Source organism: Opisthocomus hoazin, chromosome 11 (assembly GCF_030867145.1).
Source record: "Opisthocomus hoazin isolate bOpiHoa1 chromosome 11, bOpiHoa1.hap1, whole genome shotgun sequence".
Classification (NCBI taxonomy): domain Eukaryota; kingdom Metazoa; phylum Chordata; class Aves; order Opisthocomiformes; family Opisthocomidae; genus Opisthocomus; species Opisthocomus hoazin.
Window position 1 is genome coordinate 11,855,252 of NC_134424.1, and position 60,948 is coordinate 11,916,199.

Below are 60,948 nucleotides of genomic sequence, written 5' to 3' on the forward strand. Positions count from 1 at the left end.
TGCATGTCATACTGACAGAGGGAACTTGCAGCATATAATCCAACATATTTGAGGGTGTGTTTAGGATGGAGTTACTTCTTTCTGGTTCTGCTGTTGGCTTGGTAACCTGTTGTGCTAGATCCAGTACAAATATGGAATATATGTAAGGGCCTTACATCAGAAACTGTGAAAAACACTGTGTAATGTGTTTGAGGTGTTTTGAGAAGGGAAGTCATAGCTCTAATCTGAAAGTGGTCTTTGTGGAAATTACCACTTTTTTTTCCTCCTATCCTTGTCAAATTAGAAACTAGTGTAACTGTCATCACTTCACTGCATTTGTGTTCTGGATAGTTCCTTAAAAATGATGTAGCCTGGACCAAAAAAAAAAAAAAAGTCTCTCTAATTCTCCTCGCCTACAGTTTTTTTTTTTCTTCCCCTTTGCTTCTGCTCCTGCTGAGTGCCAGCATGTTCTATTGTTTACTTTTTTTTTCCATCATTAGTAACTAAGTAGTAATAGAGATTTGCCTGACAAGGAATTAGGGCTGTATGTTCAGACACAGAGTCCAGTCCCTCCTGTTTTCTGGTTTAGTTCTTAGAGTACATTTTTCTGCCATGGAATTTGTATTTTGCTACGTTGAGAAGTAAAATGCAGTCAGACTTCGTTCTAGATTTTAGGTTCGTGACAACCATGTGGTACGGTTTGCACTTCAGTGAACAATTAGGAATTAGGAGGTAGATCAACAGTCAGTACATATTGTCACTTCCTTGGACCCATGAAAGTAAAGAAGGAGAAGCTATTCAGTGTGGACTCTGCAGCTGATTTTGATGATGCAATTTTATGGTCAAGTTATCTTTCTTGACCATTGCTGACCATTGTATATCCCTTGAAACTATTACAAAATTTACACGGAGATTTCTATTCCATCTCTAGTAGTAGACTTGTTTATAACTCTAGATGAATGGGGAAAAATAAGTTGTCTGGAATTTCTTTTCTTGCTATGTAAACTAATGTAGTTGTCTGTGTATAGATAATATAACTCCTTTTTGCTGTTATGTTTCCCAGTATTGCTTTGTTAACATGATTTTCCTCTTTACAGTTGCATGCTCCCATTTTAAATCTAAAATGAAGCAGTGGTTATTTTAGCATGTAAGAAAGATGATAAAATGATCCCTGGCAATATGTGGCCAGCCTGTGAAATAAGCAGATAATAAGAAGTTACGTTTTTATTGTCTGAATATAAAGCTTAGAGTTGCATATTTCTGTCTGTTGCTGTTGTAATGTGTTTCTCATTTTCTGCATAAGTAATGCCTTGATTGTCTATCTGCCATCAGTGAGCTACTGATTCTTGCAGGTTGGGAGGGTGGATTGTAGATTTAAATATTTTTGAGAAGTTATTTTCATGGAGTCATTTTGTAATGATTTTATGCATGGTGTATCAGGTGCTTTTGTATGCCAAGTCAAAAGTAGTCATTGGTGGTAAAAAGGAAAGCTTTCATTGTGAAATAATTGGTCTTTAATTCTACGCCTTTTAGTTGATCTCTGTCCTATAAAAACTGATGTGCTGAGTGTGGTTAAAGGTTTATTAGAGTTCAGCTAAAAGGAACTGTTAACAAGGCATGAAACACTTCTAGATATAGTAGAATAATCTTTTAGTAAAAATTACTTAGCCCGAACAGTTAAGTGCAGGTATAATTCCAGTTGGATTTTATCCATTTAGTTTTTAGAATAAAAAGAGGTAGTTTTAACTGTATTCATCCTACAGACTTTTGTCATTGCTCCTAAAATACTGCCTTGTACAGTATTGCTATGTAATACTTCATTTTTCCAGTTTTAATTATTCTTCTTCAGTTGCACACCCTTGTAGTTCTGGAGTTAATGCAGTAGTGAAACAACTCATAGATTTGGAGACTGGATAGGACAGTTATCAACAGGCTGGAATTCCAGCATGATGCAGGCCACAAATTCATATATAACTTCCTTGTTCGGATGGGGTTGTTCCTGCTATCAACTTAAACTTGAATCAGTGGAGCATGTGTCACATCTCCTCATGCGGATAAAGATTGCCTATTAAAATTGTCTCTCACAGGTGATTGTTTTAACATAAAATATATTCTAAAGTATAGTTAACTACTGAAAAATGGTTAAAATTAGATAAAATTGCATTATTGCATAAGTTACTAATTTTTTCTGCTTTTCTCTGCAGTACAGTGTACCTGCATTTCAAAGACCTAACTTTAACTTGTGTTTAGTCACTTTCCTGGAGCTATGACCTTGCTTCAGGTGTGAAAATGACCTTTCTTTTTTTCCTTCTTCCCTGCAACAGGAATGATGTACTTGCGTACACAGATGAGTGTCTAGAGGGAGATGTTTATCTTGCAGTTTATTCTAAGGATTGTTAGATCTGGGGATCTGGCAGGGCTGTGTTGGAAACAAGATCTACATCCTATGCAGTTCTCATTGAGAATGTCCTTGTTAAACCTTACAGCAATGTCTCCTGTTCATCAAAGGCACTTATCTGATCACATGTCAATGAATCTCTTTGAGGAAAGTTGTTACTTAAATAGGTAGAACCTGCTTTCTTATTCCTAGGGAAGAAAAAAAAGATATGCTTCTTAGACTTATTTACTTCTCATTAAAATTCTAGTAGTGTTAGCGTGGAACAGTGTAGAGAATCTACCAGCAGTTGTCATTTATTCTTAATCAGCTCTACTCATTGGACATGACTTCATTTTGTTGAACAGCACCAAACTGTCTGCCATTGTTTTTCAACTGTTTTTAACGCCTCTGGAGCTGATGTTTTGTTAGTGATACTAAGAACTTGACAGAAGACCCACCCAACAGAGGAAGAGTGGAGATGGTGCAGCAACAATTGTAACACCAGTGTTGTAATTCTTTCCCACTAATGCAAGATAGTACCTAACATGGTTCACGAATCAGTATGAAGTTATGTAAAATGTCAAACTAGGTAATTTGGTGGTGAATTCATAGCTAGAGCATGGGGTTCTCAAGGCATGAAACAGCAAAATGTTTGGTGCTTTTTCAGTGTTCTTCACTGTAGGCTAGTTCTGACTGCATAGGGTAGAATGACTAGAATTCTAGCTCAAGACTTACGAATCTGTAGCTGAGCATGGATGAAGCAGCAGCTTATCTTCCTCTCAAGTGTTCATGTATCTTGCTACTATGAAGGCCAAGAAAGTCAAAGACTGCTAAAATACCAAAATATTGATAAATGTGATGCATAACTGTTTCTACTAAAGACAGCCTGCGTAGTTCAGACTGCTGCTATTAAAATGTTAATAGCATTAATGAAAGCTTGTAATGGGTTTTTCACCCATCACTGCCCCAAGCACAAGGGTTTGTGCGTTCATAGAGTGGTTCAAGCTGGAACAGCCTTTTCATGCATTCAGAGCCACTGAAAGTAGCCCTGTGCAACACACTGAAATGCTTGGAATATTGCTTAATTTTGTGCTGTTTGCTAATTTAATCAAAATCATTCCAAATGCTTGGAATGTTGCTTAATTTTCTGCTATTTGCTAGTTTAATTGAAATTATAAAATATTTTGTCTTGCTTGTGGAGAGTGCAGTGTTTGCTGCTTGATATACAAAAAAAGGTTTTTGTAATTCAGGGAAAATAAACTGGAGTGGCACATTTAACCCTGTGGTGTCGAGAGTGGAATGTACGGCCATGACTACCTAATGTCGGGATGTGGTTTTTCTCCTGTCTGTTACTGACTTTACTTTCCTCAAGAATCGATGGACTTTTCCTTTAATTTTTGTGTGTGTACATTTCCTCCAGTGAATTCCATGTTCTTAGCATAAACTATAGTCAGCAGCCAGAGCCTGAATGGAGAGGCAATCTCTAAAACAAGAAGAAAGGTTTTCGGTATTGTGCTTTGGGGTTTTGTTTTTTTTTTTTTTTACAAATAGCTTATTGTGGATTGGTATTGATATATCTGTGAGCAGACAGCTCACGAAGGCCCTGTTACAGCCACAACAAAGAGAACAGGAAGATTTGTAGTGATTGCACATTGCGGATTAACCCAGATGCCGCAACAATGATGTGAAGGGTACGTGGACATAGGATTTGCTGTACCAGATCTGATGACACATCCCGTTGGTCTGTTTGTTTCTGAACCTGAGAAGTTCCTTATGCCTCCTGAGAAGGTGAACGCATCCCCTCGCTTGCGCTCATTCCTTTCATAGGGTGCTGTGTGTGGGAGACGGATGTTTGATTGCTACATCCGTAGTTTCTGACCTGTTTCTTACTGTCATGAGTGTTGCTGTCTCCACCCGGTTCCTTTTGCTTTCCGTTTTGTCCCCTTCTCATACACCCCCAAATACGAGTATTGCTTCCTTTTCCCCTACAGCCAGTCACGTTTCTCCTGACAGGTATTGGCTCTGTGCCCTTACCTGGCCCAAGGGACCATCTCCTTTCTCCTTGCAACATAAAGCACCTAAACTAATGAACTAGGTTGGATCCAGCTATTTTGTTCCTATTTGGCCCTGCACGGAACAAGCGAAGATTGGCAGAGTTGGATAGTTGGATGCCATGCTTGTAGTTAGCATTTCTCATGCTGTGTGTGAAGCTGCTGATTTAGAATTAGTCTAGTTGATAACCAGTATGTTTTTGTGTTGGGAGCGTGTAACAAATGTTACTAATGTGTGTTACCTGGACAGTTAATGATGGAAATATCCTCAGTGCTTGTGATATTTCTCATAAAGGCCATGTTACAAATGATCTTGAGTTAGTATTTTCAGAGCTAGACTCATGATTTTTCAAATGCGGAGGAGTGGAGGGCCTGAGAATCTGGGCTAGCAGAACTTGTACTGTACATTGTCCCATGTTGGCCTGTGTTACTTGTCGTGAAAGCACAACACCTGATGTAAAGATGCTGTCTAGTACCAATATACAGGGACAGTCTCCTGGATCAAAATTCTCTTTTAAGACTCAGACCTGAGCATTTGCAAGTGGTACATCATAATGTCTCTCATCACTAAGCTACGAGACAAAAGCATGATGGAAATATTGTGTCATTAGTGTGTGAAGAATGAAGACGGGGTCTTAGAGGTACAGTTTCCTCAGTAGAAGGATACAGGTGAGGTAAGAACTTGTACAGTACCCTGAAGAGTAAATGCAACTATAATGTAGAGTTGCAAGGGTAAGTCTCTGTCATATACTGGCTTGATTTTAAGTATGGAGACCAGCATGAGCAGACTTCTGTCTACCTAAGTGCTGAGCATTTGTAGGTAGGGCATCTTCCAGCTACCTATCATGAATTTCTATTTTTATGCCTTGCATCCCACAAATCACCTCTGTTTAAAGGAGCAGTTTTAGGACCTGTTAAGTATTTTTTAGACCACAGTAAGACCTCGAACCAACAAAACTCAATGTGTGTATTTCTGATGGGAATTAAGCAACTGCAAGTACCTACATGTAAGATTTTGCAGTACTGGGTTTTGATCAGTTATTGGATTAACATGCCATTGACATAAATTAACTGTATGTGTTTTGTGTTTCTAATCTCTAAATGTTCTCATACCAAATATACATCTTTTTGGTAAGTTGCACAGCAGAAAAATAACATGCATCATCGTTGCCTTACTAGCTAAATACTTTTCTCCATTTGCCTGACTCTATGCTAACACTATTGAAGCAAGAGCCTGAAGTTTTCAATGTTTGTGGTTTATTAACTTAAAAAGAATTAATGTGCATGCGGTTTGAGGATTGCATGGTTTAAAATTTTAAAGATAATCGCAAACCTCACATAAATTTCTGAGAATTTTTAATTGAAGTTTTAAAGTACAAAAAAAGAAAAACATGCCACAACACAGAACAAATAACACACTAACTTTTCCAGGTCTGGGGGACTTGAGGGAGCACATCATGTGAATTACATCAATTCAAAGAAAGCTTACATCAAGCAGCATGGTAAATGCTACAGAGAAAACTTACTCTTTATAGCAGTGAGCCACTCTCAGAAGAGCCCTGCACACAGGTTGTGCATAGGTGCATTTTCCTTCTTAGCTGCTTGCCAAGAGCAGAGGCTGGAGGAGCATTAGTAGCAATGTGTCGGTACATTGGAGTTAGGGCTCAGTACTCACAGTGGCCGTTTAATGAAGTACTTTGATGCTGTACGAGTCCACCTTGACAGAATGATCAGGTATTCATGGATGCGTGTGCTGCACAGCTGTTAGAGAGCTGCTTTGACCTCCAGCAGTCCTGAGTTTGCTGCTCTACGTGCTTCTGCTTCAAGCTATCACCTGCTCTGTTACAAATTTTCCACAGCTTTCCAGACTTTTTGTGGGTAAAAGCTTATATTTCATCCTTAGCCAGGATTTCCAGCTGCTATTGTTTGGTGTGTGGTTGCTACTGCTTGTGAAACACCTTGTCGAATTGGGCCGTTTTAAAGACAGGTCCCATTCTAGACATACGAAAAGAAGCTGTCCAGCCACTTCTGTGGCATCCTTTGTTCTATGTTAGTATTTGTATTCCTGTGGCACCTAGGACACACAGTCACAGAGAGGATCACAAGGTATGTGATACTGTACACAGGCCTACAAAACAATTCTTTTTTGGTACAGGAATACCATACCTTCTGTGGTAGTTCTTTTAATTTACTATGTGTGACCTTGTTTGCTTGTTCTGACAGCTTCTATGAGAAAACAGTTTTCATCTTGCACTGTCTCATGTTGATCTTTACTTCAGGTACCATTACACAAGAAAATAACTTTTTTCCTTTCCAAAGTCTCATGGTGATCAGTTTAAACTTTCTCATTGCTTCTTTAATCAATAGCTGTTCGAACTTGACCTATGCAGTTCATTTCTGTTTAGATACTTATTTTCAGATAGGCTACCTGGATTGTAGCACTGCAGAACAAAGAGATTGCATGTGGTAGCTCTGTGTGGGTTGGATCTCATTCTTTTATTTTTCTTCTCTGTGAACTCGGAGATACCCAATTAGCAGAAGCAGCGATACCAATAAAAAGTCAATTTGCAGAGTTGACTCACCCTAATGTGCTTTCATTTTTCACTTTAAAATTAAATCCTGTGCTTATGGAATACCTGGTACTCCATAGAGCAAAACCATTAAACAAGAGCTAGCAGTTGCAACAAAAAGTGCAATGTTTGTAACTAATGGAGGGAATGAAGCAGTCTTAGCTGTACAGGTACCTGCAAGTAAATTAGAGATTCAAAAAGAAAGGGAAATGAGGAGGAGGAGGAGGAATTAGGTGAATGTTTTTGGATTCCCCCACTCACTTGACACTTTTCTCTAAAGTGTGTGTATGTATTGCCTACTTTTGGGCTATGTGAAATCTGTGATAGATTGATGACTATCTTGTTTGCATACAATGGTGTTTGCATTTGGTAGTCATTAATCACTGTATTATAGTAGGCCCCAAGAGAACACACCAGGGTATCAATATTCTTGTTCCAAATAGTACTTCTACTAGCAGTACATGGAAATCCTTGTAAATGACCATATTAAAAAATAACTTTCATCCACAGAAGAGAACTATGCAGATGTTTACCCTTCCCACAAAATCACCAGTCTGGCACAAAAAGTGGAAGATGGGAGTTTGCTTTAATACGGTACTGACTATAAACCAAAATGGAATATGTTCTTCATTAAATAAGATCCCCTGCAGGTAGAATGGCCTGTGTTGAAAAGCATGTTCCTTAGCTTCATTCTAAATCTACGCTTGATTTGCATTTATTCTGAGAGGTCCTTTGAGAACAGACTGTAAATTCATGTACACATCTTTATTGATAGTTGAAAGAGAACAAGTCAATCTTTTTGTTGTGAGGCAATTTCTGGAGACAGTAAAGAAAGCAGTTGCTATGCTCTTAATTTCTGTAAACTGACATTTCAAATTAAGCCAGAGTCCTTGGTTAAAAAGTGTTTTATTGCATTAATTAAATGGCTTGCTGGAGATGCCATATTGTTGGATACCACTTCAGGTAACAACAAATAAATAATGAAGTGAAAGACAGAAAGAAATGGTAATGGAGGAGGGGAGACTTTCTGAAAAGGGAGGAGGAAGAAACACTGTTTATGCACTTGGGAGAAAAGTGGGGCTTTTACTTTGTAATTGTCTGCCTGTTGTCTGTTTCCACATGAGCTGAGGGTTTTTCTGCTCTTCAGCCAATATGAAGTTAAAATAGGAAAACAGCAACAAATGGAATGAAAGAAGCTGTGTTTTTAGGTTCCCAGTGATAAAGAGAACAAACTGATGAGCTAAGTTGTAGACTGGGACTTCCATCCTTCTGCATTAGTATTAGGTTTTTCTGGATACTCCATGTGCCAGTCAGGCAGTGCTAAATGAAGATATCTCCTCTTTCCTGAGAGCATTAAAAAATTATAGACATGAAATAGAAATATGCAAGAATAGCATGTGTGCATGCTTTTTCTCTGTAACCCCCTGAAACAACAGACGAACTCTTGCGATTTCTGCTTTACTTGATGAGGGAGTGTGCTCCAACCAGTTTCATTTGATCGTGAGTCCTTAAACAGGGGACACAGGTCTTAAACTAAAATTTCCTCAAAACACTGTGTTAAGGAATGTTTTAAGTAGCTACCTCTTAAGATGTTACCAGTCCTATACTTCTGTGGAGGGAAAAATAATGGTCAGGGACAATGGGAAGGTACTTAGCTTCAGTATGTTAACCTGAAGTGTGACCGAGAGAAATAAAGCAGAATGAAAGCGTTAAGTGCAATCAAATGCCAGTGGTCTTGAGCGCAGCTTGAATAGGCAGGTTGCTCTCACAGTAACTATAGCTACCTCATTTAATACACAGTCCAGCCAATCCATTTACCTCCTCCTGCTTCTGCCTTGTAGCTTTTGTAGTGTTACAGTCTCAACATTAGAGCAGCTACTAGTTCCTCACAAGTTTTGGCTCTTTCCTAGCATAAGGCTTTTTAGTGGTAATTGCTGTGAAACCTTTGAGGTGTTAGAGACTAAAGTACTACAGCAAAGAGCAAAACGACCTTAGAGAGCAAGGTTTGGGTTTGGAATTCAGTTTGAGCCAAGGTGTTTTCTGCAGCAGACCTCAGTGCTAAGCGTTGATGATAGCAGTGTACGTCTATAAAGGACCTTGTTCCAAGATAAGTGACATGTTAGTTTGTTCTGTTCAGCAATGGGATAATATTGCCTTCTAGAAAGCAACCCGTTATATTGGCATAATTGCAGCTTCATGTTAAATCTATCTGAGCTCTTTTAAAGAAGTATTATTTGACATGGTTTAGTATTACGACACTTGTAAAGCTGAAAGAAATTGCTGCTTATTAGTGGTCACTTACAAAGAAAACTACACCCAAGTGATGAATGTACTATGTAAGCAGCTTATACATATTAATATCAGGCTCTGACCTGAAATATGGAAACACTAATCCATATCTTTAGTTTTACCTTGTAAAATGATTCTCTGGCTGTGTGGAACCAGGCTCAAATTAAGAACTGACTTGTAACCTATGTATGATGCGCTAGTTAATTTAGTACGATAAGGCTGTGCATTTTTTGAAAAAAGTAGTCATGTCCCAAGTTTCATGTCTAAGCACACAAAAGGAGAAAGGATGACAAGTCTGCTTTCATCATTTCAGCTAGGAGCATGTTGAGTGGGAACGCATGAACTAGCTACACCTTTCACTGCAGTTTTACTAAAAGGCAAAGTTCAGCACTGTGACTTCTGGAGCAGAAATTATTTGCACCCAATTCGAAGAATATCTGATACTTGTTTTCCCAAATATGCTTTCCAGGGTTTCACCAGGCTGTTCATGTTCACCAGGAGTTTGCTGGTCCTAGAGTCCTCCTGGCCTGCTATAAGATAGTCAGTACCTAGTTTAAAAAAAAAAAAAAAAGGGAAAAACATTAGTCAATAAATAGAAGAAAACGTAACTAAATGCAGAATTTCTCTATTTCATAAGCATCTTAGCCAGCTTCATCCAGTTTATGTATGTGCCATCTTACGTGTAAACATACTTTCATGTGCATATTGTCAGTGCTGGCTGCTGGGCACACAGGGTTCAACGTTGTCATTATGCATCAGTACAGGCTTGGGGTGGACCTGCTGGAGAGCAGCTCTGCGGAGAGGGACCTGGGTGTCCTGGTGGACGACAGGTTAACCATGAGCCAGCAGTGTGCCCTGGCTGCCAAGAAGGCCAATGGCATTCTGGGGTGCATTATGAGGAGTGTGGCCAGCAGGTTGAGGGAGGTTCTTCTTCCCCTCTACTCTGCCCTAGTGAGGCCTCATCTGGAGTACTCTGTCCAGTTCTGGGCTCCCCACTTCAAGAAAGATGAAGAGCTACTGGAGAGAGTCCAGCGGAGGGCTACAAGGATGGTGAGGGGACTGGAGCATCTCTCCTATGAGGAGAGGCTGAGGGAACTGGGCTTGTTCAGCCTGAAGAAGAGAAGGCTGAGAGGGGACCTAATAAGTGCCTATAAATATCTGAAGGGTGGGTGTCAGGAGGATGGGGCCAAGCTCTTTTCAGTGGTGCCCAGCAACAGGACAAGGGGCAATGGGCACAAACTGAAGCACAGGAAGTTCCATCTGAACATGAGGAAGAACTTCTTCCCTCTGAGGGTGACGGAGCACTGGAACAGGCTGCCCAGGGAGGTTGTGGAGTCTCCTTCTCTGGAGATATTCAAGACCCGCCTGGACAAGGTCCTCTACAGCCTGCTGTAGGTGACCCTGCTTCGGCAGGGGGGTTGGACTAGATGACCCACAGAGGTCCCTTCCAACCCCTACTATTCTGTGATTCTGTGATATGATTATGCTCAGGAATTACAGCTACAAATTGAATTAGTTCCAGTGGCTTTACTGCTTGCAAATTCAACACCTCCATGTGCAAAGGGCCAGGTTTCAGTCTGGTCTGTCTGGCCCTTGTTTTAAGCCATTGTAACTTCGTGTGCTTCAGTAGCATTACTCCTGGCTTGTGTAGGTGTGACAAGTAGCAGAATTTGATCTGAACAGATGTGGAAGCTGGTATTATACGTGAAAATAGTATGCCAGACTTCCTAGATTATAACCTTAAGATACAGGTAGCAGAGCCTCAAAAAAGAGGTCTGTGAACAAAAAAGTGGGTAACTACACATAGAGACAAGAAACAAGTACTATGAATAGTCATGTCACTGCCTTAGTAGATGTGTAAGCACTCTTTGTGTTGTACTATCTGTAGAAAGTAAAATTACCTCATTGATGAGAATTTAGAGAAACAGGTGCACCCAGGGCAAGTTATGTGTGAGGTTCTGCACGCAGATCTGCAGGGATCTGGTGGCTGCTATTTACACCTTTGTCCCCTCCTGCCACTGCTGCCCTCCTCCTTGCAAGTTGTGTACTGGGAAGCAACTGCTGATGTTTGTATAGAAATGAGGGTGTCAAAGCCCCAAGAAGAGGGAAAAAGTAAGGTTTCTATCATGAGTCAGGGCATACAGTGATCTTGGGGCAGGGGTTCAGTCAAACAATATGTTGAAATCTGCAGAACTGCAGTGATGGGGACCTGTCCATAGCTTTTATCAAGAGGCAATGGCATAAGACCTGTATCTCTAGCATCAGAATTTCTGAGCTGTAGCTCTTCAGCCCTATGTTTCCAAAGAGGTGCAAAGTAAAGCTGGAGACGTACAAAGGAGATAAATGTCCTGTGATATTTTCCCTCTTTGAATGTCTGTGTGGGGTCAGATGTACTCTCATCATATTTAAGCAATATGTTTTATTCATGCCTGATTCAGGGCTCCCACAGTTTCATAGGGAGCACTGGTAAATTCTTACTTATGCAGAACTGTGCCACTGGAGTTTAAGTAAAGGAAAACACCTTATCCGTTTGGACTACATTAAGCCAAAAGTTTTATGTGCAAATTCAAGAACTACACCCAAAAAGAGAGCTTGGGGTCCATATTACACTTGAATGCAAATTCAGATGGAATCTTTCACTTGATACAAATAATGGGTGACAGAATTTGGTTTTGAGACAGTACAGTTCATTTTGTCCTAACAGGAAAAATTCATACAGAGTTCGATTTGACACAGCCTTTCCTAAAACAGCTTTCTCTTGTATGTGGTTAATTTCAGCTGAGAACTTGTCTTAAAGGTTAGAGTAAACCTTACATTTTAAGTGAAGCAGAGGGAATTCCTTTCACTTAGTGGATATGTTTTTAATCTAGTCAGAAGAAAATACATGGGGTAATTTTTCTGTCAGGTGCTGCTTTTAGAGTGATGGCAAGTCACCGTTTTCTGTGGTGTAAGGTTGAATAATGAAACGTGATCCCCAGCGTACACTACTCATCACCCTGATGATGCCCATAAGTCTTCGTCTTAGTGGGATTTGATCCCAGGACATGGTCCCAAGGACCACCAACTTCCAGTGATATGAAAGCAAGCTAAAGTTCATAAAGAATTGTCACCCCTGCTTACAGGGGAAGGAAAATACTTGGTATGCATTTTGTCCTTACCAGGATTGAGAATGGGACATGTACATCCCCTGTTGGTCCAAGATTCTGGGTAAATGCTTCTGTTGCTCCGAGCAATTTTCACTTTGCCTGATTTCAGGACCTTCTTCACTTTCACAACAACTTCTGCATGGGTCCCTTTGTCATGAGCTGATAGGATTCTTGCTTTTATCACTGCCAGAAAACATATCAAGATAGAAGAGACCACAATGAGTTTCTAAATGAATTTTGTTTTATGCTGCTAAAAGGTAGATTTTAAACACCTTGAAAGAAGACATGAAAAAAAGACTGCAGTTGTACAGAAAGTGTATTCCAATGCTGGTCAACTTCAGTCGTGGTTCTTCTAACTAAATTTAGAGAAGAAAAATTACAATTTTTCTATTGAAGTAGTTAACTAATCCTTTCATCATGTTATTTAGCAACTACTTTTTAATGGGCTGTTGTCAAACACTTGGAGATCATAGGAATGATACGTATACATAGGAAAGGTGGAATCAGCAGCTAACAGTCAGATTTTAAGTGCATTGATTATAGGCTTCAGATTTTTGCAATTTGAAAAGTTGTGTTGAGGTTTACACTGGCGCCTCAAAATTTTTGTCCTGTGGGAAGGACAGTCTACTCTGCAAGAAGGAAGTGGGGAAGTTTCCCAGCAGACTGCAGGCATGTCACATGGCTGAAATTCCATGATTGCACAACAAACCAGAAAAAGCATTTTTGTTTTGTGGCCCAGCACCTGGTTGCCATGATAAATTTCAGTTCCTTTAATTTAATAGGATCCCATAACTTTTTGGCAGGGTCGTCTCATCTAAATCAGCCTCACAAGCAAGCTTTGTTTTGTCATGACACAAGCACATCAAACCTTTGGATCCCAGAGACTTCCTTTCTGGCTTCATGTGATGGCATGAACCAGGTGTTCATAAATGGCAGCATTAAATACATTCTTGGTAAACAAGCATGGTTATTTGAACCTGCATAGTGAGTGCAAAACCAATGGCAATTTAGATGCAAGGTTTTTATCATTTATTCTTTGTGTAGAGGCCAGCCATTCCACTGAGTTACAATTCTATCACTCCTTCTGCTGTAAAGAGGGAAACTGGGCAGAAAGGAGACACCACGGAGCCTTGCATGAAAAATGCTATTCAGTTCTGATCAGAAGACACTAGACAAAAAAGGCAGAAGAAATCCTACCTCTTGTTTCATTACTTAGCCAGCCCTGTCATTTTTCATAGCTATCAGCTAATAACATGCATAGAGGGAACACTGTGAAATTATCCTACCTTGAGGGCATGTTACCCACTTACCATAAGCATATTTCATTTGACAGAAGTCAGTGACGCTTCCAAGCACCTTTTCTTTGCACACACACTTCTCTAGCAGGGGAAACGCAGAACACAAAGGGTTGGAGCAGAGCCAGGACATGAGAAGAACAAATGATACTCAGTTATAAAGTTATATGTATATAAATCCTATAATCTGTATGGACCTTAAGAGTAGGTTTGAGAGTGAGCTCAGTTATTTGCATATCTGTTTCTTGTTAGATGATACAGTAATTGTTCTGAAATCTGATCGGTACTGTCAAGTAAAATGCAGCCCTCGTGGTGTCTATTCTAAGTCAATAAGCTGGTACTAATAAAGAGATTTGTAAGAATCAGATCCAGGTGTAAATCACGTAAGTAATAATATCCTTATTCGATCCCATAAACTAAGAAATGCTGGTATTAAGGTACTATCACTCTCAGAAAAGTGAAGATATGCAATAGGTGGCACTATTACCTCCGGGTCTTACAAAGCCATTGGTGCTGGTAAGTGCTGACCTTCATCTATGCAAGCAAAACTGAGAACTACTGAAATATTGAAGGCTCCACCTCATTCTATGAGCCTAGCTACTTTGTAACTGTAGCTGGATACAGTATATTTTACTTCCTCTCCTGAGCTGTTGTGCCACCAGGAATATCTTACTCTTAAAATCACTTGCATCGCACGCCAGCGGTGGTGCATTTCAGTGGTGGCTGACAAGATCTTTTTACAAATCGCGTTTCAGGTTCTGAAGAGCAACTGAACGTTTGAGAAGGAGCTGTGTAAAATCATAAGCATTGTGACTATAATTACAACCACAAAAGGAGAGTATTTTTTCCACACAATCTTATTCATGACTTATCAATTTCCAAAACCAAAGTCAGACAGTACAGTTGGTTTGGAAAATAGTAATGTCAGTGTGATGATAAACCTATATAGTTCAGATTAGCAGAAGTTGCCAGCAGATGAGGGACCGACAAGGTAGAGCTGAGTAGGGGAATTTAAGTCAGGGTGGAGAGGAGTGAGAACTGGCACTGAGTGAAGTTACTAAATGTTCCCAGACTCTGGGCTGTACCTGGGTGCCTCAGCGCAGAAAATCCCTGCTCATGGTCATTCCATTTCCACTCCTCTTCGCTCTCGTTGGTAGGCATTTGCACAAGGTCAGGGATTCGTCCCCCAATGGGGATGTTAAAGAATGGCTCATTGTCATAGCTGATGGGACACAGAAAACAGAAGATGTGGTTAGGACGTGAGAGAGTGGGAAGAAGATGTTTGTAACGTGGCTGTATCCAGACAGATGAGCTTGCTTTCTTCAGGCTGGGAGTGCAAAGAAGAGCAAGACTTCATGCCATATAGAGAGATCACAAAATCTAGGCTTTTATTTGGGCCTTACTACTGCTGACTTAGCATTTTTAAAGTAACTATATTGGGCCTTTTTTGCTTTTGTTTGTTTGTTTTTATGGAGTTAAGTAACTCAAAGTTAATGACCACTTGTTGATGTCACTAGGAACTGAGGACACCTGCAGGACCTATAAAACTGCAGTCGCTCAGCAAATCATAGGATTTCTGTACTGATTAATGCATGTTTGGGGTATAGATGCCTGCCCTCTCAAAAAAAGAGGGAGACCTTGTAATTCATTTTACCCTGGGCACAGATGAGTGGCAAGCTCTCCAGACGCTTCCATCTATTTCCAAGGCAAACAGGTGCATTTAAAGATGCTGTACATATTTCCATGGGGTTGTGGAGTTGCCTATTATTACTGCAAAAAGTCATAATTTCATGGTTGCCTTGGATAATCCAATAGACTTAAAAGTATGCCAGTCACCAAATGGAATCTAAGAAACCTTTTATGATTTACAGACACCTTTTCAAATGATTGTACACCCTCCAATTACTGTCGTTGCTGCAGTATTTCAGTTAATCTTTGTTTCATTTCACAGAATCCCATCTCAAAGTGAACCCGAAGGAGGGCTTCTTTACCCGTTGAAACAGTTTCCAGTGTGCTGGTCGCAGTCTCTGGCACAGTCACAAGGGCGACAGCCATTTTCTCCAAAGCCCCAGTAGCCCATGAGACATCTGTCGCAGTTGGGGCCCGCCACACCTGGCTTGCAGTAGCAGAATCCCGTCTTGGGGTGGCATCGCCAGCTTCTGCTGAAAGTTGCGTTGGCTGAACCCATTGGCTGGCAGTCGCAAGCTACGGAGATACGGTAAGAGGTGACTGAGATGATGTGCCCAGGGGTCATATGGTTAAGTGACATTTTTGCAAGATTGATAAGCTCATGCCCTCTTCCTTATATGCTCAGCAGTTTTAAGACAGAACAGGTAAACATTACATCATCAGCTTACATTTGCAATGTTATTGTTGTTTCTTTTTAACTCATTAAGCACAGAAAACCAAGTACATCTGGGACCCATTTATGTCTGAAAGTCAGTTCTTCCCTGCTACACAAATCTTGACCATATATGATTTTGAAGCGGTGGCAGGAAGCCTCCACTATGTATTTTTTGAAGGGGCTTGCATGTGATTCACTTTTAAAGTGTTCTGCGAAAATATTCACTAGCATGGACAAGGTAAAAAATGATAGCTATTGTCTCTGTTGTCTTTCCTATGAAGGCAGAGATCACAAAACTACTGTTTCCTCTGGGTCTAGATGCAGCTTATGCAGGTGGTTCAGATGACCTGAGACATTTTTTGATTTCTGTCTCCAAAGAGTCCACAAATTTCCTTCAGTGCGAGTTCTAGGGAGCACATCTCACCATGCAGTACTTTATGTCTGTGTGGAAGCTGATGAAATTTTTTTGTACAAATACATGAGCAGATTTGTTATAATGAAGGAGGACAGAATCAAAGAAGATTTCTAAACGCACTAGACGTATTTTACGTGTAGCTGGAGATGAGCAAATGGGAGGAAAATAACACAGATCTTTCTAATGCTGTTGCCAGTTTGACATCAGCCTGGCAAATCAAGTCGACTGGGCAATAAAACAGATAGGTACAGCTCCTGTAGGCAGCTCTGCCTTCACAGACAGTAAATTGTCACGATCCCCTGCAACCAGTACATTCCCAATGAGACAGCATCAGGGGATGAGGTGGGAAGTCATATATAGTGGTGCAAAGCCAACACAGCTGACTCCACTCCATCAGGGCAGAGGGTAGCTGAGATGGTCCAGGCTTGTGCCAACAGCTCTGCAGAGGTAAAATACAAGCAATAAATATACCCACTCATTTCTGATATTCAAACAAGTTTGATTAAAATGAGAACTGAGCTGAACTGCAGGCCTTCATATTTCAGCTCTTTTTTTGTATTAACAAAGCAACGTGCCCTGGCTTTTGCTTGTAGCAGAGGCTGAGAAGCAAATGCATCACTACTTCATCCATCTGGAAGGGGGCAGAAATAAAAACCTTGTGGCTAAGACCCTCTTTAACAGAGATTTTCAATTAAATGTTGGACACCCAAGGTGTTTAGATAGCTTGGATCAGGGGACAGATTTTGGATGCTTATCTGAACCAAACATGATCTCCAAAGCTTTTGAAGTCTGCCCATCATTGCTGCTAATCCAACTACTTTTCTTCATGAGCTCACAGAGAAGAGACCAAAGGAACACATTGATTCCACACATCCTTTTCCAAGGGGAAGGGGCAAGTATTTGACCATAAAGAGTGTTAAGTGTAGCAGGGACAGATTCATTTTCATCTGCAACCTCATATTTGATGCTCAAGAAAAGAAGATATGTTTTGAAAATAGTAGAAGAAAAAGGGTGAGCAATTTTGTTTAAAGGGCATTTCTCTTATGATCTGCTTACTACATAGTCATTTTTTTCACCATGGCCTGTGTTCTTTATGCCAATATTTTTAATAATATTATTACACTCTGCTGTAGACGGATCTCAGTCCGTTGTTTTCAAGGGACACTAGCACAATAGCCTAAGGACAGAAAATAAGCGTGCTGTCATGGGCAATGTACTCAACACAATGAGCTGGTTGGCGGATGGCAGCAGGCTTGCCTGTTTGTCACAAAGCAGTCTTGACTTTGGGAGCAAACCCAGGGATTTTGCTGTCAGTTCTGGAGAGCAGGTGTGACAATGAAGGGCTCATTAGCACTGACAGTTTCAAAGGCAAGTTCTGATTTGTTGCTGCTCAACTTGAATTATTTTTGCCCAGATTTTTGCAGGGCTGACTACATCACCCTAAAAGAGGAGACACATAGCTCTGTCTGTCACTGAAAAAAGTGGATATCATAGATTTGGGGATAAGGAGGGGAAACACACTTCCATTACTGCAGGCAGGTCTGAGCTATAAGAAGTAAGAGGTTGCCAACATCTGGGTTGGCTTGAATCCAGGTTTCTGCTTTCATTGTAATATCTCTGTATGTCAGACCTACCTTTGGAGTTTTCACCTGAATTTTCTTGTATTTCTGCAACTTCTGAGTCCATCTTTATTCCCATCTTAGTACCAGTTTTCAGGTTTCATCATTTATGGTCACATAACAGATGGGTAGATCACTAGCATCATTAGACTGCCTGTCGAGACTACGTATCTCCAAGTGAGACTAGATCCTGATTCAGGAAGATGAGGCCTTCTCCCATGCTATCCCTAAGGGAAAGTATTACAGGACTGACAGCATTGGCAGGAGCTGAGGAGGACGTGGGGGAAAAAGTGCTTTTTTTTTTCCCCTCATTTTGGGGCTACATTTCAGGAAAACTCATGTTCCCAAATGAACTGTGGGGCATATTCCCCAATCAGAAACTGGGACATCTTCTGGTGGATCAGAAAACAAGCTGAATAAATAAATGTACAACACTTTCAGATGAGTTATACAAGTGGCTTGCGAATGCTTGACTCAGTCTGTGTTTATTTAGCATTTCAGCTTGGGTGTGTACATTGTCTGGCTTCCAGAGTATTACGGCCAAAATCCCAGTCGTGCATCTAAGGTAACTCCCAAAATAAGAGCCCACATATCACATGCTGAAGGGGCAGCTGTTGATGACTAGGTTTAATCTGTTAAATAGGACCACAGATTTGCAGATAAACCTCACGATTAAAGGAACATAAAAGTAAGTTTCCAAAACCTCACCCTTTTACATTTCCCAATATTTCGCAACACAGCACCTTTCCCTGCTGATTTTTGCTTCTTTTCTCTTGGCAAACTCTATTTTTCTCTCCATCCACCTCCCTGTCTAACAAAACACCAGCCGACATGACAATGGCCTTGTTTGTCAAAGGCGTCATCAATTGTGTTAGGGACGGTGTGCAGACAGTTCTGGCTCAGAGATGGCTGGTTTGTTTTCGTTCTCCCCTTGACAGCAGTGTAATGAAAAATTTCATCATTGTACTTTAGAATGGGCTATCAGTCACAAAGTACCAGAAAGTATCCTCTTGCCTTTTAGTCTCACTCCTACAGTAAGTTTTTTTTTGTCAGAAACTACTGTAAAAAGGAGGAGACAAGGCATAATGAAAAATGAATAATTCATACAGCAGTCTCCACTTAAGTCCTCAATAAATCTGTCTGCCCTCAGCACAGCTGTCTTTCCCGTGTAATTATACACAGATGTAAAATATAATACTGGTTGCAACAGTATGGTCCCAACTTACAGGAAAATAGCAAATGCGCCAAGTAATTCAGTGGGCTTTGAGGTATCTTGCCTTAAACTTCTGTCCAAGAATACCACATAAGATACAGCTATGAGCAGACTCTGGCTATTTGATGAAAAACATGCAAAACTAAAAATCAAAGTCTTTTGAATCTGAAATATATACATGTTCATCTTTGGAGCACATGACCAAAACAGGGCAGTTTTTAAAGTATGTCAGTTGTGGGGATTGACTCAGTCAACGATGTTTCTTAAATGAAGAAAATAAGATAGACAGCTATGTGTGTGGTCAGAGCTGGTTAAGACAGACTTTGAACCAAGACGTGATCAGGCTTTTGTGATATTACAATTAAAAGTTCACTCCCTCTGCTCAGAAGTAAAAGGATGAGAAGCAGAGCTTTTCAGAGTGTGTGTGTGTGTGCGCACGTGCATCTGGGCACATATTAATTTTCAACCCTTGGGCTTAGAGTAAAAAAGCTTATTTTCCTGGAGACCTGTTTTAATGGGTCTACATGCCTGCATTATTTTTTAAACTAAGCAAAGGTTGAGTACAAAAGATGGTGCAATTTCAGAAGGATCCTTTAAGCCTCCAAATAAGCCACAGGAAAGAACCAAGTATACAGCAGCTTTTCTAACCATTGGTTAGGAAACGATTAGGCTTCCGAGTCAAAGCTCACATACAAGTCTATATCCAAACTACTTAATCCTGTGTCATCACCCCCAATAAAAGGCAGGTGTGTGCTTTGCTCTGGGACTCTTTTCATGCCTTCCTTTTTTTTTTTATTTTTAATATAGATCTAAGCGGTGTCAAAACAAGGCTCTGTGCACAAACTAGCTCTCATTCATCCCCAGCTGCTAGGAACAGAAGAAGCAAAGGGATCAGAGGCAGGCTACCTCTGCAGACAAAAAGGAATAACAGATTCACACTTACATGTCAAATTTCAACAGATTTTTTTTCAAGGGAATGTCTTTGCAGTCTCACACTGGAGGGTCAGCAAAGGGTGGTTTGGATAGTGCCGGGACATCCAATTGTTATACAACTTTTTTTTCCTAGCAGTGATTAAGAGAGAATGCTGTTCATTATTATGACTAATGCTTAAAAACTCTTCCTGGGCCTGGGCAGTGTCCTGTTAACTTTCTGGGAGCCTGAGGGGGATGTCACAGCTGAACCTAGACTTTGCTCTGGATGGCAGAGCACTCTTCAAGCGTGCTTTCTCAAAGGGATTAGCACAGCATTTCATTCAGCTTTTTCATCAGATTTCCTTTCCCAGCTCAGTATCTACTGTACACAAGGGTCAAGTTTTGATCTCCCATTGAGGTGTTTTTTTTTTTCTTCTGAGTTCAAAACGGGAAGCTGAGGACCAGGTTGCTCTCACTAAAGTCATCCATTCAGTCTACTGTTTGCAGTTTATTACTGCTTTTCAGCACTTGCCCAGTGGGTGGGTTTTTCATTTGGTTTTTCTCAAAGTGAGACGATGCCTTGGAATTGGTACATTTAAATCCTCACAAACATGCTAATCCAGAAGTGGTAGCTCTTCAGTTTATGATCAGCAGGCTGAGGTATGCCAGCAGTGTACTCGGTGGTCTAATTGTCTGATTCATTACATATGAGCAATACTCAGAACAGTAACTGTTTTTTACTGAATAACCAGAGTTGGTTTTAGGGTCACAGAACCTGAACAATTTACTCAGACCACACCAGCTTAAGTTTAATAGCAATGCAAATTTTGCAACCTAAAGGATGGAGAAGAGGGCCTCTATCTTACATCCTGCATGAGACCTGTCAGTTTAATATCAGCTCTAGGCATAAGGAGCTGATGGTGGTCCTGGAGGTGAAATATTCCCTCTATCAAACGGAGTCTGTTCTAGCCAAAACAACTCTCCCTGTCTGCACTGGTGTTTCTGGATTTTCTGTCACTACCAAAGTAGTGAAACGTTCTCTGAAAATTCTCTGCAGAGGTACAGCATAACATGAAGTGCACACTTGTACACTGTCCACGAACCACATGGGGAAGTGTTTGGGGGTCAGTTCTTTCATCATTCAAGACACTACCCTATTAAAGTAATTTATCACATGTCACTGTGGGAATTCTCTTCCTCACCTTAAATAAAGGGAAAAAGGCACAGACTAACCAACCTCATCGCAGGTTTCTCTTAACTCTGTAGTTATATCTGCAGTGCCTCTTCTGTTTCCACACAGGTACAAGCATCGTGCACACACATCAGTCTGCTATAAAAGCTGAGGCTTTCTAGAGTGAACTGCAATACCCTTTCCTTATATCTTGACGTGGCAAGCATTCATGCATGCCTTAACATGCCTGTGAAAGTTCCTGTTGACTTGAATATTGCATAGATAGGGTTATGCTTACATCTTTGCAATAATGCTGAATCAAACCCGCTAGATTCTCCTCAGCCAACAGAAACTCTAGTGCAGGCCAGTGATCCAGAATACCTCTTAAGTCGAGGAAGAGAAATAGATATCCTCTAGAGGGAAATTCAGTTCATCTGTCTTGGGCATCTACATTAGACTGCAGTAAGTCATTCCCTAGAGGTCTCACTGTTTCTTCACTGACTGTACAGGGAGCTCAGAGAAGACATATAACTTTCAGGTGGCTAAAGTGGGACGGCAGCGACCGAGGCCTGAGCGTGCAAGTCAGAGTGGAAACAATTGCATTTGGGGGCCCTTCTGCTGGCAGCAGCATGTTCCCAGGTGAAAAGAACATTATTGTTCTCGACTGGCACGATAGGAGTAAAGCTCTTTCAACAAGGTAAATTTCTGAACAGTTTTTCTTTTGCTATGCAGAGTATTGGCAGGAGGTACCGAGAGGCCTGTAACCAGACCAGACAAAAGAGGCAGAGGTAGAGTCAAGGTCTGATTTCACCCAGGCAGACTGTTCTAGGGTTTCCACACAGATAGACTGTATTTTCAAACAATGTTTTTTCCTCTTTTCTGCTCTCCAGTGCTCCTTGACTTTAGCGGTTATCTAGTATTACACATGATGTTGGTTACTACACCATCACCCTGCTGTTAAATGCAAGAGTTCATACACAGATCCTTTCAGGTACTATGAGACTGGAAACTAATCTTCTGGCATAACATTTTATTTTCATTACAATATTTCTCTGTAACAAATCTGCTCTGAGTAGAAACAGGACTAGAAAGGGGCTACCATGGAACACTACGGGATGCAGGGTGAGTTTAGACAAGCTCACCCCTGGCCCTGTCTGCTGATTAGGGTTCTGTGAGGAAGGCTGCAAAATCAAAAAGAAGGAGTCGTGTGGAAGCAGCCTGTGCTGGCACTAAGATCCAGTGGAAAGAACACAGAAGAGCAGAAATATAGGAAGTGTTGTGCATAGAAAGTTTAAGCAATATCACAGGCTGTAGAATCCCAGGGAGTGGAGTGTTTGTAAGAGGAATCTTGATGAAGACCATCAAAGGGTCAGGAAAAATTCAAAAGCACATGATGCCGATGAGCATGAGTATAGATGACAGTGGATGAAGTTCTCTGTGCTGGCAACTGATGTCTGAGTTATGGGGAAGGAAAACTATCCAAAGGAACAAATGAAATTATGTATATTGTTGGAAATAGCAACCTCCCAAATAGATGCCAGATGGAATCAGATGTGTGAAGCCTGGCAGGATACTCAGGAAAGGTTTACACTAAGTAAGGGAGATCTGGGCTATTTTCCACACTGGCTAGGTGCAAACTACCTTGATCCAGAGGTTGTGTACCCACATTAGTGCCTCTATGCCCGAGTTACTTCCTAACACATCCTGCTGAAGTGTTAATGAGGCAATTAATTTGGGCAGAGCACCCCGTAATACAGCTGTAGAATCCAGAGACAAGACTGAGTGAGCTCCGATCTATTTGTTCCCAAGTGGATATGCATGGTCACATGCTTCCTATACCTCCTATAGACATTATTATATACATTTATGTGCACAGGTGTTGCACTGTCAAATGGAATTTAACAATAGCTCACACATAGGCACACACAGTCTTGAGAGATACAGAAAAAAACAGCTAGATAACATGTGCCTCAAGAAGAAAGGGAACATATTATTTTAAATGCAAGCACAAGAAGAATGTACTCTTCCCCAGAATGCAATGCATTTGGGGAACTGTAGCAGTTATCACAAAAATAATGTGTGATACCAGGGGGAGAAATAGACACAGATAACCATGAAGATGACCTTTGATCAGAAAACTGTATTTTAGGAACAAAATACAACGAAAGGATAGTAATACTTATGAGTTACTTCTGTAGGAGTTATTGATTCTGTAGGAGTTATTGATTTCTTTCTTTTAATCATTCTTTTAATAATTCTTCCACCATTCAATTGCCTTCACCGTGTGTAACAACAGTCACTTACGTTTGCAGACCTCTGGAGAAGACATGGGTTTCCCTCTATCTCGGTAATACCCCGGTTTGCACCTTTGACACCGATGTCCCTCTGTGTTATGCTTACAGTTGTCGCAGACTCCACCACTACGCTTTCCTGATGCCAGCCAAACACTCAGATCAAAATGGCAGCTATCGGCGTGGTTGTGACAGCGACACTCTGTTGAGAAACAGGAGAATATATTTCAGGCTTATATAATAGACACAGCAATACTATGCAAATGGTATCATTTTCCTACTGTGAATCATGGAGGAAATCTCTGAATTTAATATATTTCATCTGCCTGAAATCCTGATTTTCATAAAAACTAGGGTCTGAGAAGCTTGGGTGGTTGTGATCTAGTACTCTGTCCAGTTCTGGGCTCCCCAGCTCAAGAAAGATGAGGAGCTGCTGGAGAGTGTCCAGCGGAGGGCTACGAGGATGGTGAGGGGACTGGAGCATCTCTCCGACGAGGACAGGCTGAGGGAGCTGGGCTTGTTCAGCCTGAAGAAGAGAAGGCTGCGAGGGGACCTAATATATGCTTACAAATATCTGAAGGGTGGGTGTCAGGAGGATGGGGCCAAACTCTTTTCAGTGGTGCCCAGCGACAGGACAAGGGGCAATGGGCACAAACTGAAGCACAGGAAGTTCCAGCCTGAACATGAGGAAGAATTTCTTCCCTCTGAGGGTGATGGAGCACTGGAACAGGCTGCCCAGGGAGGTTGTGGAGTCTCCTTCTCTGGAGATATTCAAGACCCGCCTGGACAAGGTCCTCTGCAGCCTGCTGTAGGTGACCCTGCTTCGGCAGGGGGGTTGGACTAGATGACCCACAGAGGTCCCTTCCAATCCCTACCATTCTGTAATTCTGTGATTCTGTATCGTAAGCCTTGCACAAAATCCTGGAGTGCTAAAACACGTGAGGGGACGTAGCTGCATGAAGAACAGATTTCTGCCTTGTAAATTCCACTTCCCAGTAGCCCACATGGGTCAGCTGCAGTAAAACAACATGCATACTAAAGTTTTCCATCAACGACTAGCAACTTATCCCCAGTTCCTGTAATGACACCGTTAGTGTAAATCGACAGAATTCTTTGCTAAGGAACTTTGCCTGCTGGTGCGGTGAGTGCTCATCCTGAAAGCCTGTATCAGTAAACTCCCACTTACTTCTGCATTCATTTGGTGCCCCTGTTTTTCCATCTCCCGGCTTCCAAGGCTGATCATTGTATAGCGGTGCACATTTCTCACAGTGGTCCCCTGCTGTGTTGTGTCTGCACACACACTTCCCATGGACCTGTCAGGGGAAGGAGAATACATTCAAATAGCTACAAGCAACAACATGATGGAGTGCCCAACAGCCTCACAAGGAGGTGGGACTTCTCCTACACAACTCCCACTCAGCTGCCTGGCTCTCTTAGGAAACCCACAGAGCCTGGAGCTTTAGTGTGTAGCTTTATCTCTTCACACAGTCACTAATGATGTAGATTTTTCCTCTATCTTTCAGTTTAAATGCATGTGGCAACAATTTCATTTTAACTCGCTGGCTGGCTAGTTTATTACTACATTGATGAACAGCCCCTAGACTGTTTAAATCAGGTGAGATAAACCAGCTTATTTTGATTTACAAGTGCAGGGCAAGAGCATGCAAAGAGCCTGAGCAGGTAGTCACCTCCAGGCAGTGTCAAATATACTCTTGGCTAGCAGAGTTGAGTCACAGGAGAGCACAGCCTAAGAGAGGACACTGGACCCTGCCTTATTTGACATTAACAGTGGTCTGGAAGAGAGAATAAATATAGGGCAATGAAATCACCATGAATTGCTAAATTATAAAATGTTAGAATAATGAGCAAGTAATCCTGGATCTCCTAGCACAGTTAAAAATGTAGCAAAAATATAAAACCTGGAAAAATACCAATCAGTGTACCCACAGAAAAACAATCCAAACCACATATTCTGTAAGAGGAAAGCACTGATGTTTGAAGAGACTTAGGTTCAGTAGGCACCATCCTGCCCACTTACAGATAAATATGCAAGGAATAGGTTAGCAGAAAAGGCACAGTAATATTTTGGACTATGTAGGTAAGAGCATTGTCACTCCAAGTAGACAGGACATTGTACCTGAAATACTGCGTTTAGTTTTGAACATTTTATTACTAGATAAATGAGAAATTGGAAGATACTCAACAAAAATTAATAAAAGCTGGCATGGCTGAAGAATGGGGCTGATCTATCCGCACTAAGCATTTAAATCCACCTAAGCTAGGAAACAACAGTTTACAAAGTATTTGAGGGGGAAACAAAGAAATAAGTGCAAAAAGTCTTGACTATAGCTGTCTTAATAGAAGAGTTGTCTCTGTGACCATTTGCTCGAAAAATTACTTGAAAAAATAACTTGCTTCCTCTGTACTTATCTGCCTTCATTGGAACACAGTGATGAATTTTAACCATGGAAATATTCTAATATATGTCAGTTTTGGAATCAGGTATTCACACCAGAAACCTGACCTTGGAAACTGAGCTAGTCCAGCCTTCAGACAGAAAGTGACTATTGCAACTGATTCTGTTCACAAGTCACTTCTCACACCGGGAATACAATAGCCAGTTCCACTATAGAGTGTAATTTGGTGCACGTGATTCTGTAATAGCAAGCTACATTCAAGAAGTGCTTTACAGGATGTTTTTTTTGTTGTGTTTCATGTTTTGTTTTGTTTTTTAATTAAGAAAAAGGATTCCAATATCTGTTTGCAATGCCTCAGAGAAAGGATGCCCCTGAGAAATTCTTTGAGGACATATCCAGCATAGGAAGTAGGAGAAAGCACCAAGTGGGACCACAGGTCATGTTCTACAGCCATCACAAGAGAAGCTGTTAATTAGTGGTATTTCACTTGCAAGACGACACTTGCACAAGAGCAGGAAATGCACAGAAATCAGGGACTAGACCCCTCTCCCTCCATGTGCTGTTGAGGATGCTAAGCTCTGTAACACCGCTGTCACTGCTCTGGCCCGCTGCACATTACACAAAAAGCAGAGGCTGAGATTTCATTTTGACGGGGGTGTGAATTGAATCTAATCCTTTAATCTCACCACTAATGTGAGTTAGGTTTCTCCATAGTCTTCCTGAAAGTCAGGCTCTCCTTTTGCAGTCCCCCTCCCCCATTTCCCGTAGCAGGTAGCTTGGGATCAAGAGAGAAATGTTCAAAAGCGCAGTTGTGTGGATGCGCTCCCCTGCCCCCAAACCCATCTCCCTGCAGCAATTTGCTCTCCGCTTCCCCGGTTTCTAATCCTCCCAGACCAGATATGTCATGCAGCTAGCAGAGGGGATAGGCTGCAGCTGATGCCGTTGCCCCTCTCCAGCCAGCTGGCACATTTGCTGCTGCACAGAGCGGTTGGCTGCCTTCTCACGGAAGACTGAGCACAGACTTCAGGGTATGCATTTCTGTCAGAGCTCAGCACCAAAAAACCTCAGGAGGATACAGCGTGTAGCACATTATGTGATGCCTCTCCAGACCTTTGTACAAGAAAGTTGACCATGTTCAAAGCACTAAATAGGATGACAAATTACAGAGACAAAGACAACAACACTAATACGCAACAGTGTCGGGCTTCTTCCTATTTGGGTTTGGCTCTTCAGGCTTAAAAGTCCCCCCCTGTGGACACAGTGACTGCTTTCCAGAAGCCACAGAGCAGAGAAAAGGACCAGGAGTGGGCAAAGATGACATGAGCCTGGCCCAGAACTGTAGTTTTTAGTGTCCCCAGACTTCAGACTCTCTGAACTTTATAGCTCATTTCAAAATGGACCAGAACCAAAACCTTGGCTCCAGTCATTTCTTAGGAAAATGCTAGTGTATTTCAATGCTAAATTTGCAAGTTGGCCTCCTGGGTTTTTTAGAGATATATACACAAACTGTGTTCACTATATACAAAAAAATTACATGAAAGAAATGCTGAGATTGTACGGTTGGGAAATGGCAGAATTAAACCATGCAATCTTGTTTTAGCCTTGAATGACATGATCAAATATTCATTATTCCACAGGACCCTGTGCTTACAGTGCACAGCACAGATGGTGTGAACACTCATGAACAATTATTCAGAAAGTAAAGAGGAAAATTCAGCGAGAAGGGGAGTCTGATTGTTCTTTGGAGATAAGTAGATGTGTTAGTTTGCTCATTGTCCACTGGTTTGTTGCAAGCTGTAGTTTGTGAAGGCTGTCTAGGAATGGCATGTTGTGAGTAGGACAGACGCATAAAGGAAGCTTCCTGCTTGTGATCCCTGCTATCGAAGAGTTTACCAAATATATATGGAAGGATGACTGACTGGCTGAGACAAAAAGGGTTGAAAAGCCAAGCAGCCAGCAGACAGGAGAGCCACTGAGTGCACAGAAGCAAACAGTGGAGCTGGCATGGAACTTTTTTTAGAAAGTATTAGGTCTGAGGACTAACCTTTTTTGTATAGCTTTCAGAACAAGGAAAAGAGAATTGATGGGTATTGGGGCAAAGGTAAAGGATAATGGAAGAGAAAGCAAGTCTGCTATGTGTTACCTATGGATGGGTATCTTATGGAAGATTTTTTCCATGGAGAGTAGTCTCACAGACAGCATTCATAGGTGAAAACAGCTAAGGAGGAGAGTGCAATAGGAGGTCACAATGAAGTACAGAAAGGAGATGGATAGGAGAAGAGAGCAGAGACAAACCACTCAAGCAGAACACACAGAGGAAAGGTGATTCATAGATAAAAGTGGCCATTGCAGAAAGACTGGTTAATGCAGCAGAAACTGAGCTATGGAAGAGACCTGTTACACTTAAGCGTGAGGTGAAATCAGGGTAGGTGAGGTGGCTGCAAGTAACAAGGCAAACAATTTGTTCTGTTAGAGGGGAAGAGATAGGAGAGGCAGCCAGAGACAAAAGTCCAGGAAGGAACAAGTCTGAAATACAGGAAGCTGTCAGATAAAATAGGAAATGGGATATCTGCTTAAGGAAGGGAGAATGTGAGAGTGCTCAACACCAACACGAAAAGAGCAGGCGTGTCTCTGACTTGTTATTCCCTGCTGAAGTAAATCCACATCTCTCTCTCAAAAGTGGGTTCAAAAAACTAGAAGATTGTACTCTCTACCAAATGCAAGATGTCAGGCTGCACTGGAACACAAAGATGATCATGCCAAGGTAGAGAAAATAGCCAGAGAAGTACAGATTCAGGGGAACCACACTGATATTTTTCTATGTTCTGGAAAGCAGGGTCAGAGTTGCGAGGAGAGAATGATGATTAAGGAGATCATTGTCAAGGAAGAGCCAGAACCAGTTGCTCTTTAGGGGTTGACAAGCTATGAGCTGAGGGTTATAACAGCACAGGCTGTGCCCTTTCTGAGGGGGCACCATGCTGAGCACAGCAGGCAGAGTCCATTGACAGCCCCAGACACAGCAAGAGGATGGACCAGGGGCAATTCAGGAGCAGCAAGAGACAGGCCCCAAAACAAGGTCACAACGTGGGTTCAGAGTCCATCCAGGGGACAGAATGAGAGACAAGCTACAATGCACGTGAGGGACAATCTTGGTTTGACACATTTCTGCTTTCCTTATTACTTCTTTCTATGCTATCACCTTCTGCATCATGCCCTGAGTTGTGCGTAAATTGGGCTGTGAAACTAAACCATGTTAAAAACCAAAGAGTTCAAACTACTTTTTTTTTCTTGGCACTAGTATTTTTAATCTGAGTTAATTCCCTGATCTGCCTCACAGTACAGTTGTGCTGTTACAAGTCTGGTACTGCTGCCAAAGGCTTTGATTTGTATGTCTACCACCTGAGCAGCTTTGAATCAGGACCTAGAGGAGGTTGTAGCTTCATAGATTTTGATGCCAGGATGATCAGTTCCAATCATTTAGCTTGACCTGTTACACTAAGCCATGAATTTTGTCCAATAGTTCTTCCATAGAGCTCAGTAACTTCTGGCTGATTTATAGCAAGTAGTGTAGAACATACTGTGATTCTGTGTAGAACAATATCTTGCTTTTATATGACAGTTCAAAGAAATCATATGATACTTATTCACCTTTGACTGCACAAAGTTGCTTCACCTGTATTCTGATCTGCAGCTGAGAGAGAAGGTGGATATTTTCCACCTGTGGGTCCCACAATTTTTTTTTTTATTTTTTAAACTGTTCAGCTTTGTATCATACCTGAAGCCTCTTGCATTCTCTCTGCCCATTTAGTTTCTTTTACCTTTTGTCTTTTTAGTGAATGTTGTGGTTGGTGCTCTTTCTCCTGGGCTATTCTCAGTCTATTTTGGGGCTTTTTGCCGAATGAATGAAGGTTAAATTTGGAAGCCTTCCAGAACAGAGCAACTGTTGCTGATTCGGAGAAAATGTTTGTCTTTGGGCTCTGCATTCACTTTGTAATGTCGCCAGAGAAATTTTGGATACAGCAGTTTGCAATGACATCAGAGGCTAGTCTCTTACCTGCTTTTAGTAAAACGGCTCTTTCTGGGTCATTCTGAGTGGTTAAATATGAAACAGTGTCTGCTATTCTGCTTTGTTTCTCTTACAGTTCAAATAGGCTCTGTTGTCTCTCCAAAGCAAGAGATGTATCCATGCAGATTTTTAATAAATCCTTCAATATCAGGTCCTGAGAAGAGCACATACAACTTTTAAGAGGCTAAATTAAAAATTTCCTTCAACTTTTTCAAATTTGCAAAGACCTAAAAGAATGGGTGGCTTGGGAGTGAGTCCCACATTACAGTGCCTGCTATGGGTAGATTGACAGTTCAAATTCTGGCCATCACCAGGAATGAAAAAAGCCATTATATTCCTATGTCACTTGCTAGTTTCTGTGAAAAGGTCGAATAAGTGCATGTGTCTAAAAACTAGTGCACATATGGGTTTTTTCTGAGGGAAATGAATTTCTGGCTCATACTTGGTCACTCTGGTAAATGAAGTCTGAGGGAACTTGGCAGGGACGAGTAGAGCTGGGGCACTTGTGGCAAGGCCACCTGAGCCTATACAGGTTTTGGTCTCCACAGCAGTGAGTGAATGAGCTACCGCTGGTTCCAAATTCACTGAATAGCTAATGGTGAAGAAAAATCAGTGATAGAGTTTAGTTGAATATTCAGACTGGCATCCCTAAGACCTCTTTGAACAGTAACAAAAGAACAGGATAAATAGACTGGAAGAGGTACAAAATCCATGCTTCATATGAGGGAATATAACTCAGCCTGTGACAGTTTCAAAACACAACTCCATCCTCTGCCTGAATTCACCTCCGTCACTCTTTACACACACGCCTGGCTGTGCCTTAGCCCACATTTCACTGTGCTTTCTTACTGTTTTCTTTCTGAATGCTAGCTTGTTTTTATTCATTTTTAGGCTAAGCTATACTCTTATTTTTAACTACAGTGCCAACAACTCCATTACCATTCTGTAACAAACTGCATACAAGTAACAGCTGTCATGCTGAAATGCAGCCCCTGAGTTACAGCAGTCCGTCAGCTCTTGGTGAGTGTCTTCAGAATGGACGAAGCATAAAGCGGAGTGAGGCTCAGTATTTTAATAGGTGAATGCCTGAATCACAGCAAAAAGAATAAATACAACTTCTCAAATCTCCTGAAAGTGAATGGCACAAGTGAGTATGGTATTGTTTAAGGCTTTGTTCCTGATGCCACTCAACAGTCTGGCCTGACTGCCAACCTTTGCTACAGAAAGACCCAGAATCAGTTTTCGGGACAGGAGGAAATGGGAGAAGCTCTGGATTCTGATATATTGAAAAGGATTTGTGGATTTAGGGGTCAGGCATAATGGCTTAGCACACTGTGGACCGTTCAGAGAAGTTTGGACCTGACCTGTTCATTCAACAGGAAAAATAATTCTGTCATTTACTTTGTAATAAGTCTGGCCAACTTCAGCAACTGTCTCAACTTAGCTGGGTTTCTACTGGTTAATCCACAGTGGCTCCAAGGGTGCGTGACTGAAAATCCACTCCCAAAGTGGGCCTATGAGCTCTTCTCTGATTTTTTCCTCTATATTGACTGAACTTGGCAGCGTGCATAGCTCCTATTCAAGTGAAATTATGTCAAGTAATGGAATAGATGAAGCCAAGAGAAAAATAGTTTTCTGCATCTTCTCTGCAGATGACTGCAACTTGGAAAGCAGGGGGAAGGGCAGGGCTGAAAAAGGCGCATGACCAGCCAAATTTATCAGGAATCTGGGAAGGGAGAAAAAGGGTGAGAAAGTCCATGATTTAGCAGAAAACTTGTGCACAGCAAGGAAAGGATCCCAGATGCCTAAAGGGTGCAAAGCTAAACCCCAGGACCCTTCCAGCACAGTAAGTGAAGCAAAGCAAAGAAACATATGTAAGATTTTATAACTTTTACACTGAGTAATTCGGAATTTTTTTATAATCCTGTGCGAAATTTCTCTATATTTTGTGAGCACCTGCTGCAAAAGCATTAAAATGCAAACTCCATGCACCCACAACATTCAGCTCTAAAAAGATTTGCCTAAATTACTGGGAGATTTATTGGGGATGAGTGAACTGGCTGAAAGGTCTTGGAAAGCCTTAGTAAAAGACTGAAAACTTTTGTTCTAGTAACACATAGGTGAGCTGAGGACAGAAACAACATAGCAGTCTGTTCAGTCCCAAGGGAGCTTAAAACACAAAGACTTAATGTATGAGGCCTAACACAGCAACACCTATGTTTGTCACATCACAGCCAATTCCTAGTGTTGGTGGCTATGTCAAATTCAACTTAGAGAGACAGAACAGTATATATTGCATGGAGGTTAAACGAAAGAACCTCAGAAATATGCTGTAATATGGGACATCAGAGTGGTATTGGTAGCAAGTGGTGGCTGATAGCTGTGAGGTAGAGCAATTATTTCTCTCTGTTTAGACAGACACACACAGACTCTTGTAGCTTTAATGTGAAAAGCTATCCTTAAAAGAACTATCAAGTGTATTTTACCAGTCCTAAAATATATTTACAAGTGTTTCAAATCAAATGTTTCTACTAACAGGTTTATTGTGGTTCTTTCATGGAGATGAAAGTAGCAGAGAACATCGTTTAAGTGATTAAAACAACAAAACCAACTATTAATGACATCAATTAAGCAGTAAAATTAAAATATGTTTAAATAGCTCACCCATAGCCATTGCTTTCAAGAAAAGCTGTGTTTAAAGGCTAATAATGTCAGATAGGAAATTGTTTTCTACCCCATCCCAAGAAATAAGAGATGGTTTCCTACAAGTAAGGTGAGTGTCTGCATGGGTGGATCCTCACTGAGTGCTGAATCAGGAAAGCATTTAGACATATGTTTAAACACCATCCCTGAATAGGCATGTTTTTCTGATTTGGACTTTAGTAGCAGTAAAAGACATTTCCACAACAATAATAAAATGTAGGAAAAACTTGTTTATAACTGCAGAATTCCTGATGACTGAACCACTATATGGATCATACCATCAAAATTGATTATTCTCTAAACCATAGATACTCAAAACATTGGGTTGATGGTATCCACGCCAGATGCTCTGGCCAGAAACCATGGGTTCTCAGTAGAGCTCATGGACAACCTGCATGGATATCAAGTTAAACACACTGATTATAATCAGAAGAGGGTAGAAACACAGCCCACACACCCTAGGAACAACAAGCAAATTAAAGATGCACTAAGCCGTGGTATATTGTCAGAGTGCACCAAAGTAGCCAAATTAGCCATCGTTCATAAGATGAAATAGCGCTCACCGACTAATTTAATTTCAGAGCTCAAACAGAAGGTAGGGTATGTCCCCTCTAAAAGGGAGCATGTTGGCCAGTGCCAACTCATTGCTGGATGAAGCTGCACACCAGCACGAAAGTTCTCCTGGTCTTTCCTGCACCTTCAGTAGGAAGTGCTAAATGCAAAGGCAGAGGGTGGGCAGAACCTTCTACTAAACCACCTAGCAATGGTCCCTGGAACAACTGTAGACCTAACATGACCTGAATCTTACCTGAACGTCTATTCAGAACTGGGTGAACTACTGCTTACATGTGTCCCTGCTATTCCAGCTGAAATGGCTGTAATGCAAAGTAGTGCTGGTTCTGTTGGGAGGGGAGAACAATCTTGTTGAAGTTTGAATCTAGTGCCAAAGAGCCAGAAAAACCAGAAATGTTCACACAAACTATGGAGAGGAACCGAGATTACAGAGCCTAAATCTGTACTGAATGGTACCTTGAAACATTTAAGATCTTTTCATCAAGACTACTACTGCAGGTTTTGTGCAATTCTAGGAGACACCTGATGTAGTATCTGAGTCAAAACTGTAAGAAACCTGATCGGAATGAATACACTTTTTCAAAGGAAAGACCCCAGACTCCAGCCCAGAGGTGTACTTCAATTTGGAGGATACAATACATCTAAAATAAAAGGGGAATATGTACATATTTTTGCTCGGATTCAATTTTTTAACAACTCAGAAGGACAGGGGTGTTGATTTTTGGGTTGGCCAAAAACCAACTCCTGGCAGTAATGGAGGCATTAATTCAGTGTGCCAGTCTTCCTCACAGTCACTCTGAAACAGCAAGAGAAGCATGGGATGTGTAGAAAAGCTCTTTTTTAGATTTATTTAAGTATTCTTCAATTAAGGTTTCTGGTGACTGTTGTGAGAATGTGACAAAATAGGATCTTCTGGATGTGACCTACACGACAAGTCTGAATATCCTTTTCCAACTTTTATCTAAGTAATTATTTGAGAACTTAACTGTCATTTAGAGTCACAGGTTTGAAGCACATACTGCCTCAGGAAACTAGGAACCCACTAAAACTATCCACTAAAATAAAGAGAACCTTTCCATGATGCTCCCATGTCAGCTTCTTTGTCATCTCTGAAGACAAATGTCTGAAACTTTCTCATCCATCTGCACGTTCCCACAAGGATTCCTGTGAAATGCTTTGGCCTACTGTGGGTAGCAAAGGTATCAGCAACACCACTTTCTTTTCATGTAGTTCGTGCGGTTCATGACTACTTTTCGCTCCTTAATTTATATGATCTTCTTCTATGTTTTCAGGTCATTGTGTGCAGAGCGTGAAGTCCATATTCAGTTTTAATGTTTGGAAAAAAAAACAGCAGAGAGATCTGTTTCTAGAATTTATTCTGACATGATCTAGAAGCTCTTCTAATATTGTTTTTTTTTCAAACATTCCTGACACTACTCACGTAGTTGATGTACACAAGGTAACTTTTTCTTAAATGAAATCTAGTCTCTGAGTTGCCAACTACAACAGAGAGTACCTCCTGCATCTCTGAGTGCTGGCCATCGTACAGACTGGCACAGCTTGCATCAGATAATGTGAAAACTTAGCTGGGGCTTATCAGTAGAACTGCACAAGATATGTGAAGAGGAGGTAATATTTGCAAGGGATACGACAGCCAAGTCACCTAGAAAATTGCTGTAGAAAAACAAGTTTTTCCTTATGTAACCTTCATTATGCCACACAAGGAATCTTACTTAGGACCAGATCCTGCTCCCTTTGAAGTAAATGGAAAACTTTCCATTTGCTTCATTGTGGAGGATCAGACCCACAGGGAGTCTAGTTTGTCTCTGTAAACAGGATAAAGAAGCAAAAGAAACATCCGAGGCAACTTGTAAGAATTTCCTGGCAGTGTAGGTACCAATAATTAACAAGTGAAAAAACTCTAATGTTTTGTACAAAAACATTGTAATCCACATTTTCTTTCCTCTATCCATACTGACTTCTCATGGACTATAAAGAGAATTGTGAAATGTTTGGCAAACAGAAAGGACTTTGGTCTAGAGTCTGTTCTGTCCATGTGCGCTTTCTGCTTTGTAAACTTTGTTATGGAAGCACCCCTGGGCTCATCTAAAATGTGTCATCAAAGCAGATCCTAAACTTTACTAACTTTGTTGGAGCTTTCACTGTACAGCAACACATAAATTTGTACATCCTGCAACACCAATACCTGGGACAGGATTATGTTCCATTGCATCCAATGGTAGAAGAAGACTAGATGTATTCAGGTGGCCAGGTTCTGGCAGTTGTTTCCCTTATAACGGCATATTAATACCCCCCACTTAAAAGAAAATGCTGCTCTGTAGTTTCTGCAGCAAAATACAATATCCGTAATTTCCCTCACTGCCAAACAGCTACTTGTAAGAGTTTCAATAATACGGGCCATGAAATTCAGAAAGGAGAATTTTGCCCTTAGTTATCATAAGAAGCTATTAAAGTTGGGTATGACATCTCTGTGTCTCTTTTTCTTGGTCTGAGCAAAGGAAATGGAAAGCAAGAAACCATCACTGTCAACAGCAATAAACCCAAAATTCCATATATGCTTGTCCAGAAATTTCTTGCCTATTGTTTACACCTCCCATCTTAATTTCTCAAAGCTTTTCTCCTGTCTGACATGATATTCTCAGTAGCTAATAACGGCAGCGTGATCTAGATAAATTGTGTTGAGGTAGGTGCATGGCTTGTTAAAAAAAAAAAAGCCACATTGAAAGACTAGTTATTACTGGTTTGCTGCCAAAACAAGGAGTCAAAGGACATTTCCATCGGGTCCTGTGGAAGTCTACTCTGAATCTTACTGTACTCAGTATTTTCACAAATTATTCATGACCAGAGAGAATATGCATGAAACTATCTAGGATTTCAAGCTCTGCGGATTGATGTACCATTTGCAGGTCGGTTTTACAATTTGCAATTTTCTTGGATCCATTAGTTTCTACAGCACTGTGGCATCTGTGACATGACTTCTCACAGAGCTGCATTTCTTGTCGGCAGCCTCAGTGGAGAAGCCAGAAGTTGAATGGGTTATGGTGACTGAACTGGCAGATCCACAGACAAACTGATCATTGACAGATCGTCTAGTAGTCATAGATCATCTAGTCACTTCAAAATGGTGTTGAAAAGTGTTCGTTCAAAAGTGTCAGTAAATTTGCTGTAGCTTTATTCATTATTTATCCTCCATATAGTAACAATATAGCAGTGTTAGAAGTATTACAAATGGAACAGATTTCTTTCAAGAGTAAGAAGAGCAGACTTACAAGTTAGAACAATTATGTCTCTTCCAAGACCTAAGCACAGAACGATCTCAGTTTTTGGGCCTATCCCATGGCAAACAGTTACAGTTGTTTTCTACATGGACTTGCTTTTTTTTATGTTAACTACAGAAAACAGATACATTGTAGGAGGACTCTGAACTCTGAAGAGACTGAAACTCCTATTACTTAAGCCTTTCTGTGGAGGTCTGTATTTTTCCAGCATTTATTTAATTGCTTGACAGCAGCCCAGGAAACATGAAGCTGCTCTGCCTTCGTGCTGTGATATCACGCACATGAGCCACATTAAAAACTGTGTGTTTTGAGACTTGCTCTACCCATTAAATATTAGAAATGCCCAGTGGAATGAATTAGATTCTTTCTGGACATACAGTGTTTGTTTCTAACACCTCTTTTCCCCATCCTATTTTGGTCACCATGTGACTGAAAGTAGAGCACCTTCCCTGTCTCTGCCAAGAAACTGCAAGATGATGATTTTTGTTGCAATGTAGTTTGGCTGACAAGAAAGGTATCACTGGTGTTCACCGCTCAGTAACAAAGGCTTTTTCCTTCTGCATATAGGCAAGGAGATTACTATATTTTAAGATGTAAAGTTATACGCTTATATAAACTCCTTCATGCTAACTATGTAGACCAAATCCTGAGATCTGTACCTATGTGAACTCTCCCTTCACTACTGTAATATCATCATTGGTAAGAATTAGATAAAATGTAAAATGATCTGGGGACCTGCCTCTTCCAGGAGTGGATTTTCACTGGGTATTTGAGAAAGAGCTAGGATGTAATGACTAAGGCACAGAAAAAAGGAGCAAAATATCATGAGCATCTTTACTCCAGACTTGTATGACCTGGGTGTAGAATTTTAAATGTTGACCACCTAAGATTTCACACTTTTGTGGTTAGTACAAAACCCCCAAAATTAAGAAAGGGTACGGTAAGAACTTTCAAATCATATCTGCAGAATGAGATTCAGCTGCTCTCCATGATCATTGGGAGAGAGGGAACAAGAAGGAATCACCTTAATTTGCAGCAGAGATTATTTAGGCAGGCACTGAAGAAGAGCTTTCAAAATGTCAAATGGGAACAACTACTGAGGGTTGCTATTGAATCTCCTTCATCAGAGATTTTCAAGAACTAGTTCATCAAGCATTCACTAGTATGCTTGATCATACCTTTCTGCGAGGACGCAGACCAGCTCACTTCTGGCCTTTTCTAGCCCTCATCTAGATTGTAGAGGTAGTTAAAGCTCTGAAAGGCTTTTCTCACTTTTCCCACTGCTGCATTTGAATCCCTACTTAGGCAAAGACTTGCTAATATCTGTGCCTGTGTGAATGATGTGGTGCATCCACCCTCTCGTCTCCTGAGGCATGAGTCACTCGTGAAGCGCATTTCTTCAGAACTGTTTCACCTTCTGCCCCATGAAGTCATTGATGGCACAAAAAGATTCTATTCCCTTGTGACTAGTGGAAAAAAATATCCAGTCATAGTTTACAATGGTTATGCCAGTAATATACACAGTATTTTGTTTTCCTTTTCTGATGGGCAGAGTGTTTATTCTTCTACCAGCTGTATTCATTTAGCATGTTGTTCATCTATTTGGTTTCATTATGTGCATATTTCACAGTCTGCAGTAGAGAGGATGCATGCTTTAAACAGCTTTTCTCCACAGTTATGTATTAAGTGAGTCTATATTTATAGTTAGCTGAGTCTGATAATATCACCTTGTGCTAGAATACTGTATCTGAACCTTAGATTTATACCACAGATGGAAATGATTCAGAAATGATTCAGCAAATGTTGTGAAACTCATACAGTCCTAATTATCTTACAATATCTACCTCTGAACCTAGAAAAGTTGAAAGGAAGACAAAGAATGCACATTCCAGAAGAGAATAAACCAAAATGTCAAGCGTAACATATTTCTAAAGGGACAGAAATTAGCTGAGGATGTATTTCTTCAGTCTATTATGACAAAGTGCACCATGGACTAAAGTTCTAAGGGTTATTTTGGTTTTCAAAATGCATTATAGAGACAGACCATGTTCTGGAACCAGTGGAGACATTGAATAGTTGAAAGTGGCTTGAATTCTGCCTGTGATGTATGTGTTTAGATGTACTTAGATATTTGGTTAGCATCGTTTCCCTGTGACTGTTATTACAGTTGTTCTATATAATACTTGCAGCTAAATCTCAAAGGAGACAGCAGTCATTCTTCCTGAACTGCAACTTCTGAGTATGCATACAAACACCACTCGCATCTTCTGCACATCCAGGGTCAAATGCAGATAAAAGACTGAACAGGGACAGGCTAGTCATAGTACCATAGAATGATCTTGCTACAAGGTTTGGCTTTTAAAAAAATTTCTAACTTATTTTAAGCTGAATGGGTAACAGAGAAGGGGACATCATGAACACTGCTGTCTATGTAGTGAAAGTAACAAAAACACAGAAGGCTGAAAACCTAAAAGTAAAGACTGAAACCCCAAGTACGACAGAACTGCTCATATCTCACAAACTCAGAAAATCTGAGATTCGAGATCTAATGCTGAAATTTTGGTCAGGGCAGTCTTTGCATCAAAGAGATTAGTTCAGTTCTGTGCGGGCATATAGATAGGAGATTTCATTCACTGTATTTGGAGTTAGATCTCTGTTTCAGGTACAAAGCCCCTTCACAATTCATAGCAGTACAATTAATACACATGGAACTGCAGCCAAGCTTATAGGACATCTTTTCCCAGGGTGGTTTAGGTTTCTCTAATGTGGATTGACTGTGCAGCCCTTTTAGGATAGGCTTAGGGAGGCTTGGACAGGATTATGCACAAAATTTACAGTTAGCCTGAGAAAGCACAAGCAGGTAACGAGTCTGATAAGTTAGTGAATGTCTAGAACTCACCACATTCTCTGCGACTCCTGTCCTGTTGGCAAGCTCGCACTCCTCTGCATGCCCATTGCAAAAGCAGCTTCCCCGGATGATCAGGTCATAAATAGCATAGTGGGCAAATCTCTGAGGTTTCTCTACCAGTCCTGAACCATGGCATGGACATTCCTGTCTTTTTAACAAAAGGAGGCGGAGGTTGGTGAGTTTCAGGAGATCTTGAGCCTCAAGACTATAGGGGTCTTCGATCTTGCTAGCCGGACTTAAGGCACGATAAATCACCTGAAAGACAGAAGATACACAACCAAGAATAGATATAGGACTCTGCATAGACAGCAAACATCCCAAGGCGATGTTCAGGAAAAAGTAATAGTTCCTATTTAGAAGACTCTGCGTAAGCCGTTGTGGAACTGTGACTGATTCCAGAACATCGCAGCTGAGTTACCACCAGCTGGCCAAGCCACAGCAAGTGACTGTGTACCTGCTTCATCCCAACTCAGATCTGAGACAGGAAATGCCTTAGTTTACACATCTCTCCCTGGGGTTACTGAGCCCAGTCAATTCTTGCAGTTCAGCCAATATATGATAGTATGTCAAGTGCTGGTTACTTCCTTGTGTTTCTGAGCCAAGTGACAACAATGTCACTCAGAGAAATCCAAGGCTTATTGGCATAAATGCAGTATTAATGCCATCCAAATTTCTCAAAGTGTTTTAGAAACATGGCTTTAGCATAACTCCTAGAGTCAGGTGAGCTAAGGCAATAAGGGGATTTTTGGAAGAAGTGGAAACTGGGATCAGACTTTTGGCTTGGTCAATTGAACTATGTGCTAGAAAACACAGCTTGGCTTAGGGTCAGTAAGCACTGAGGGAACCCTGTCTTCAAACAAAGGCAGCCAGTTTATACATTAGGAGAAGTAGCTCACTGCAGTGAGCTTGCAGGACCAAAGGCGCTTTGTGCCTGCTGGCTGTCTGCGGGTTGTTACTGTTCTGTCACAGCTTTTATGCTGTTTGATAGTTCTCCAGAGCAGCAACAGTTTGGTTTTGAGTATCACATTTCTAATTTTGGTGCTCATGCACCGCTTTACCCTTGTGTATCTCTCGGGGTGTGTTTGTTTCTGTTGCTTTTGGGGACAGATTGATAACAGAGGGCTGCACCACAGTCGATGCCAGTGAACTAGAGAGCTGGTTGCGTTCATGTCCTCTATGGATATTCTAACTCCAAGCTGAGAGCTATTTTCTCCTCTGGTTGAGTTTTTCCATCATAGCAGAGGGACTGGCCCTCAGAGTTCTTTGGCCCTGCTTTATAATTAGTGACAGTGCCTGTCTGACTAACTCTGTTAGCAGAGTGAAAGCTTTGATTCCATAGGGATTCCCTCTTTCTCTGTCTCGCTGTGCTTATCTTTTTCTTTCTTGCTAGTGAACCGACCAATTTAAATACTTGCAGCATATAAAATTCCTTGCTCCTTTTTGCTTGCAAGAGCCAGAAAAGAGCTTGTGGTACATGCCTGAAAGGTAATTCTGTTGCATGCTGATGGCACATGAGGAGATAAACCCCCTTAAACTAACAGAATCAGCTGCCAGGCTTCGCACAGATCTCCACCTGGCAGTACCATAGCAAAGGCAGCAGTACATTTCCCACCTGTCCAGAGCATTTTCTGTCTGGTTAGCTCTGTTCTTTTTTCTTTTAATTCCCTTCTCTTACACTGTGAGCTACTTACAACGATGCAAACAGCATTGCTTGGTGAGGTCAAAGGTGCTTGTATTTCCTTGTTTTATAGAGCTGTGGGCACGTTGCCCAGGCTGTGCAATGCAGGTGCCTGCATTCCCCTGACTAATGAAACCATGACAAAATAGTCCAGGCCTTTCCACCCCAATGTCTACATTCCCCCAGTCAGTGGAACCATAAGCAAATGGCCCATTCTGTTTAGTCCAGGTGCCCAGCATTCCCCTTATAGATGGATTCACAGGACAAAGACCAGATCTCCTCTGTCCAGTTCCTCCAATCCAGGACAGTCTAATATTTTTAGTGGAAACCAGTTTTATGAACCCTATCTCCTGCTTCTCAGTCCCCTGTGGACCACGCAAATTTGGAGTGGTTTCTCAGAGTCCTGAGCACCTGGTCATGTACAGACACACACATCTTCCTCCCACATGGTCAATTAGTCTAAGACCAAGGCAGTGAACTGGATGGAATATTAATGGTTAGAAGTCCTTGTGAAACTGTTTCAAGTTGGCGTAAAACAGATGAACGAAGGTTAAAGCAGTCTGTTCACTTGCTAGTGTTTGTCAGCTCTATTCTCACTCTTAGCTTTCTTGTCTATGGCTTCTCTAATATATATGCTTAGTAAAAATGGTATCTCCTTTCAAGACAGCTCTACAGAGGATACCTAACAGATCACTCGCTTGAGAACATGAATGCTAGAAGTACTTTATTCCAGGACAACACATCTGAAAAAAGGTAATCAAATATGTCATTAGCTTCTGCAAGATCTGCACTGGTCCTGCCAGTCACCTCCTGATACAAGTCTGGGCAAGAGGCTTAAAGTCTCTGTGCCCCAGAGATCCCAGTCATGAACAGGTATGGATCTTCTCACAGGAGGTGAAGAACAAGAGTTTTTACTGGGCTTCTCTGAAAGAAATGACTAGATAATAGCCAAAGTGCTTCTTTTTACTCTATGCCTCAGGCATTATACTTCTGCTTGATGACAATAATCTTGCATTGTGTGATGTTAATGTGAAGGAAATCTTGTATATTCTACTGCACTACTGGACACATATTTTGTATACAGTATGATATGTTTAAAGGGGTGGATTCATGTTTTGGGATCTCCCATCAATTATCCGTCGTGTCCATGTCTTAATTGACATCCAGATAGAACTGAGTTCTTTAGGCAAAAGAGCAGCCGTTGGGTGCTCTTCTCTCAGCATAGGGCTATTTGCTTTCATGAAGCTGTATTGTGTTTTATTTGCTTGACAGCTTGGAAAAAGGTTGAGTTCCCTGCAGGTTTATTGTTTTGCAAATATTTTAATTTCTGGCCTTGCATCTCTTGAGGGGAGTTTCTTTGGCATTTTGTGTATCCCCTTAGAACTCTGAACAGTATTTGTGAGTAGAGATGTTAATAGCTTGGATGTCCCATAGGGATTGTGGCATCCTTTAAAAAAAAGACAGCTTTCCATTCCAGTTGAGGTACAAGAGTTTGCTTGTATGATTAATTCATGACACATTTCTGTCTGGAATAAGCTCCGTGGTGAAACTGGATTTGTTTGTCCTTATTTCTCCCAAGGCAAGACTTGTTAAGTGTTAAAGATCTGATTTGGGTGACATCACACTAATGAAGTCTTCTGGGAGCGGCATTTATATGTTCTTGGATTTAACAACCACTAAGGAATTAGCCTTCCTTAACTTTGTAAAAATCAAAAATATTGAGGACTTACTTAAACAAAGACATTCTGTATCAGCAAAGTCAAAGCAGATCTGTTGTGCCCACATAAGCAGGTTTAGGTGAGCTGCATTTTGCACAGAGGTACCACTGTTTTATTTTGTATTTAAATCGGGTTAGCAGCATTATTTCATATATACGCATAAAACTGGAAAATGGAATTTTCCTCTCGCTTCCCTTCTGGAGGACACATTCTCCTTAAAGTATTGGTGGTTAAAACCCTTGATCACAAGGAAGATTGTAATGTAATCACCATCTCTTTGCTTATTTTTAGTATTTGATTGGATGTTTCTTCTTGTGTTAAAGTGCCAATCGTTAGATCTTCCTTAACATGTGTTGCCCTACTGTCAAGAGCAATATGTTACAATCCATAAGTTATACTTATTAGTCTGCTATGTGTATCGAGTCAAATAATTGTGGAGTGGGATGAATTTTTAAAACAGATCTGGTATCTCATCTTACAGGCCCTGAATTATTTTTCTGTAAATGCCTAATTTACCTAAAAAAAAAAAACAAAGAAACCACTAAACTTTTTTTCTGTACTAAAAATACATGATTGTGTTTTAAATGAATGCATTTGTGTTTATGGATCCCTAAGAAAAAGTTACTCCTAAATTAGAAGACCGGTTGGCGGTTGTTGTATATATGGATTGATAATTTTATGCGGTACAGGGAAGAATTTTATTTCTTTAAAAAAGGAAGAGATGTCACTGTGACCAAAAAACAGAGCTGGGAATGTGACTATTTGTTCAAAGCCGCAGCGCAATTGTTCAGTATAACGTTCAGCAAGTAACTTAAGCCTTATGCTGTTCTGGATTGCCAGTGAATTCAGTAGGAAAAGGAGAAGTCTGTTGTATGTCCTATTTCCTTTTTTTAAAAAATAGAATAGAGGTATTCAAGTACTTCATGGAATGGGAAGAAGATTAATAATTTTACACCTGTAAAATTCTCCAAGAATGCCTAGAAATGGATGTTCTATACATGCCATTTTAATAATAATAGGTAAAAGGTAAGAGTTTGGCCATCTCAACCATTTCTGCATAAATGTTTTAAAGATTAGATTAGGAGTGGATCAAAGTATTAGTGAACTCCTAGAGTCATGAACTGTGGGAAGAGACATTCCATCTTTTTGCCATTATTTTTTCCTTTTCTTTTAATTCACGAGGTTTGTGTTTCTGAGGCCTGTGATGCAAATTCCTTGTATCACATTTTACCTTGTATACACATTTTACCTCTGCCTTTTGCAGAAAGGCAGGAATATGATTAATTTTTAATTTTCCAGAGATACCATGCAAATTTGAAGTTTTCCATCATATTAATGTGAAAGACATTAAGAGAGTGTAGTGAAAAAAGCGTGTTCTTCTGATTGAGATGCAAGCTCTGAAGAGAGCTTCCCATGATGTTCACTGTAAAAAAAAAAAAAATCCTCATCTAATTGAAACTCTCTCTGGTATCAAGTTCTGTGGAAGCTATGTTTTTTTGCTGTAACAGTCTGCTCTGAAATGTCAGTCATTTCTCTAAACATCAGTGTGCAGCTTTCATAGAAGTAACATATGCACAGCTGCAGAAGAAAATCTGATGGTGATTGAGTCTGCTGAGAGACATCCTAAAAATCTTTTCACTTCCATCGAATTGAGTGGAAGTTGAGGGTATTCAGCACCTCTATAGTCTCAACCCTGTGTGGAAATACATCCTAGACCCTGAGTTTCCCTTATAATCAGGAGCTGACACTGGAGCTGAATGCTGAGTAGGGCATTCATGCTTATCTGCATATCTGCTATCAAGCGCATATTTGTCATTCTCATTTTCAAAAGTCAATCAGCTGCGCCTCAAAAAGATGGTCACTACCCTGTCCTCTCCTAACCTTTCAAAGAGCAAGGAAGTTTGGAGAATGCTGTATGTGTGCAAAGCTAGAAAAGATAGCCGCTGTTAGAGGATTGGTTTTGCTGTACACAAGTTGGCACAGCTTCACAAGGGGGGATGTTGTATCACCAATCAAGAGATCATCTTAATTCCGGAGACAGTGTCTCAGATTTTTGATTTCTTGCCATATGTTTTACTTCTCCATTCTTGATGCAGATAATTCTGTTTTCTTAACCTGATCTTCCAGCCAGTACTAGTCAGAAAAGATGTGGACACAACAAAGGTTCCCCCTTGCAAGCTCATAGCCTAAGGTCAAGGAATATGAGTCATAAATGGAGGGCAGTGCCAATGCATGGCCTCCTACAAAAGAAGATCCTTGTGCAGAGCAAGAATTTGATATTACTAATCATCCTTAAGCTATGTTGATCATGTTGCACACAATCAAGTTAATGAGATCAGAAATGTCTATGTGCTTATACAAGGCCCATCAGAAGGAAGCTGCAATAAAAACTCCCATCAGTCCTAAATCCTCTTCATTAAGAGATTTTCCTGTGAGTTGATTTTGTTCTTAAAGGAATAGCAAACAATTGTCTCAGTATTTTTCCTACCCAGTGGCAAATATCCTCTGATCTATTTGATGGAGCCCCTTGACTAAAATTAATTCTTCCATCGTGTGGTACAGTAGGCTTTACTAAGAAGTAGTCTTCTTCCTGTTTTGAAGCACAAAGAAAGTCTAGGTATTCTCCTAGCTATTAGAAGGCCCATTCTGACAATTCATGGAACAGTGTTTTTTAGTCAAGATCCACTGCTTTTCTGTCCTTCCAGAGAATAAAACTTAGAAGCCAGTATAGAAGATGATAATTTGTTAAGAAAATAATTGTGCATCTGATTTTTTAAATTTCTCTCATCTGAGTAAACTCAGCTACTACCAAGACAGTGGCATCTTGAATTCATTCTGTGTTTTCCAAAACAGAAAGGGATAATGTCCCTTGAATTTGCATTTGCTTTGAGGTTATTCCAGTAATCCAGTCGGTGTGGCATTAATATTAATATTTAGTCATTGCTGCCAATATGACGATGGGGAAAGACTGCACAATTGAATTATGAGGCAGACAAATCTGAAGAGCCATGCAGACTTTTTCTCTTCGTCAAACAAAATGCATTCTGTAGGTTCAGGTTATCTGCAGATGTAAATCTCTACATCTGTGTAGAAAGGCAAGGTTTGTAGGGAGAAGCAGTATTTTTTATCAAGTCAGGTAATGTAGCTGGAGTACAAAATCGAGACTATTGGGCACAAAAAGATTCAGCTTGAAGTCTGTATACAGGGAATGGACAAAATTCCTTCCATTCTACATAGCACCACCTCACATGGGGAGGTGAGAGCATTTCCATGCTCCCACAAAGTGCAATGTCCTTTTTCATTATGAGAAATTATACTTGCTCTGAAATGGCAAAGGCAGCACAAGGAGTTCTGTGATGTAGGCAACCTGACTGGGAACTGGATTGAGAATAAGGAGACTCATTTCACTCTATCTGCTGAATTGTCAGGGAAAGTTAAAACAACCCATCACTATCGGCGTCAACCACTGTCAACCAAGCTGTATTCTTATGGGATATCATCCATTTCTTGTAAGTGGAGCCACTTATATCTCTAGGTCTTGGCTGAAATCTTACACATCAACAGATTTAGCTAAGTGTATAGTCTCACCATGACAGTGATGTTTGGCCAACTGTAGAGCAAAGAGTTAAGTGTTCTTTTGCCTGGAGTTTGAAAATTATAACAATGAATCTCTAAGATTCATAGCATTTTAGACAACAATTTTTTCACATTTGAGACTTGAAAAAAAAATGTCATGGCTGCAGCTCCACTAAGGTTTCCTAAAACAGGGTGAGAAGAAAAATCCATTTGATATCTGTTGGCTTCTATGTTCAGGAAATGCAGAAGCAATCCTCAAAAACAAAAACCTACCGTGTCTTGCTGGCTGGTTTATAAGGTTCCAAATGTCTCTGAAATAACTCGTTACAAACCAGGTCAGAGTAGGACACTTGGTGCCCTCCTGAAGTTCACTGGCCAGGGATGGGAATGCTGGACTGGTCTTGTCAGTTCAAATTCCTTTCAGAGACAAACCCTTGAGCCCCTTAATTCTTCCTCCAGTGAAGCAGGGCCTGGCAGTGCTATCTGCTTGTTTACACTGCTGGTGTTAACTGCTTCCTCTCAACTTGCCTCTGCATTCTATCTCCTCTACAGTTCAAGTTAAACGAAATGCCGAACAGACGGCCCTAGTCATAACATTTGGGCATTTACCTTCACTAGTGACTAATCCCTCCTGGAATCCTTTCTGGCTGGAAGTGGGAATAGGCTCAGCATCGTGCAACTTTGAGAGGCCAATCCTGATGACTGTTGGACAATTCACTGCAGTACAAGAGTCTGCCCTTGCATCTTAGCTACTAGGAATTCAACCTTGTCAGGTACTGAGCATGTTTCTTTTCAGTGACCCCACTGCCATATGAGATCAGACCTTTAAGAAGCCACTGAAGCCTCAGTGGTGACCTCTTGAATTATTGATGTTGCCACTTAATGAAGTATGGGGGGGACACACACACATCCTCCTTTGTTTATCGAAAGGTTTGGCATGAATACAGTAAAAGAAAAGCTTGAAAAAAGACAGCAAAAAATGTAGGTCCTTGGAACAGGATCACATACATTCCACACAGAGCCCTGTCCCTGGCCTGGTGTGGTGTCTGTTTGCAAGTGGTTCCCCTATGTTGTAACTGTTGCTCAGGGAGTCCCTGTAGATGGAGAAAGGCAGCAGAGGTCTTCAGCGTCAGTGCAGAGCAAAAGGCCTTCCATAGGGTTGACTGTGGCTTCTGAACAACCTGGTGGATTTTGAAGAAGACGGAACTACATCCCATCACAACATGTCCTGATCTGGAATTCACAGAGTATGTTTAGAAGAGTGATTAAAAGTCTTTTAACTAAAAAGTGAGTTCACTCATCTTTGACAAAAGGCACTGCTGGGGACTTCTGTCCCTAAAGAGGTCACCACAGGATAAAAAATGGAAAATGAACAGGTCTTCTGTGCAAGGCACACTTAACATGTTGCCATAGAAACCAGTTACTTAATTCAGGCATACACAATTCTTCCAGCCCCCAGTGAATTCCAGTAATAGGGTTATTATATCACACTTCATTGGTGTCATCTGTCACACAGACACTCACATAAATGAACCAGTCTTTGATTCAAAACTCCCTTGCACTAGCTAGACTGAACAGGGGAAGGGTCTCCTTTTGGGTCTGGTGGTTATAAGCAGGTCAGTGTTCTACTCCGCTTTGCATGCTAATGTCTTCCTTTCATGCATACATCATCTCTGATGGAGGAGAACATTTGTTTTCATTTCCCAGTATTCTAATTTATTAAAAACATGGTCTTAATCTCCCTGATCCTTGAGTACACGTGCTGTCAGGATGCAGGTTGAAACCTTTCTGTCCCTGTTTCCCCCATGTGATGTTTGAACTGTAAGTCACACTAATGTCTGATGCAACATTGTAGTAATTTCTCCTTTTGTTTGGGGCAAAGTTTTGATTTACATTAGCTGATGTGAAGGCTCATTTTAGGCAAGTACACAGTATAATGTTTTTAAATTAGAAAAACAGATGGATGGAGAAGTAGGTAAAAAAGGTCTCAGTTGATGCAAAAGACTCCATGCAAGTATTGCCTGTAGATGCACTTACAGAAGATGAACAGACCTCAAAAATACGGGGTTGGTTTTAGTTCTTGATGTTACGTTGGAGGTTGGTGTACTGAAGCTGATGAGCTATTCTCCCCTACGAACAGGATAAAGATTAGAAGCACTTGTTTCCCATTTAATATACAATTTCTTATAGTGATAGAAGTCAACAGGCAAAACAAAGGGTACTTAACAGACTCATAAGGACTTAAGACATGCTAGTGGAGGATTGTCACTGAGGAGTGTTTATAAGCATAGGAAGTTAGGTGCTGATTTTGTGGTGCTTCATATGAAGCAAATGTTGTGTAGGCAATTGGCAGTGAACAAAGTGCTCTGCCACCTAGATCAGAAATCATCAATAGAGCAAGTTTATTACCAGAATAATTAAGATGGGAGATCGAGGATCTCAGATAGATTCTATATGCAGAAGTACTCTGGATCTGAACAGGAGTACGGGATTTAGTAAATGCTGGAGTAAAAGAAAACTGCAGAAGAGGCATTAGGAAGTCTTCTCCTTGCATTTCTACAGGACTTGTTCCCCAATGCACGACACCTTCTATCTCAGCTGCACCTTATCTGAGATGGAATGGAGATCTGTGACCCTGTCAGAGGTGAAAGATAAGGGATAATCTACAAGAGACAAAGGATACACTTTAACTTAGTGATGCATTATGTTCGGTTGTGACATTGTCACATCACTCACCCAAATGTCTTTTGCTTCCATTCTAATCTCCTAGAAGTTTCTCCTCTGCCAACTTTCCCGTCATGCTCCCAGGAGAAGACTCTTTCAGTGATCTTAGAGGATCACCAGCGTGCGCTGACTCAGGTAGATGCATCTCAGTTTATAGATGATTGTAGGTTCCTGCAGCTCTACCACCTTCTCCTTTCACACCTACATTCTCAGTTCTGGAAGCCAGTTGACCTGAAATCTTGTTTCTTGATGTGTCCCCCATGGGTTTCAAACCTAAGTGTTTTCAGTAAGCCATCTCTTTTTTAGCTTCCTCTTGCGCCCTGTTAGAGAGGAATTTATGTCTCCTCTACAAGTGAGTAGGACAATGCCCAAGAAAAACCTAGTGTCATGCAGTAGAGATTACTCCAGTCCCCTCAGTAGAGAAGACTGGCATTTATCTCAGAGCATTAATTAGCATTTAAGTTGGAACAGTTTTGATCGTTTCAGAAATGTTGTCAGCTGGTGATGTGAGCTCTGCAGCAATCCAATGCTAACCCAGAATCAGTAATTGGATAGGTCAGAGTGGAGGTGAAGAAGAAGCAGAGAACACTGCAGAAAGGAGTTGCGCGGATTTGATCAGCTTCCTTCCAAGTCAATTGTGAGTCAGTGCTTGAGTGGATGCCCTGGTGACATTGGTGACATCTTTAAAATAAGATGTAAAATCGCAGTTCTGAGGTGCGTGGGTAAAGCTCCTGTGAGACTTGCAGTAAGAGTAACAGTGTCACTCGGGCACATCTGATCAGGTATCGCTTTAAATAACTGCAATCTGCCTTCCTTTATTTTCATTCACAGAAGAATCTGCTGTGTCATATTGCTGACCTGAAAAGCCTGATGCTTTTGCACCCTTGCCATAGTGGCATTTCATGTATTGATTAAGAAGAGGTCTCTGTACAGTGTGTCCAGAACTTCAGAATTCCTTTGAGTTAATGTGCTGTGAAACAGTATTCGTCTTGTTCTGTTAAGCTGCTGTACAGATTCCTTGTGCTGCTTTCAAGCTTCAGCTTTCCATCGCATGGAGGAAGTGACCTCTGTATGTATTCAATTCATTCAGCAGTTCATGAAAGTATTTGGGATCTGCAAGGATATGACCTGTAAACACATGACTGTTCTTACCATTAAGACTGTTTTCTAACATCTACTACCGCAGCATAGATTGATTAAGCATACACATATTCATTTCAGTGTAGCTGCTGCCCAAGTTGACAGAATCATTTTGACACTTGTGTTCATGAAGGCTTGTGATGGATGAATGTTTTATTACTTGATTTTCTGCCATCCACTTCTCAGATTTGTTGTAGCAGCAACACATGGTCTTAATGATATTCCCCAAGGGTTAAGTAAGCACAAAAGCCAACATAGTGCAGGGCAACAGGGGATACCGTACTAGAGAAGGAAGAGTTGTCTTGCACTTCAGGCCAAGGTGTTTGCCTCAGACCCTGAATTCTGTTCCTTACTCGACCAGAACTGTCCTGTTCCACCACACAGCAAGTCACTTTTCTGTGCTGCTCTTTCCCCATTTCTATGAAATGGCAACAGGACCCTGATACGTATGCTGAACATCATTGAATGGAACTTGCAAAGTGCTTCCAGATTTTTGATTGGAAGGTACACAGGAGTGGAAAATTGTATTAGTTTCCTAGATTCTGTATTGACGTGGCAAATTGTAGTCTCTCTACAGAAGACATTTGGATGTACTTGACTTAAATGTATCATGATAACTGACCAGCAGAGTTACTACTCGAGGAACAAGACAGTTCAGTAGTGGGATGATCTGCTCCAGATTTTTAATACACAGAGATGTTTCCCCTCCTGTTGCGCAAGGATGAACTCAGTCTCTCCTTACTGCTGTTTCCCTGTCTCAGGTATAGTACACTAGTTTCTTTCTTCTCCAGTGCATTTTGAAGTGCACTGCTGAAACCACAGTGTTTTTTGAAGCCTGTCTGAACCATTCACCTCACACTTGAGCTTAATTTGCAGCAAAGTATTACTGCCAAACCTGCATGATCACTTCCAGACAGGGAAACCAAGAGGACTGTGACTTTTCTAAGGAAGAGAGAAGGAATTGAAAGGACTCTAGTCTCTGTTGTGACTATAGGAATGACTTATAATCGCCCTTTGTGCCTTTATGTCTCCTCTACAAAATTAGAACAATGGTATTTACCATCTTTCCCATCTAAACGGTTTCAAGACTGATGAATGAAAAGGCTTATAACTAAACTAAGTATCTGATTACTAAGCAGTCATTAATGTTCTTGTCAGAGGAATTTATCAGAGCAATTGTACATTTATTTTACAGAAAGCCTTCTGCATATGTGTAATAGCATATTTTTTAGGTGTTCAAATAACATGTAGATGTGGCACTTCGGGATATGATTTAGTAGGAATGGTGGTGTAGGGGTGACAGTTGGACTTGATGATCTTAGAGGTCTTTTCCAACCTATGATTCTATGATTCTATGATTCTGTGATCAGAATATTCATAACAAGGGAAGGTCTTTTCCCACTGCTGAATAATGAAACCTGACTGCTCACTGCTGCTTACTCTAGACGGTCTCGTTTCTGGAGCCTAAGGCTTGATACCAGGAGAGCTGTCACCCACAGCAAGAAAAGTTACATTAAACTTAGGGGAAGGTTGATTCTAAAAGTCATCCAATCATCTAGGACTTTTTATATGGAGAAGAAAAAGCAAGAGCATGCAGTTCATGTCAAGTAGGAAAAGAGTTTGGACAAATCATGTGTATTTCCCTACATTTATTTTGTTGGAATTCTGGTTCAGTTACTGGCATCTGCAATGTAAAATTAGGCAATGTTAATCCTATCCTGTGCAACTCTCATAAAAGAAATTTGTTAAAGCATTTTTCATTGATATAGAATTTCTTTTCTTCCCCTTTATTTTCTTAACACAAAGCCTTTGGGGATGGGCTACCTTTCTTAATTTAAATGCACAGTGTCTGAGCCCATGCTCTCTGATTTTCAGCCAGTCTTCAACTGTTTGATATTAAACTTAGTCCAAACCTCAGTTATTGCTTACCTCTCCTCTCGTGCAGGGCACTGCATCTGAATACCTGGAAGTGCACATGGAGCCCTCCTCGATGAGATCATCCTGGAGCCCAAAAGTCGCTGTACAGTTGACAGAGAAATACTTGTAGGGCCTCCAAGTCTGCCCATAGTCCTGGGATCTTTCCAACACCATCGCAGCTGGGCGAGGTGACTTGAACACAACAATGACATGGGTCAGGTAGAATTCTGTTTCAAAGTCCAGTCTGATTTCTTCCCTGTGTACCCCTTGGGCAGACTGCCACCAGGAGATAGGGTTTGCAAAGAAATCGTCTGTCATGTCAGCAGGGAGATGGGAGTTGTCAGGCTGGTTGGCATTGCATTTGGTGCAGCGAGGCTGCCCACAGCCGTGGGAGACCTGATGGAGGAGATTCTGGTCTGAGTAGAAGCAATACAGTTCTGTACTGTTCTGGCCACATGTAGTGAGAGTGACTGGTGTCCTCCCTGTCGCAAGGTTTCCCACCGGAGGGTTGCAAGAACGACCATTACAGCGGAAGGCTCGTAGCTTCATGGGGTCTGAAAGACATGCAAAAGAAACACAACTGAGCAGAATTTCTCAAATAGTTCTCAGACTGTGACACAGGTGACCATGCAAATGTTTGGAGTCCTCATCTAGGGACTGACATGCAAGAGGACTCCTTCTAAGGAGAGCTACTTCATCTTTTTACACAGAGGTTGGAGGAAGTTTCTCCATAAATCTAGTCCTTGTTTTTAGTGCCTAACTCAGAAACAGAGGTCTTTAGAAAACTCCTGCTTGTGGCACTTAATTTGATTTCTATTGAAAATGCAGTTGTGTTGGTCTATTGAATTTTATGTTTAACCACAGAAATCTTGTGTATTCTTACTTTCACTCTAGTAAAGCTCTGTATCTGAGGACTGAATCCATTCAATGCATTTATTTTCATTGTTATCAGAAAGCAAAGTCAAACTATACTATAAACTGTAGATACAGTAAAAAAAAGAGATGACTCCTTCCCAACAAATTGCAGACATTAATTACACACAGAAACACATAAAGAAAGCAAGTATTTCTCTAGTTGTGCATTACTGGCATAATTTTGAGGGGTGTTGAGTTTCTGTTGCTACTATTGATGGAGTTGTTAGCAGAGCTGAAAATCAAGTCTCTCTTTTGTTTCAATACCTTGACATGGAGGTAGGTGACTGTATTCTCTTTGCAAAGTTTGCAAATGCTGGCAAATTTTTGGTGTCTTCAATGTATATATCTACCTATTTCTAAATTCAGAAAAGGTAGGGATAACTACAAAGTCTTATTATTGTTTAGAAATCAGTAATGTCTTGTGAAACTGGAATTAAAGCTCATTCCAAAGTCTTATTACCACACTGGAGAAAATGGTTTTTCTAATGACATACAGTGTTCTCTTTGCAACTTAACAGTTTAGAAGGGGTGAAAGACTGACCTTGCAAGGTCATAAATCTAATCCAAGAGGTCACAAGTCAGATGACTCGATGCAAGTCCTACAGGAAACGACCCTTTGAATGAAACATAGGATGACCATAAACCCTGGGTAATCTAGGAGCAGTTCAAAGGTCAGCTATTGGTTCAACATTCTAGGTCAAATTTTAAAATCCCTACTTAGTTTATACTCAGCCTTTCCTCAGGCAAAACTAGTTTTAAAATCAAGTTATGTCAAAGAAAAGACTTTCTGATTCAGTCTTATAAAAATGCTTAAACCATAAATGTAGTTGGGTGAATCTGGTGCCCCTCTTTCCAAAAGGAATGTTTAAGAAAAAATCCGCCCGGCGTGCATGGTTTTACCTCCAAGTTGCTTCTGTCCCTAGTTCCTTAGTGAAATTTCTGCACAAGCCAGAAAAGAATAGTCAGAGATGGACATTGTTTTGGAAAACATCTCATGCACTTTGCTTCCCAGGATTAGGACACAAAATGAAGTTGCTGTACACTCACTTAATCCCGTTGACCAATAGCATGTGCCATTTTAGCTTACATACAGCACAAGGTAGTCTTAAACTTCAGATAGCAAGGAAACAGGTCATCGAAAAATGGTCTTGACTACTCTTAGAAACAGGTGGAAGGCACCTTCAAAGGAACTTGGACTTAATGTTTGTTTGTCTTACAGACATTTTAAGCAGCAGCCTCAGGGAAAGACGGAGTATCTGGAGACACGGTGAGTTTCCTCCTGGTGGAGGTTGTCTTCCACCAGTGGCTGGAATGGGCTGGCCAAGATTTTTTTTAGTGTCCCAGTGAAGTCCTAGAAGACTGGCAGTGCTGAGAGGGCAGCAGTGCCTGAATTATATGTGCACCTAGTAGTGGTTAGATCAAAGCAATGAAAGCGACACCTCCTCAGTCTCACCACCACTCACTGTGCCAGCACAGAGATGAATTTTCATGGGAGAAGAGGAGTTGCAGAAGTCATCTGGAGAGGAAAGAAGAGAAGATGGGGGTGTTTGGCTCAGTCAGCTCTGTTTCTTACTCCCCAACTTCAACTGAGCAGATGATTCTTAGCGCTACTGGAGATCCACCACCAAGCCCTCACACCATCCTGACTGCTGCATGACAATTTCAATGTATTTTCTTTCTGATTCTGAACTTCTTTTTCCATCTGAGCCATCCAGTTACAGGGGAACACCAGGAGCTTCAGAGATTTTATCTGGGACGTTCCTTGCAATTTTTGTACATCTTTTTGTCCTGAGAAAGGACTCATGTTTCCACAAAAGTTGTTTAGATCTTCCTCCTTTTTGCAGAGCATCTGAAATTCCAAATTTTTGTCTTCTCTGGAGGGTTAATGTTACTGAGTCATGCAGAGTTCTTGAAATAAAGATAAATCTATGCTTGCAGGTCAGCAAAAATATAATGAGCTACAACTGTGTGCTTCAAGAATGTTTTTGCAAGTGGCATTTACCTTCATGTTCATGTCCAAGCTGTTTGGGAAAAATTACTGGAAATAAGGAAGCACAGCAATTTCTCTGTTTAAAGATTGGATATTAACTGAATTTGCTCAGTGCTACAGAAAGGTTTCATCTTTGCCACCAGAGAATTTCAGTGGGACTGGTCTTACAATTGAGCTTTGAACAAGCATAGCTCTGGCTAAGAGTCACGTTGCTTAGTTTTGATTAAGAATGGGTCCATGTTACAAATGCTATTGGGTTATGGATAAATATACCATGTAATTAAAAGAAAGTCCATCTCTATTGATGGATCACAACACTGAAGCTTTCATAGAGGAAATGGCATACTGGAGTTCTAAATTTAAGGAGTTATACAGGGGAAGCTTTGCAGACAAGAGTGAGAGAGAGTAAAAAAGGAACCATTATCTACAGAGAATGGCTGCTTTTTATATTTCCCATAAATGGGCTATTTGTGTTGTATTGAGTTTTTCCACTGTTTTGATCTGAACCTGGAAAAGGAAGAAAAACCTGCTGGTTCTCCTGAACAACAGTCACAAGAAGGTTTATCTGCTCTGCCTGCTAATGCAGCAACATCAATAAACAGTTCCCTTCTAAACTGCTGTGTCATTAGAAAAATGGGAGAAGAACAAAGTGGAAAGTAGCAGAAGGGAGTTTGACAGAAGGAGTGACATTGGAAAACAAAATCTTCAGTCGATTAAAAGCTTTGCATTTAAAGAAATCAATTGACAGAACATTGCTTGGCCACAAGGATAGCGCAGCCTGTCCATCGCTCACTGATTCTGTGGAAACAAGAAGAAATGTTGAATCTGGACAGTGAGGGGGGACTGCTGCAGAAGAGAAACAGCAGCCAGGCGAACAAACCACTTACCCCAACTGCCAGGAGGACTCACTGAATAATTCATCAAGAACTAAACATTTTGATTGCGCATGGGCACTGCATGTTATTGAAGTTGATTAGCTTTTAGTCCATGGAGGATGTCTTGGCTCCGTTAATGGTATGATTAATTTATTTGTTTGTTTTCTGGTCCCTCAGAGCTGTGCCACAAAACGGCAGGTCAATGGCACATGCCTGGCTCGTGTTATAACGATGGTGTTACCTGGTGATTAGGGAATCATACAGTTCAAGGGAGGTCATACTACTGATATTCCTGGGACATCATTTCAAACAGAGATCTCTTACTTGTAATGCAACAGAACATTGTAGGTATGAACTGAAAACAGGTTCAACTTTTTTTAGCGTTTTTTTTCACCCTCCATTGGATACCTGACAGAAGCAAGGTCATATGGCTACTCAGTCAAAGCCTGCTGATGTGACTGGAAAGATGCCTAATTATTTTCTGAGCAATTTGGATTGGAATTTTTATTTCTTTTCCATATGCAACTTTCTGATGTTTTGTGTTCAAGTCTCCTACAGTGAGACAGGAGAGTGAATTTCACAGTTCTGAGCAACACATGAACACTAAAACCTTTGGGCATCTTCTGCTGTGTTTTTACTGGAGCTGTTTCAGCACATATGTCCAACCTGGATTTCACTTGTTCTATATCTCTTTGACTTTTTTTCTTAATAACCAGAAACTTTTAAGTGTTCCTCTGAAGCTAACCACCCTGGGGACAGGAGTCGCTCAAGTTTATATTAATCAGACCTAGAACTTTTCCCCCTTCGTGCTGGTTACAGCCGAGGTTCTACACAACCCTTCGGTTCGTCTGGGCCGACACGCAGCGAGCTGGCCAAGGCCTCGTCCGTTTGCGAGTAGCCCGATGTGGTTCTGCGCTGGAACAGCCCGCACAGCTGAGCCCCGCGGGGAGGTGCTGGCCGTGCGGGGGCCCAAGCTGCCTCGGCGGCCGGAGGCGCGGGGGCAGGCGGTGAGCTCCCGCGTCTGGGAGGTATCCCGCGACGGCCCGCCGCAGCCCGCGTCCCTCCCGGGCAGGGGCGGGCTCCCGCACCTCCGCGAGCCGCACGGCCCCCGGCCACCACCAGCCCGGCCCTTCCCCCCCGCCACGGCCGGCGCAGGGACCGGCCGCTCGCGACCCCACCACGCCCCCTCTTGGCGGGCTGCCCCCGCGAGCGGCGGGCCCTGTCGCGACAGGCGGGAGCTCTGAGGGCGCGGCGGGGTTCAGCTGAGGGGAGCAACGCCCTCCGCCCGCGTAAGGCTAGCGGAAGGGTCACCCCGGCGCCGCATGTCGCGATATAAAGCCCAGGCGGCTCCTCCATCCAGCCATGTCGCCGCGGGGAATTTTTCGCCTTGGCGTTGTGTGCAGAGGTCTGAGGAGCCAACCCCGCAACCCCGACCCTCTCTGCGCAGAGACGCTGCTCCCCAGGAACGCTCCGCGCCCGTGCTCCCCACGCAGCTGCCCCGCCAGTTCGGGTCACTGCGGGCCAGGAGGGACCAGCCACAGGGCGGAAAGGGAGTTCGCTGCGTGGGCCAGCAAAGTGCATCGGAAACACTTCCCTGGGCACCGCTCTGCTCGGGGGAAGGCTGAGACTCCCACACCGTGTTGCACGGACCGGCTAAAGGCTGCCTGAACTAACCCTAGTGTGAGCAGCACTGACCCTGCCAGCAACAGGACCTGTGAAGATTCCAGGTTAATTCAAGATTTAATTCAAGATATTGCTTCTAAAAGAAAAAAGAAAGAAAAAGAAAAATGAACACTTAACCCTTGTGCTTTCACAGGCTTATGGTTTGTGCCACCTTTCGACCAAGCAGAGTGTGTTTATTTAAAGTGACATTGCATCCTTAGCATTATCACCTGCAGGATGCAGTTATTTTGCTGTTACTCACTATGTTTTACACCATTATTCTGGGTGTTTTTAGCTCCTACAGGACATGCTCCCTCCCCTCAAATTCACTTTCCAAGCAGTCAGCTGTGGGCTGCATTTCCCTGAAGACTGGTTTTCACTTTGTGAATTGGATGCAGAGGATATTTAGGCTAGCTTATATCAGGTTGCGCTCTGCAGCAGTATGAGTGACTTTACAAGACATTTCTGTAACCTTTCTGTGCTGTGTGTCAACATATGTGTCCTATAGGGAGAGCCCTAGCTTGGGAAACAAGTGAATGCCCAAGAGAAGACCATAAGAAGATTAAGGTACCACGTCCTCCCTCCACTCATTCCCTGTCATGTTGTGATAACCAGCCTTTTTCCCAAATGAGTCACTGGATAATATACAGGATTGTAAATACATGAGCTATTTTCAGTTTTTAAGAAAATAACCTTTGCAGTTATGGAAATCTGATGTCTATGTAATCAAAGGGTTCTAGCTGGGGAATAATCTGAGCTGAAGCCACCTGATCTGCCTTGGACTTTACTGGAGCTCACAGGGTGGCTGAACGCTTCAACGGCTTTCGAGTCACTGCATGTGGAGTGTTGTTCCTGTCCTAATACTCTGAGCACACAGGTGAAATCTAAACCTCTAGTATGCTTTCCTGTACAGAAAGACAGATCCCAAGCCAGGATCTCCAAGGAAAAGTCACCAAGGATATATTGTTGATTTATCAATACTTACTTACATTTTTTCTGACCTGATCTGCATAATTCATCCCTTTTAACCTTAAAGATGTATTAAACCACAGCAAGAAGAAAACAATCTAATGCTTTGCTTCCTTTCCCTTAAGGAATTTTTCTCCATCACAATCCAGGTATTTTTAGGACCGTGTGTGAATACCATTACAGCTGGATCATTCCTATATACGCTAATTTGTACACCCACATATACAGCCACAACTAGTCAACTTCTCGTTCTGTCCTAATCCATTTTGTCTCTAATGCTAACTTAATCTTGACCACTGCATGTTAACTATTAAGTTAGGGAATACACTGAATGAATGGACTGTCTTGGATAAATAGTAATTCCTATACAGCATCTCTAACTTTTAATGATGCAAAATGAAGTTAACAGAAAATAATTCAGATTTCTACAGTGATGCTGTCCAAGGCTGTTGTCATTTCACTCTTGTCCTGCCTAGGAAGGCAGTGTTTCATTCTCCAAACAAATATCCATCACATCGCAATCCATCTACCTCTTTCTCTCTTACTTCTCTTTTGTTCACAAAAATACTACACTATTTTCTTTCAAGGTTGAATGAAACTATACATCCTATTATAAGGCTTCGGGAGGAGACTGAACTATAAAGCTGTGTATTGCAAGGAATAAGAAGTATTTGTATACATTGATTAATCCAGATTCCTGATAAAAATCCCATCTAAAATAAAGATGTTGACATACTTTTTTTTTTGACACACAGACCTGATTTCTATTCCCTTTCCCCTTGCTAAACTTAGGATAAATTGTTTCATGAATGACAATATTGATTTATTTTGCTTACCTGCTTCCCCATGGCCAGAAATAAAATATTCCAAGAAGACAATCAGCATGATGCCTTTATGTTGCATGGCTGTCAGTGAAGTATCTGTCCTCAGTGAAGCAAAAAAGAGCTGCAGTAATCTACAGGTTTGGTGCTTGCATGGCTTTTCTGTATTTTCTTGCTTTCTTTCTGCTCACCTTCCTCGCAGTGTAGGGGTCAAGGCTGCTGTCTCATTCTTCTTGTTCTCGTCTGGGTCCAGAGGTGGTGTGGTTTTTTTTTTTCAGGGCTCAGATGCCTGCTGGGTGTCACCCGTACATCGCTTCCAATAAATAAATAAATAACAAGGATTTTCTGTGTCTTTACCCCTCTCCATGCAGCGGGCCGGGGACGCTCACATCCCCGCTGCAGCCCATCGAGGGCTGATGCGACGCGCAGAGCTCTCTTCGGTCCCGTCCTTTGCGGTTGTTTGGACGCTATTTCGAAACTTTCATTTCTGCTCCTTGCTTTTGGCGGAGCTCCGCTTTGGCTTTGCCTGGGTTCCCCCTGGCAACACCCACCCCCCCCCCCCCCCGCACCTCCCGCAGCCTCCCGCTAACCGGGGCAGCGGTGGGGTCTGGGCAGCGCGAACCCGGCTTTGTTAGGGGGTCTGCCCCAGCGCCTTCTTTCCCTCCGCTCCCTGCAGCAGCGGGTCGCAAGCAGAAGAGAGTTGGCTTTTCTCCCCGCGAGATGATGAGAAGCAAGTGCCTTCCCGGCTCGTCTCTCTTTTTATTTCGGTTTGGTTTATTTTATTTTATTTCCCTTCTCCCTCCGCTGCCGCGGAAGCCACCTCTCCCCCACCTCCCAGGGAACTGCTTGGCGCGGCGAGCGCCGGGGGATCAGAGCGGAAAACAAACGCGACGCCAGCTCGCCGGTGCTGGTGCCGGTGCTCGGGCAACCCCCGGCCGCCCCCGCTGCCCGACCGCGGCTGCTGGCTGCGGCCCCCGGGGAGGGGCAGCGGCAGGCTCGGGACGGGGGGCTGCTGGCCGGTGCTGGGGGTGCAGTGCCCGGCGCCCGGGCGAGAGGAGGGAGAAGGGGGGGGGGGGGGGGGGCTGGAGGATCCTTCCTCCCTCCTGCTACAGCAAGGCTTGGGGCTGGGGGCTTCCTCTCCCTATTGCAAGGCTTGGGGCTGGGGGCTTCCCACCCCCCCCCCGAGGGCTGCTCAGGTATCTCCGAGTTTTGTCTCTGCCTCCCTTCCAGCTCCTAGCACATCTCTCAGTCCTAACCGGGCAGATCTCCTCTCTGGTCCTGTCTGGCTGCGGAGGAGATTATTGGAACATGTGATCTTCTTCCTG

The 60,948-nt window shown here is 41.7% G+C and overlaps 1 protein-coding gene across 1 annotated transcript; it reads right to left on the reverse strand.

Moving 5' to 3' along the window:
• Nucleotides 1–5,805: 5,805 nt before the first annotated feature.
• Nucleotides 5,806–60,260, reverse strand: LOC104329966 (netrin-4). The gene is made up of 10 exons (XM_009935121.2): nucleotides 59,639–60,260; nucleotides 52,404–52,945; nucleotides 39,630–39,893; nucleotides 24,859–24,985; nucleotides 23,686–23,874; nucleotides 15,699–15,912; nucleotides 14,793–14,929; nucleotides 13,723–13,791; nucleotides 12,425–12,595; nucleotides 5,806–9,814 (listed from the first exon to the last, which is right to left on the reverse strand). Exons 1-10 carry the CDS (start codon nucleotides 59,703–59,705, stop codon nucleotides 9,678–9,680), a joined length of 1,917 nt encoding a protein of 638 aa, XP_009933423.1. The 5' UTR covers nucleotides 59,706–60,260; the 3' UTR covers nucleotides 5,806–9,677.
• Between the last annotated feature and the right edge of the window lie 688 nt (nucleotides 60,261–60,948).

What these genes read in the sequence shown, in the direction of transcription:
- LOC104329966 (XM_009935121.2), bottom strand. Translation starts at nt 59,705, where the DNA reads ATGCAACATAAAGGCATCATGCTGATTGTCTTCTTGGAATATTTTATT. An exon ending in GGCACCAAATGAATGCAGAA is followed by an intron (nt 23,875 to 24,858) that starts GTAAGTGGGAGT and finishes GTTTCTCAACAG; the next exon opens with AGTGTCGCTGTCACAACCAC. An exon ending in ACTGGAAACTGTTTCAACGG is followed by an intron (nt 14,930 to 15,698) that starts GTAAAGAAGCCC and finishes GTGTCCCATCAG; the next exon opens with CTATGACAATGAGCCATTCT.